Genomic DNA, 61738 nt, shown 5'->3' with positions numbered 1-61738 from the left:
TTTCTATGTCTCAATGAAGAGGACTTCAATATTTCACCTATTATGGAATAAAAAGCAAGATGGATGATGATTTTTAGATTGTCATTGAACAGATAGTACAATAACGAGCCTTGCAAGAGAGGTGTTCGATGGATAACATAATACCATAAAGTAATTATATACCCAACAAAGACCTAATGATATATGCAAATAAAAGTAAAGTTTGGTCCAACAAAACTACAAAAGCCTTATCGGATAGAAAAAAATTTTGTCGGATAGAACTGCAATCTACTTGAGACAGTGCAGAAGGTATATCAGATGAGAGTTTCTTAGATATATTTGCAGTCAGAATTTGTCCGAACTATATATAGGAGTTTTGATTTAAATGAGCTGAAAATCGAGACCAACTATCAAATCATACCAAGCTGTGTTGGCAGAGCATATAGATTACAAACAATAGCAATGCAATTCCAATTAGGAGTTGTCAACTGGGAACTTGATAGAGTATGTGTTTGGGAAAAGAATAGAATTCCAATCAGGAGTTGTCAACTGGGAAGTCAAAGAAAAGAAGAGGATTCAATTCAAGACTTGGCCTTGGTCTGCAGTGAGATGCTTTGCAAGAATTTGAGTCTAGGTTACTTCGCAATTGTCGAGAATAGGCGTATTTTGAAGGCTATTCAAAATAGGTTTGATTGATTCGTTGTTGGATCCTTGATTTTGAGCTTTCTTCCTCTATTTATTGGCTTCAAGGTATTTAAGGGAAGAAAAAAAAAAGGCTGCTTGATGGGCGTTGTTGCTTCATACCATAAAGAAATCACAAGATAATGCACGCATGCCTTTCAAGTTGATCAATGGGGGTGCTTTCCAGTTTCGAACTTTGGGACTACTTTGCAGAAGGCGCTGCAACTGGTCAGCTCTAGGTTTTTTACCATTCTTTACCTATGAGGGACTAAATATTCTCTGTCAAAGCAAATTTCTTTATTGTTTTGTTGGGGCAAATCAGTGCGTACCACTTGTACAAGCATAGCGGTTTGAATTGTTTTCGACCCAAAGCTCAAAATTCTATCCAATTAGCTCATACTGATTGTTAAATGAATTGTAATTAAAAACCACTTATATTGGTTATTAATACACTTGATTGGTTTTTATTGTAGCCTCAGACATTTTTTTGTCAAAAATGGAACTACAGCATCAGACATCTTTTATGTTCAAAGTGGGATTGTAGCTTCGGACACTTGTGGTTTTTCTAATTTTTTATTTATTTAAAATCTATGAAGTATAAATAATGCAACTAGGCAAGTCCTTTTTTCTGATTTTTTTTTAATTAAATAGTTCCGCCGGGAGGCTATACACTGGTTTTTTCTTTATTTTTATTTTTTATAAAAACAGTATAGCCGAACGGCTATATGCTATTTTCCCTAAGTTTTTTAAAAGAACTATACTCTGGTTTCCCTAATTTTTTGTAAAAGTAAACATACAATACTCGTATTGAACATGTACCTACGTATTTTTCATATTTTATACATGTATTTTTGACAAAATATTCAATAATACACGTAAAATTCACGTATTATATATATATATATATATATATATTATTGAATACAAATAATACATATGAAAATATTATATAGTGACCAAACTTTTAAGTTGTAATTTGCTAAAATTTTGCCGAATGCGGCTATACCAATTCAATATCTATGAAGTATAAATAATGCAATTAGGAGGGTTTTTTTCCTTAATTTTTTTAAATTAAATAGTACAGCCGCGAGGCTATACGCTGGTGTTTCCTAGTGTTTAAAAGAAATAGTATAGCCGCACGGCTATACTAGGTTCGTCTTAATTTTTAAAATAAAAGAAACAGTATAGCCGATCGGCTATAAGCTGTTTTTCTTTTTTCCTTTTTCAAAGAAATAGTATAGCCTCACGGCTATACTCTGTTTTCCCCAATATTTTTTAAAAGTAAACATACAATACTTTTCCTAATTTGTTTTTTAAAGATATAGTACCGCCACTAGGCAATACTCGGTGTTTTCTAATTTTTTTCAAAGAAATAGTATAGCCACTCAGCTACTCACTTTTTTCTAATTTTTTAAAAGAAACTTGGTTTTTCCTTTTTTTTATAACAAAGGAGTAGTATAGTCGCACGGCTATACTCTATTTTCCCTAATTTTTCAAAAAGTAAATGTACAATACTCATATTGAACATTTATGTAAATATTTTTCATATTTAATACACGTATTTTTGGTAAAATTTTCAATAATACACACAAAATTCATATATTATACATATATATTATTGAATACGAATAATATATATTAAAATATTATATAATGACTAAACTTTTAAGTTGTAATTTGCCAAAATTTTACCGAATAAAATACATACGTATTTATAGCTGCTCGGCTATACCAAATTAATATTTATAAAGTATAAATAATGCATGAAATTAAGGTTAAATTACACACGACCATAAGTGTTTGGCGTTACCTCTTGAAAGAGTGCTTGGTCGTTTGTGTGTTTGTGTGCGTGCATGCTAGTCTTCTTTTGGTTGGACGAGTGAAGTTTCCAAAGGAGAAATTCCTTTAGAAAAAGGAAAGGAGATAAAAGCAGACTTGGGATTTGACAATTCACAAACAAACCTAGGAGCAACAAAATTAAAGCATACCAACATACAGCATAAGAAACACGCTACAGAGCCAAATGGATATTATCCTACAAGGGCAGCAATTAGACCCAACCCAACATCTCCTCATGACAATTTACCAATTTCAGCAACTGCTATCACACTCTATAGTATGCCATCTATGTAATGTCCTCTCCTCACCACCATTACTCATCAGTCACGCAACCCTTTGAAGCCGACTGCACGTTCTTGATGTACTGGAAATAAACAAGACGATGTAATTCTCAAAATACAACAATCAATCGTAACGAGCAAAAGATGGTTGCAAATCAAGATTCTCACACATACCTTGTACAATATTCCACGGTTAGCCTTGTATGCAGGTGGAATCCAGTTCTTTCTTCGTTTTTCCATCTCTTGATCTGTTAACTGGACATCTATTCTCTTGTTTTCAACATCAACGTTGATGATGTCCCCATTCTCAATTAATCCAATAGGACCACCTTCCTGAAAATAATTCATACTACATTCCCTGAGCACTCTTTATTACTTTGTTCTTTACTGTAATTTGTATCTAAGTTACATAACAAATTTTTTGCATGTTGTAAATAAGCTTGACCACTTTAACACATTAGCTTTTCATTTTCTTGATGGAAGAGATGAATAATTTTTCATTTTCTACAATTGGTTATGATTAAGTAAAGATTAAAGTGCCCAAATTTTTCATGCACTTCCAGTAAAATAAAGCTCCTGAAAAATACAACCAAAGGAAAAACACTGTCATTGGGTCAAATCTGATACTGCATTCTGAATATAAAACTGATGAGATTTTAACACGGGATTATCATATTTTTCTCCTACAGTTTTTTATGATTTCCACGAGTCCAGTTTTGTACTATGCTGAAGGAACTCTGTAGCATGCTTAGATATCTTGAATCAAGTTTATTCTCCGTTCAACAGAAAAGGAAAGCAAACAAAAACCATCGTTTACCATTGATGGACTCTTTTAAGGGCTGGAAGAGGCCACAAAATAACAACACGCACACATAATTGACTAAGTAGGAGACACAAATCTATCAAGGTAAAAGCTAAAAATGCAATAACATTAACTAAAAGTTTATAGCACCTGTGCTTCAGGGCATATGTGGCCAACAACAAATCCATGCGAACCCCCAGAAAACCTACCATCCGTCAATAAAGCAACCTCCTGCAACACCCAAAAACAATATTCATTGAAACATCCAGTAAGGAACAATAGCTGCATACCAACTAAAGCCGTGCAAAGCAGCTTGAAGGGACCATGATGGGATTAATTGTTTAAATAAAATAATAATAATTAGCTCGTTAAAATAAAATCTTTACAGTTGGACCAATCAAGCAACTGGCACAGTTCATGTGAATGAAAAGCAAAACATTTTAAGTCAACCTGCAACAAAAACAGACAACCAACAACCACCAAATCATGGATTTCAAATAACTATACCTTCCCTAGTCCTGCACCCATTATTGCACTTGTTGGTGTTAACATTTCAGGCATGCCTGGTCCTCCCTTTGGCCCCTCGCCTCTGATAACAACTACTTTCCCCTGCATGATGACAAATATATACAAGAAATTAGCTATGTAATTTTGACATGTGAGTTTGACATAAAAAAACCCCTTACAATTTTAAAGGCCATCGTGCAACAGACATGATGCAGAAAGCAATGTGCAAATAACAGAAACAATCTCGCACTAAGATTGTTAGCTACGTGGTTTTCTAATCATGGTTTTCTAATTTGAAGTTTGTCAATAATAGACCTTAAAACTCATAGGATTCTCTGAGATAGCAGCAATCATTGACTCCTCTCCTTCAAAGACAAGTGCAGGACCTGGAGTATTTCAAGAATTCGGCAGTTAATGGGCATTTGTATTCTATAAAAATTAAAAAAATACAACTTCACTAAACCATTAAACAAATAACAGAAAACAGCACCAGAGAAATATAGCCCCTCTTTCCCCGTAATTTTTGCTACAGAACCCTTTGGTGCAAGATTTCCATATAATATCTGAAGGTGGCCTGTTTTCTTGATAGGGTTTTCCAAGGGCCTTATTATATCCTGAATGAATGAGAGGAAAAAGAAAAAGACAAGAAAAAAGAACGGCATGAGAGAACCATATAAATGTTTGTCTTCAAACACATGGTTTATCAATAGAGACATTTATCATACCTGCCCTTTAGATAAAGGAAGGAAACTTTCAGCATTCTCAGCAAGTGTCCTCCCGGTGACTATAGAATAGATATCCTTATGTTAACGTTATAAGCATTACAGCTTAAACTAAGTGTTTCCAAAGATGTAAACAATCTGAAGATTTATACCAGTCATACAATCCCCATGTAAAAATTGATGCTCCAAAAGGTACCGAATGATTGCTGGTGTTCCTCCAATCTATTAAAATAATCATTACTGGCTCATCAAGAAAACAAGTACCAAATGTAGCCCAGAACTGACAGAAAAATGTCATATACGAGCGAAATGTGCCACCAATTGTAACATTAAGTGCAAGAAAGGATACCTTGTGTACGTCCTCCATGACATACTTGCCACTAGGCTTAAGATCAGCAAGAAATGGAACCTTATCGCTAACCTTCTGAAAATCATCTAGACTTAATTCCAGACCAACAGACCTGCCAAGAATCTTGTCAGTTGATATTTTCATACAAAACAATCATTAGCATCCTGCGGAAATCTGGTTTCTCACCTCGCAATAGCAATCAAGTGTAAAACAGCATTGGTAGAACCCCCTAGTGCCATGACAATAACCATTGCATTGTGTAGTGACTTTGGAGTAATAATATCTCGAGGCTTCAAATCCATTTTTAGTAATTCCAAGAGATACTTCCCAGCCAATCGGCACTCATCCAACTTCAATGGATCTTCAGCAGGTGTAGACGAGCTTTTAGAGGAAAATAAATAAATAAATAATAAGAAATAAAGAAATGGATTGCTTGCAAACATAAATTAAATTCTTCTCTGAAGGCATGTCTACCTGTAAGGAAGAGACATTCCCATAGCTTCAATGGCAGAAGCCATAGTATTAGCTGTATACATTCCGCCACATGCCCCAGCCCCAGGACAAGAGTTAAGGAGAACATTCTTTCGCTGCTCGTCGCTTATGGACCCACTTACATATTCTCCATAACACTACAACATCAATGGAAAAAAAAATTACAAAGAATTTTAACTTCACCATATAGTGAACATAACAATTTATGTTCTGAAACAGCTTTTTATCTTAAAATGCAATGACTACTCACATAAGCAATTATCAGACATAACGAGAAACAATATAGAGGTAATGTAAAACAATATAAATGTAACCTCACAAAAGGCAGAAAATAGCTACTAAAGCAAGACTTAACATCACTAACTGCTATTGAAGTTTAGATTGACATTTTTCCATCAAAACTTGGAATCCAAAATCACAACAGAAAGAAAAAGTCCAAAATAGCCATAGTCAGGCCAAAGAGGTAGAAAGTACATCTTCATTTAAACAGGGTAGCTTTGTACAGTAACAGCATCAAGAAGTTTATTTTACACACAACAACAGCAAGCACTTTCCAGCTCATCATGAACAAAATCTTGTTCTATTTATGGAAGATAAATACATGCTAAATGCCCAGTTTAACAAAAGACTGCCCTGAAAACTTTCCACAGCCCACCATTTTGGAGAGAAATTGACATATTTGGATAACCAAAAAGCATCCCAGCCTAGCCAACTAGCTAATCAGGTGAGCCCCTCCTTGGGTGGATTCCTCCTTTGGCTCCTCAACCTACAGGGTAGTAGCAGCCGTTTGCAGCTGTTGTTTGTATGGGACTTACATTGTTCCCCTCCCAAGGGCAGGTTCTTACACGTTACTCATCCGTCCGCCACTAGAAACACCACTTCTCGTCTGACTTGCATGTGTTCAGCATGCAGCCAGCATTCATCCTAAGAGCCCCTTATCCATTCTCATTCGATCACAGCAAGGAAGCAAGTAAAGCTAGAAAAACCCACATTGGGTTTAGGGAAAATCAGGCTCGAACCAAAGCATGCTCTACCTTATTTTCTGTGACCTTCCCCTCTCCCATAACCCTTCATTAATCTTAACAAAGATACTAGCAATACTATTGATGAGGAAATTGAAAGATAAGCCATTTGTACAAAAGAAAAACAAAAATTAGAATCTAGACATTTGTACTCCGTCCTGTCAATTCACTGAAGTAGTGAATAGTGCACTCCTTGACTGTATCCTTGGAAACTCAGTTGTACTAAATTAAAATGATAAACCCAAATAAATCAACTTCTACATGTCAGATTATTGTGGAAGACACAGACTCAGGCATTCCAAGTATCTATTGAAATAAGAGAGCAATTTCCTTCATCTTATTACTGTAAGTGAAGGCTTCACAAAGGAAATAGAAAGAGGGCAAAACACAAAGCATGCATACACCATTTGTTTTGCAAAAGAAACACTAAGAAAAACAAAATAAAACTACAATTACAAAATACAAAAGCAGTTAACATGATAGATATCTTTTTACTCAGAACCAAAAGTAATCAGCTCCAAAAATATGTTCAAACCACAATTTAGAGTGCATACCTGAAACGCAGACACTATATCATAACTATTGCCTTGGAAGTGTCCAGGCTGCAAGAAAAACAAAAAAGAAGATAAATAAAAACAAATAATATCTAACTGACAGCAATCATATTTTTCTTTTGAAAAGAATATATACAGCAAGCATTAAGTTAAAATCAACTATAATGAACAATCAGGCAACATTAATCATCACATAATAATGCAGTAAAAGAACTAATAATATATTCCAAGATATTTTAGGTCATTGTCACTAAGTACAACAATAAAAAAATCAATACGACATTCTTTTTCGTAATAACATAGCAAAGTACAGATCCAGAAGTACCTAGATTCAGAACTTTGATCCTGAACATGAGTTTAATTCATCTACACCTTATGAAATCCAGAAATAAACTAAACCCAAGTGATATGCAAAAAATATTTGACTACGGAGGAGAAAACATGCTTAAGTAAATGACATCAGTTTCCCTCAAAAAGCCTGTTATCTTATGCAAGATCAATCCTAAATAAAGATAAAGGAAAGCATTGAAAAGTTGATCCCTCGTGACATAATACATTGAAAAACAATAGATTGGCAGAAATCATAGCAAAATAGTTGAGCAAAAGATAAAAAGCTAACAATACAGAAACGAGATTCAATCCACAACTTGCACTTTCAGTAATCAAATAGAGATACTGAACCTTAATAGTTCCACCATAAATCATAATACTCGGTCGGTTGAGCCGCCCCATTGCCATAATTGTACCTGGCATCTGCAAGAAGTGCTAGCATAAGACACGGGATATATTTAGAGAGAGAGAGAACATAATTCATAAACAAAATGACCGCTAAGGCAAGCAACCTTGTATATTAAAAAAGGGGGGGAGAATAGTGGTTAAAAGAGCAGATGTTAGAATGGCTACTTCTATGAGAAAATTTTGAAAATTTGTAGGCACTAATTATCATTCAATAAAGGCCCGTTTGATAACCATTTCAATTTTAGTTTTCATTTTTTGTGCTAGAATATAGAGGAAAAAGAGGGAGAATGAAAGTGAAAATGAGAGTGGAGATGAGATTGAGAGGGAAGATGAGAGGGGAAGATAGCAAGCAACCTCTATACTCTAGCACAAAAAATGAAAACTAAAAACTAAAACTGAAATGGTTATCAAATGGGCCCTAAGTAAATGAGATTTAATAAACTCACCCAATTTTTCTAGAAAAAATAAAAAACTGAAACCACTTCCAAGAATTATTTGATGTTTATGGGTGTTATTCAAACACCTCAACTTTTAAGATGCCATCATCTCTAGTGCAGAAAAGGACAATCATTACAAAAATCAATTGAAAACATATGCTTTATGAATGCTCTACGACTAATAAGGATGCAATTGAAATCACATGGCTTAGGAAAAGCTCATTATGAGTGACGAGATGTAACACAGTAATAAGTTGAACTTATAGAATTGCCTCTTAGTAGAAAACACTCTGCTTAATCTACGAACAAATGAACTTTGACCCTACACAGTCATCCAAATATAGCTCCCATACAAACGTTGTCAAATGCTCACATTTTTCTCAACACGCACAGGTACCCCATTTCAGAAAAGAAGCAGAAACATCAACCAAGAAATCACGTAACACTCAAAAAGTTTTAAATAGCCATCGTAGAAAACTCAATAACAGAATAACAGAAAAGCCCACATTTTCATCCAAAACCCAGTAACACAATCTAATTACATAATAGAAAGGAACCCAAAACCCCCATTAATCACGAAGGAAACGAAAAAAATAACAAATTTAGTTCAACCCAATTGAGAGAAAGAGAGAAACTCTCTCACATCTTCGTCACATAAGACATGGAAACCCATTAACTTCATATATTTTAAAAATAATAATCATAAATTTAGTTTAAACCCAGAAAACTTACGCACATTTTTGTCACAACCGGGGATGGAGATATTGCCATCATACCACTGAGCACCCATAACAGTCTCGATGCTATCAGCAATCAAGTCCCTAGATTGCAAGCTGTAGCACATCCCTCTAGTCCCCATAGAGATAGCATCGCTGACCCCAACAGTGTTAAACCTGAAGCCCACCATGCCAGCCTCTCTCACTCCTTCTTTCACAGCCTCTGACAGCCCCAACAAGTGCATATTGCAAGTGTTACCCTCATACCACACAGAGGAAATGCCGATCTGGGGCTTGCTCAAGTCGTCCTCGGAGAGCCCCACTCCGTGGAGAATGGCCTGGGACCCGCCTTGGGACTTGGGCTCCGTGATGCGGGAGCTGAACTTGTTGAGCTTCTGGGTCAGCGGTGGTGAGTCCACGGTGATGGACGGTGCAGATTGGGCAGTCTCGGAAATGGAGGCTCTGATGGAGAATTGGGGTCTGAGGTGGTGGGGCCCATTAGATGGCGGGAATAGGGGTTTGAAGACGGTGGTGTTGGTGGCGCCTGGAGTTGGAGTGAGGAGGAGAGTGGCTTGCATTATGAGGCGCGAGGGAGAGAGAATGGTGGTGTCGGGTTTTGGAAGAAGGGGAGGGGAGTGGGAGAGTTAACAAGGGTTTTAGCGAAGAAGGGGAAACAGCTAAAATCTAATGCTGTTTCTTCGTGAGTTGAACGTTGGGTTGGGTTGGGTTGGGTTGGGTTGGGTCGGGTCAGTAGAGTTGATAGATGAGTTTTGATTCAGGTTACGTTTTGTTTCTTTGTGGGGTTGGGTGGGCCAGTGTGACATGTAATTTTTGTTTTTTTGGTTTTTTCTTTTTTTAAGAAAGTGACGTGTGAGTTTTCAAACACATTATTTTGTTTCTCTTTCTCTCTTGAAAATGATATACTTGGAGGATGAGATCCAATTTATATATAATAAAAAATGGGTTAACTGATGATTTTCTCTCTGAACTTGCATTTAACTTTCGATTCACCTATATTCATTTTTTCAGAAAATTAAGGGGATGAACTTCTTCTTTTTTGTTAATTTCCCCCTACCATCTAAATCCTCAACATTTCATTCAATTTTCAGTTAAATCATTTTAAAAAATTATTTTTCTGGAAAAAAATTGAAGATCCTCCTTCCCCTTCCATCTCTTCCCTTCCTTCTCTCATTCCCCCATGACCATCATCCTCCACTCCCAGACCAATCCCCTACCCCTACAGACCCTCCCCCCCACCTCTTTCTTTTGTATTTTTCATCCTTCAAACCTAGCCCACCCCATATCTCCTCTGAGTTTTTTTCTCCTCCCATTCCCCCATGACCACCACCCTCCACTCCCAGACCAATCCCCCACCCCACAGACGCCTCCCCTCACCTCCCTCATTCTGTTTTTTTTACCCTCGAGCCTAGCCCACCCCCCTGGGTTTTCTTCTCCTCTTATTCCTCACGTGACCATCACCCTCCACCCTCAGACCAATCCTCCATCCCCAGATCAATCCCCTACCCCATAGATCCTTTCCACCTCATCCCTATTCTTTTTGTTCTCTTTCCCTAGTTGAGACCCATCCCCTAGCCCTTGCCCCCTAAGACCCAGACCCATTCCATCCCCCAGCCCTTGCCTCCAGACCCAGACCCATCCCTCCCCTCTTCCCTGGCGGTTGCAACAGATCCCTGCTCCTGCCCCCCACCCACAAAACCCAATATGCACTTTCGAAAAAGAGAGAGAGAGAGAGAGTAGTATTCGAATTTCTGGTTTTTATTTTATTTTTCATTTTTTATTTATTTTTAACGTACAAAATGACCATTTTGCCTTCATATTTAACGGCAAATTAGATGAAATGTTGCGGATTTAGACGGTAATGGGGAAATTGGAGAGATAGAAAAACTTCATATCCTTAATTTTCTATTTTAAATAAAAAAGATATGAGGTGAATCAAAGGTTAGATACACGTTCAAGGACAAATCACCAGTTTTGAGACACGGTTGGAAAAAGAGGATCTTATTTGCATTGTATTATTATACATGGAGGTCCCTGCTCTCATAGCAGTACACGTTCTAAAATACCTAGTCCTATTTTCTAGTTAAAGCATTCGGTGCTGAAGAGAGTATAAACCTTCCTCATGTAAGATTCAATTCTTATACTCTTAGTTGTTATGGTTTAATTCATACAGTGAGTATAGTTCTTTGCATGAATGACCATCTTATCAAGGTGGGTTCAGAAAGCAACGAAGGAGGAGGTACATGCATAATGCTATGATTCCAAAAAAAAAAACAAAACAAAACAAAACAAAACAAACATGTGCTAAATCAAGTCATATGTTTGATCCTAATGTACTATGGATAGGTTCGCAAATACTTTGAAGCCAGAATCCTAGTTCTAAAACCCTAACATGGTAACCTTAGATAGGTCGAGTCCAACCTAGAGTCAAAACCCTTTTGATATTGGATTACTTTATGGGCTTCTTTATTGGGTCTTTTTCTTCTCTTTTTGTGCTCCTTGGTGTCTTACAAAGATTTGGTATGTATCAACATTAGACATATACTATATTTAAATTGAAAAACTCTTTCTTTTTCTTTATATATTTTGCTGGATGCTCTGAATAATTAATAGAAAGAAACTTGAACATTAAAATATAATAAAGAAACAATTACTTACACAAATAAAAACATACTAAGGAAACAAAAAAAATATCGACGACACACACATGTGTACATAAATCATCTGAATTATGAGCACCAATAGTAATAGGCACCCGTCAATAGTCCAATTTAAAAAAGACATGTACACAAGAAATAAAAACTAGTGATTAGTCAATGGGGTCTAGTCAAGTGAAAAAAGACATTGACTTACAGACCAGTAGTCTTAAGTTTAAATCACTATAGCACATTGTATTGTGTGTGTGAAAACACTCATGACTAGTGGCAGATCCAACCCTAAACCCTATGTTTATATTTTTTTGTTACATATAGGTTGTAGCATGTATTAACTATTAACCTCTTATTTGATAAGGAATAACAAAAATTATCTTAAGAAAATGATTATTTAAATAGATTAAATCTATTATTGTAACCAGTCATAGAAAACTAGAATTGTTAAATTGAAAATCAGTGCTGGAGTCGTAAACTCCTTTAGAGGTTGGTAGTTCAAAACAAAGTAATATGGAAGTCAATGTGGCATATCTTCCTTTAGATCATGGATTACGAACTCGAATTTTAGATTACAATATATTCAAGATCAAATCTAAAGAACATATCTACAAAAGGGTCCATGTCGACCTAGAAGTCATATATTCCCTTTTAAGAAATTTGGAAATGGTTAACAACGGTTCATCTCTTCTTGGTTTGATGATTTTCCTAATTGGTTGGAATATAGTGTATAAAAAAATTTTGCATTTTGTTTATATTGTTATTTATTTAAATCAAATAGTGGAGAATAAGGAAGTGGTGACGCATTTATTGGTGAAAGATTTTCAAATTGGAAGGAGAGAAAAATATTTGCAGTTTAGTTCAAGCAACCAAGGAAACTTTCTTGAGCTTTTACAATTCCTTTGTTATCACCATGAACAAGTTAGAGCAGTAACATTGAAAAATTCTCATGACAACCTTAAGTTGATATCACCAAAGATTCAAAAAGACATTGTTAATGTTGCTTCAGTTGAAACAACTGATGCTATTATAAGTGACATGGGTGATTCCTAGTTTTCTATTCTTGTTGATGAATCTCGTGATGTATTCATAAAGGAACAAATTGTTGTTATGTTTCGTTATGTTGCCAAGAAAGGGTATGTGATTGAACGTTTCATTGGTATTGAACATGTGGCTAATACAACATCTCTCGCACTGAAGACATCAATATCAATGCATTATTTGCTAGACATCATTTAAGCATATCTCGATTGTGTGGTCAATGTTATGATGGAGCTAGTAATGTGAATGGAGAGTTCAATGGTTTGAAAACACTTATTATGAAAGAGAATCTATGTACTTTTTATGTTCATTGATTTACTCATCAACTTCAATTGGCCCTTGTGTCTTTGGCAAAAAACTATAGCCTGGTGCTTTCCTCACCTTAGTTTTCTAAATATTGTTGGGGAATCATCATGATATTTTGACATTCTACGTGAAAAACAAGCTCTCAAAGTTATTGAGGCACTTAGCAATGACTAGCTCTTAAGTGGACAAGGCTTGAATGAAGAAATTGGAGTTAAAGGTCCATGTGATGAATCAAGAAATTGGAGTTAAAGATCCATGTGATACTTGATTTGATGGGGCTCAACCTATGGTACTTTGATTAACTTTGTTACCATGTTTTCATCTAATTGATGGATATAGGAAATTTCATATGATAAAGTGGGCACTAATCAGAAACATGAAGCATTTATTATGTTAGGGTTGCTTAAATCATTTGATTTTGTGTTCAGTTTGCAATTGATGATGATTATACTTGGAATTACAAATGAGTTATCGTAATCCTTACAAAGGGATCACGGAGAATGGCATAAAAAATTAAAATTTTGCATTACTATCGTGTTGTTCTTTTCTATGATGTGGTAGATTTGCAACTTCAAAAGCTAAGGAATCGTTTCACAGAGGTCAACACTAAGTTGCTACTTTGCTTGACATGCTTAAGTCCGAATAATTCATTTTTTGCTTACGCCTTTCTGAACTCTACCCAAGTAATTTTTCTATTGATCAACTCATGGCACTTGAAATTCAATTTGTGAATTATATTGATGATATGCATTCCAATACAAAGTTTCAAGAATTGAACGGAATTTCTAATCTTACAAAAAAAAAATTAGTTGAGACAGGAAATCATAAAGTATATTCATTAGTGTATTTACTCATAATATTGGCATTGGCACTTGCAATTGCTACAACTTCTGGTAGAAAGGGTATTTTATGGTATGAACTTTGTTAAGAATTGGTTGTGCAATCGAATGGGAGATCAATGGATGAATGATAGCTTGGTTGTATATCTTGAGAAAGACATATTCAATGAAATTGATAATGAGCTTATTGTACAACGTTTTCAAAACATGAAACTCGTAGGGGACAATTGTAAATGTATTGATTTACCATGTTATCAATTTTTAAAGTCTCTTGAATTTTTGCACTTGTGTCTCGTATTTTATCTTTGTTATGCCCACACATAGAAAAAATATTGGGTTCGCCACTGCTCATGACATCTAGACTATATCACTTGTATCTTTTTTTAAAAGTAAATTTAGCTTAACCTCTTGAAAGTCATTTTTCCTCAACTTTACAACCCATCTCTTTATTTTTGTATGAATAAAATCCTGTCTTTTCTAAAGCGCAAAATCAAATTTATTGTACTTTTTTTATTCTTAACATACCCCCAAATTTTTTTATTAAAACCTAACATACCCCCAACAAAAGTGAAAGCTAAAACCTAAATTTACTTTATTTTTCATTTTGTATATTAATGTAGGAACCAATATAGAAACAAATTTTAATTGGATTGTAACTAATGACACACGTTCAATTTGGAAAGATCTCCAAATGAATGTAGATCTTTATTTGTGAAAGGCATAATTTGTAAATAAATCAACTTATATGGACAAATGTTATCATAACGTAAAATTGAGTTTTATTTAAAGATTGTATTATTGGTGGATTATTGTCTAGAGTTTTTAAATTATTATAAAGCCCTATTTTAGTATGACACTAAAAAAATAGTGATTAAATTTGAACACATTATTTTTGTAATTGGATTGTACTGCCAAGTGAAGAAGTTTTTGCCGCTAGGTATAAATTTAGAAGCAGAGTCGCCAAACCTAACGCCTACCATTCACGGGACACATGCAATGCTTAAGGTGAAGGTGATGAAGGAGGCTTATTAATGGCTGGACTGGAAAGCAATAATGATATGGAGCTCTTGTGAATGACAGCATGTAATGGAGTGGGATTGAGATTGGTTTCATTTTCATAACAGTGCATGTAAAATCAGCGGTGCATATTTGGTGAGAAATTAACTCGGTAGATGATATTAGCCCACGATCATCAGTCGTGTCATGTCCAGTCCAATAATTAATCTGGCATGTTCTTTACACCTAATTTGTTTGGTTAGATAGTCTAGATTGGCTGCTTCTTTTTATTTATTTATTTTCTCTAACTAAACTAGCCGATCATCGTCTTCATTTAGGTTCGTCAAACTACACAGTTTGTGCGTCACTCTACCTACCACGGTACCCCCCCAAATTATTGTTATTATCTTTATCAAAACCAATCCTACCAGTCGGATCAGAAACAACAGAAACAATAAATTCTACTTGGACTATGAAAACATGTTACTGAGAGCGCCCTAAATTGAATTGAATGAAAAGATGTTGATGATACTTTCCTGCCCTTTGGTTTGTTAGGTAAGACGAGAGAACATACGCATTCCAAATCATGCAGATTTTAGTAGGCAACACACACCACACAGAAATGCACGTGCCAGCAAGGCCCTTCCGTCCTTTGGTGGTTAAGCCCTTCTAACCCAGGAATTGGTCAGGCACGTGATACCTAGCTACCTCTCTTTCACCGTTTTATATAAATATAACCGCTTCTCTTAACATTTTCTCAAACTTACTTACCATTACAACTGTAAACACACAACACCACCACAACCACAACCAGCTCCCAGCCTCCTTGACCTTTCTTGACGATCGGAGAAAATGGTGACCGTCGAGGAAGTTCGCAAGGCTCAGCGGGCAGAGGGTCCGGCCACAGTCTTGGCCATTGGGACTGCAACTCCTCCCAATTGTGTTGATCAGGCCACCTACCCTGACTACTACTTCCGTATCACCAACAGTCAGCACAAAACTGAGCTCAAAGAAAAATTCCAGCGCATGTGTAAGTACCAATATCTTCTCCTTTTTTTTTTTTTTGAATACATGTTCCAGATATATATATACTTTGCTAGTCATTACTGCAAGGTGTTTTTAATTTGAACGTACTGTAATATATATGGTTTAGCCTTTATGCATGATATAGTTCCATATCTGTGAATATAACAAAATGGGAATTCATTTTGTTCAGTCATCAAAGTGGCAAACAATCTTTTCTTTTGACTTTTTTATCTGTGTTCAAATGGAGTGAAACATTAGGGAAGTAACTTTTCTGTTTATGCTTTTCTCAGGTGACAAATCTATGATCAAGAAGCGTTACATGTACTTGACTGAAGAAATTCTAAAAGAGAACCCAACTATGTGTGAGTACATGGCACCTTCCCTTGATGCCAGGCAGGACATGGTAGTTGTTGAAATTCCAAAACTCGGCAAAGAAGCTGCCACCAAGGCCATTAAGGAATGGGGCCAGCCCAAGTCCAAAATTACCCATTTGGTCTTTTGCACCACCAGTGGTGTGGACATGCCTGGGGCGGACTACCAGCTCACCAAGCTCTTGGGCCTACGCTCATCCGTCAAGCGCCTCATGATGTACCAACAGGGATGTTTTGCCGGCGGCACGGTGCTCCGGTTGGCCAAGGACTTGGCCGAGAACAACAGGGGTGCCCGTGTTCTCGTTGTGTGCTCGGAGATCACAGCGGTCACCTTCCGTGGGCCCAATGATACCCACCTTGACAGTTTAGTGGGCCAGGCCTTATTTGGTGATGGTGCAGCAGCTATTATTGTGGGTGCGGACCCAATTCCCGAGATCGAGAAGCCCCTGTTTGAAGTGGTGTCAGCAGCCCAAACCATCCTTCCCGACAGTGATGGAGCCATCGACGGACATCTCCGTGAAGTTGGGCTTACATTTCATCTGCTCAAGGATGTTCCCGGGCTTATTTCGAAGAACATCGAGAAGAGTCTGAACGAGGCCTTCCAACCTTTGGGCATCTCGGATTGGAACTCACTATTCTGGATTGCACACCCAGGTGGCCCAGCAATTCTTGACCAAGTAGAGTCCAAATTAGCCCTGAAGCCTGAGAAATTAGAGGCGACAAGACACATACTATCTGAGTACGGAAACATGTCCAGTGCCTGTGTGCTATTTATTTTGGATGAGGTAAGGAAGAGGGCTACCAAGAAAGGACTAAAAACCACAGGAGATGGACTGGATTGGGGTGTGCTGTTTGGGTTTGGACCAGGACTCACTGTTGAGACCGTGGTGCTTCACAGCGTGGGCCTGAATGCTTGAAGCCATCATCAGCAACATCCGTGTTGTTGAATTTTATGCATCTGCTTCGTTGGTGTATTATGGATTGCTTCTACTTTTCTGGCTAGTTTTCTGTGTTTTTGGATTTATTTTTTTAGTTGTGGGCAATGGGCATCATGGGGTACACTATAGTGCAGTGGTTGTGTTTACTTTCATGCTGCTTAGCTTACCACATCGGTGTTTCTGACCGAAAAAAAAAGCTTACTACATCGGCGAAGACAAAAAGGAACTATGTAACGACTTACATATTGATGAATAATATATATGTTTCAAGCAATTCATGCCATACTAATGTTTTATATTGTAGCCACTTGAACTTCTTCTGATAAATGATTGTAGCCAAAGGAGAGGCTATATAAGTTAACATGTAGTAAAAAATGATTTCAGATTCAAGTAATTTTTTACTGATAATATCTCTTTGTAACTCACTTGATTATTTTTCATGAATAGGATCAGATTTTAAAACATACTCAATATGGAATGGCCTTGATAATTTCATGATTCCAAAACCTTCGTTTAACGTTATTATCTAGAGCACTCTGTCTTTTGCAGTCGATAATTAATAGATCACTGGAAGACAATGAGCAAATAATTACGTATACCAAAACAAATACAAGAAAAAGAAATATCTATGATGCACACGTATGTATACAACAAGTTAACATGTAGTCAGAATTAGTCACCATCCAATCGACAGTCTACTTTGAAAATGACATGTATGTAAGAAATAAAAACTATATTGGGAACTCGAGTATACATTTCCAAACAGAACACGTTTTCTCTCATGCCTTACATGTCGGTTTTGTGGCCCCTGACGGTCAAATCGTTGATGCCTTTTCTAAAGGGACAAATGTTTGGCTCCTTACGCAAGATGTAGACTTCTTAAAATGCGATACGTGTTTGGCTCTTGACACAAGATGTAGTCTTCTTAAAACACGACACGTATTTTTTTTTTTCTTCACTGACTCTCCCTCTCTCTCTCTTCTCGCCCACTCTCATCACTCAAACACTACGTATTAATTTCTCTCTTTTTTAATTTTTAATTTTATTGAGTTATTTATTGGGGAGTTCTAGAAATTTTGGGAATGGTGAAAGAACAAGGTACAACTTGGGGGATAAAAAATTTCCCCAGTATCACTATCTCGCCTCCAGATCTGAGTTGCACGGAAAGTGATGGAGAGATAATAGAAGATAGAGCATGGGAGGAGAGGAGAGGCGAGTAGGTGAGAAGAGGGAGAAAGAGAGAGAGACAGTGAAAGTAAAAAAACAAGTGTTATTTTGTAAGAGGCCACATCTTGTGTTAATGCGGAAATCAGAAGCCAAGCATTGTCCTTTCTAAAGGGTAGTCCTTGCCTCGTTCTTTATCTCCAAACTTGGTGTTGTTCTCTCCCATTTACTTTGTTGCGGGGGTGATAAACTAACGTATCCAATTATAATTAGGGTGCTGCGCAGAGTTCGATATACCAGCTCTCTTGTGCTTGAAAATGCAGCAAAATAACTTCTCGATGATGATGGAAGTTTAAGAGGGGATAATGAAGATGAATCCTTATCATTACCATGGAAAACTAGACTACAATTACCCTTCATTGCGAGGACTGGGGATGGTTGTGGTCTTGATTATATCATTGATTGTAATTGATTGTAAATTTATTTACTTACCAAATGTATCCAACGAGTAATTATACACAGGGGTAAAGTGCCCAAAACCTCCCTGAAATATAACGCTTGTCGAAATGTCTATCATAAATTATTTTTTCAGTCAATTTAGTCATTGTAATAAATTTTATCGCCAATTTAACACCTACCGTCAAGTTTCTACACTTCCATCCATTTTTCCGTCAATTATAAAGGTAAGCTTGTCATTTTACAAAGTAAAATATTAAAAAATATATATGAAAAATGTGAAAACAAAAACAAACAAAACATGCCCTCAGCGTGGCCTCATCTTCATGGTCCACAGCTACGACAACGAAATCTGCTGGACCTTCCAAGCCACCCCAATTTTCCTTGCCCAATAGGGTTTCGCCTGCTTCACTCTCGACCTCGAAGGCCACAGCCAATCCCACGGCCTCAGGGCCTTCGTCCCCGGCGTCCATCTCGTGGTCCAAGACTGCCTCGCTTTCTTCACCTTGATCAAATGGATTCAAATTCAAGTTTTATATATGAAATTTCGACCATAGTCAGATTATCATCATAATCCATCTTTGGAAAGAAAAAAAAAATCATTGAATTTAACATCATGGTGAGCTATATATAGCTAATTTATGTCGTCAAATGAATTTTAGAGTATTTTTTAGTAAACATACATCTTTTTCTTTTCTATATTCGGGTTCATATCCAACTAAGCACCCATTGTGTGTCACTATGCCAACCACGATACCACTACAAATTGTTGTTATTATTTTCCATTTTCAAATTTATATTTATCAAAACCAATATTCCAACCCGTTGGATAAAAAAAAAACAAGAAAATAATATAATTTGGGACTACATGATTAAATCCTGCATTCACCGACTTATTGAATTGATAATAAATTAAATGAAAGTTGTTGATGATATTTTGGTTTGTTAGGTACAACGTGAGAACAAGCACATTCCAAATCATGCAGATGTTTCTAGGCAGCACATACCACACAAAAATGCACGTGCCAGCAAGGCCCTTTTAGCCTTAGGTTGTTGAGCATTTACCTTTCTAATAAAGGAATTGGTCAGGCACGTGATACGTAGCTAGCTACCTCTGTTTCACTTATTTTATAAATACAACCGCTTCTCTTAACATTTTCTCAGACTTACCATTGCAACTGTAAACGCACAACACCACCACAACCACAACCAGCTCCTAGCCTCCTTGATCTTTCTTGACGACCGGAGAAAATGGTGACTGTCGAGGAAGTTCGTAAGGCTCAGCGGGCAGAGGGTCCGGCCACAGTCTTGGCCATTGGGACAGCAACTCCTCCCAATTGTATTGAGCAGGCTACCTACCCTGACTACTACTTTCGTATTACCAACAGTGAGCACAAAGTTGAGCTCAAGGAAAAATTCCAGCGCATGTGTAAGTACCAAAATCTTCTCCTTTTTTTTTTTCCTTCTTATCTTTCTTTGAACATGATCCGTAGGCAATTCCTTGTTTAATTCCAGGAAAAAGGATATCATTTATATCTGCAAGGCGTTTGATAAATTTTCACTTTTTTTATTTTGGATATATGCATGGCTCAGCCCTCGTGCATGATATCTGTGATGTGAAAATGACAAAATGGGAATTCAGAAAAAACATTACGAGAATTTGAATACAAACAAAACAAATGTCACAATTATTATTTTCCTTTCATGTGATAGTGAGTTGCTTTAATTTCATATCGTACTCAGCGTCTGCAGCAGTTAGGTGTACCATTTTAATGCAAGGTTCAAGTACTTTCTGGCATGATGAACATAGTAATTGGGAAAAGGACACCACCAATTGAAACAGCCTTTGCAGCAGCAGTGGGCCATTTTAAAGCTGCAAACAAATTAGTTATAAATCGTAGTCATGCGCAGTCCTCAAGACGAGCGTAACTTTTCTGTTTATGCTTTTTTTCAGGTGACAAATCAATGATCAAGAAGCGTTACATGTACTTGACTGAAGACATTCTAAAAGAGAACCCAAGTATGTGCGAGTACATGGCACCTTCCCTCGATGCCAGGCAGGACATGGTGGTTGTTGAAATTCCTAAACTTGGCAAAGAAGCTGCCACCAAGGCCATTAAGGAATGGGGCCAACCCAAGTCCAAAATTACCCATTTGGTCTTTTGCACCACCAGTGGTGTGGACATGCCTGGGGCCGACTATCAGCTCACTAAGCTCCTGGGCCTCCGCCCGTCCGTCAAGCGCCTCATGATGTACCAACAAGGGTGTTTCGCTGGCGGGACGGTGCTCCGGTTGGCCAAGGACTTGGCCGAGAACAACAGGGGTGCCCGTGTTCTCGTTGTGTGCTCGGAGATCACAGCGGTCACCTTCCGTGGGCCCAATGATACCCACCTTGACAGTTTAGTCGGCCAGGCCTTATTTGGTGATGGTGCAGCAGCTATTATTGTGGGTGCGGATCCAATTCCCGAGATCGAGAAGCCCCTGTTTGAAGTGGTGTCAGCAGCCCAAACCATCCTTCCCGACAGTGATGGAGCCATCGACGGACATCTCCGTGAAGTTGGGCTTACATTTCATCTGCTCAAGGATGTTCCCGGGCTTATTTCGAAGAACATCGAGAAGAGTCTGAACGAGGCCTTCCAACCTTTGGGCATCTCGGATTGGAACTCACTATTCTGGATTGCACACCCAGGTGGCCCAGCAATTCTGGACCAGGTAGAGTCCAAATTAGCCTTGAAGCCTGAGAAATTAGAGGCGACAAGACACATACTATCAGAGTACGGAAACATGTCGAGTGCTTGTGTGCTGTTTATTTTGGATGAGGTTAGGAAGAGGGCTGCCGAGAAAGGACTAAAAACCACCGGAGATGGGCTGGATTGGGGTGTGCTATTCGGGTTTGGCCCTGGGCTCACTGTGGAAACCGTCGTGCTTCACAGTGTGGGTTTGAATGCTTGAAGCCGTGAACATCATCACTGTTGATTCATTTCGCATGCTTTCTTCTATATGTATTGGCTCCACTTTTTCTTTGGTTTTTCGGATTTATTTTCTTCTTTTTAATTTTTCTCCTCTTTAAAATCTAAGTGGGCGTCATGGGGTGAACTTTGGTACAATGGCTGTGTTTACTACGTTCATGAAGACAAAGGGGACCCTGTATTGATGAATAATTAATATATTTATTCCATGATTTTCCCTTTATATATTTTTATAATTGCTTAGCTACTCTTCAATGCTTGAGACCACAGTTTATGTTATTAAAAAACCGAGCAGACAAACAAATACTATTAATCTTCGCATCTCACCTAATTGTAGACAGTTTTGCCCTCAATATTGACGGAGAGGTGGATGAAATGTTAGGAAATTTGGCGAAAAAGTTCATGGAAAATCGAAAATTAGGTGATAGTTTGGGGGGCAATTCGGCATTTTATTCATTACTTTAATGTCATAGTGTAGTCTAATTTACAAAGAGGAAATCAAACTCGGGTGTAAATAGACGAACAGTTTTAACCCACCTCAGCAAAACTTGTAGCCTTTGTGCGGATGTAATTGTCCACAACGACTTGACTCCATTTTCTTTTTCATAGTGGCTAATCAAATTGGTACCAATACCAAATCCTTATGTGTGGCACCTTAAGGCAGAGAAATTAAAGAGCTCAGTACTGTATAGTAATAGTACAGATTCTGATAGAAGCTAGAGGCTGGAACTGAATGCGGAGAACGAATGTTTGGCCTGTGTGTGGAGGCAATTAAGAAGAAGTCCACGTCATGTCTAATTTGGAGGGGCCATAGATGTGGCTCATCACGTGTTTGCATGCATTGCACATGTTAAGCATGTTTTACTCACTAATCAAAACATTGAAAACATATCTACGGTTGTTGTTCTAGGACAAATCCAATCCAAGTAATTAGCTGGACTGGATTGATTCATTCATTAATTTCATATAAAAGTCACAAGTGGAATAATGAACATAAATAAACATAAGCTTTATGTTTGTCCTCAACGAACGCCGGTCTGCGAGGGAATCCCAAGCTACCACACTTCTTAATCTTTCTTTCGTAATTTAATTATTTGGGGTCATGCAGTCATCCAACTTTTGTGTCACTCGCCTCCCTCCCCGCCCAAATTATTGCTCACACCCTTTTTCAAAAACATATTGTACCCATCGGATACACAACAGTCAACAAGAAAAAATAAAAACAACGGTTGACTTTCAAAACTAACAAAAGTTTACCTCCCTTAGAGCATCCACAGTGGGGGGATGTAAATTCGAAGTGTAAAGCCACTTTACATTCCCTTTACACCTCCGAGGGTGTGAATATGTTTTTTGCTTCAATGAAGAGGTGTAAATTCGGGGTTGTAGTTGTGGGTCCCAGCCTTTTATGTTGACTTTTCTTCATTTTTCTTCTCTTTTCTCGGGTGGGTCCCGCCTGTAAGGGATGTAAAAATAGATGTAAATATATATTTTATTTTACATCCCTATGGTGGTGATGTATATTTACATCTATGTACATCTCCTCATTGGAGACGATTCCGGTGACTCGGGGTGTATATTTAACATACACCTTCATATACATCTTCCCACTATGGATGCTCTTAGTATAAACATGCCATTTTTTAGGTTTCTTTATTCTATTACTCTTGAAACTTCGGTCAAATCTTATTTTACCTTACAAAATTAAAGTGGCTCACTTAACCCCATTTATCGTGGTTTTGTGTTCTACTTTACATCCCACCATTAACGTCATCCAAAAGACTGTAAAAAATGCTGATGTGACAGGGTCATTATAGTAAAAGCACATATGGTGGCCAATTACTGAGCATGGTCAGCATCCTACATGGCAAAGTGAACCCCACATGATTTTAAAATCGAAATCTAAGCAGCTCAAGGGGTCAAGTGGACCCCAATGAACAATCTGCTCTCTTCTTCTTCGATAAAAAGGTTTTTGAACCTAGAAAAAAAAATGTTACTTACCACCATTTCGAGGATTGAAGGTTCTATACTGAGAGAAATTTTTTTAAATTTTTTCTTGCATTAAAGGGTGTGAAGATGAGGCACGAACCTCCACAAGGAGAAGAGTTGGTCATTGTTACACTTTATTGCTACTGTGAGAGGCTTGCTCGGATGCAGACTTTTTGGACAGAGTCCAACCCACTTTGGACTTTCTTTGTGTGTCCAAAGTCAGAGGTAGGTTTTGGACTTGCTATTTCATCGAAATTTGGACAATAAATTGCGAGAATGTGATGGAACTTTTGTTTGAATGTGGAGGGGAAAAAATAGTTGTGGTTTTTTTTTAGGTATGGGTTGATATTGAAATGCCTCCCCGTGAGAGAGCTTTGATAGCTTGGCTGCCGAGGACTATGAGAGAAGTTGAAGATCAGATTGGGCGCATGAGAGCAAGAGAGAAGAAATTGTGGATTGCTATGTTTATAGCCTCTTCATCATCCTTATCATCCTCATCCTGCTCACACGTACCATCATAACCAGATTGTTCATCACTCTCATCTTCATGTTTAGATTCAGCAGTTAGGTTTCTTACAATATGTTCCATCTCCTTTCAAGCCACTGTAGTTTCATCCACATTAATAATAGTTGGGTGTTCCAAGTAAATTACAATCACTCTTTCAAAGCTAGGAGGCACCAAATAACACAATTAAAGTAGTTGAGCATCACTATATATACACACTTCCTTACCATTTTGTATCCATGTCAAAACCACTTAGTCATGGTAGCCAAGCTCTTTTGCATACTCATATATCTCTAACAAATTTATGTAGTTCAGAAGACACCAATCCAAATAATCAACAGACCCTCCCACATAAAACCACCACTCATTAAGGTTTGGGGACTTTACCATTCTACCTCCATGGTGCACTTCAAATTTGACTATCCTTTGTCATCTGCACAACAGAACGTAAAAAATGCATTTTGACCACTGCTTAGTCATTTATACAGTTTTAAAAGGGCAACACAATCACCAAACTACCAGTAAACAGACATCGAGCACTAATAGAACCTTTAAACAACTAGTAAACATGAAAACATAACAGCAAGACGTAATGGACCACAACAATTTTTAATTCTAGACTTTTCAAACTCAACGTCTTTGGATCCAACCCAACAAAGCAAGCAGACAATAAAGAAGCTTAAACCTAGACCACACTCTATAAATCTCTCGCTTTCATCGATTCTATTTCAGAAGAGAAAGGCCATTTACCATACTCAGGTTGAGAACCTCCTTTCTTTTTAGGCACCGTCATTGTTCTCTTCAATCTCTTTAATATTCGTGCTTCTTGCAAGATTTCAATTCTTCTGATTTTTCTACAATATTCGCTCATTCTCATATTTTCGAATCTCTCTCTCTCTGTGATTATACACTCTAAACCCTAATCCCTAAATTTTTTCGATTGAGAAGCTTCTTCTTCTGGCCAAATCTACGAACTTAGAAGCTTAGATTTCGATTTTAAATGCATATCGGGTCCATTTTGCCACGTAGGATGCTGACTATGCTCAGCAATTGGCCATCGTTTGTGCTTTTGCCATAATGATCTTGCCGCGTCAGCATTTTTTACAATCTTTTGGATGACATTAGTAGTGGGAGGGATTTTTTTAGGGGGTGATGAGGGGAGGATGGGGGTTCCCTCTAATTGTTACTATAGTGGAACCTCGTTAGTCCAATGACCTGTCCCTTATGTATAGATATACTTACCTAGTTCTCTGTCTTCAGTTATAGTCATTTTGTACATAGTTCTCTCTTTCTTTCAACAAAAATTTCACCCCTCTACCTCAAAAAATAAATTAAAAAAAGTACCCCCTGAATTGGTACTCAGAACCTCCATGAGATGACAAAGCAAAGTGAGCAAATTTGTCAGCCACTCCATTTCCTTTCCGATAATGGAGGGAAGAACTGTTGTGCACATGGTTTTTCAAGTGTATTTTGAGTTACAAAAATATCACATTTGTGGCATATTGATATCCCATTAAATAACAAATTTGTTCGAACTTCTTTTAAAATGATGCATTTAGCCAAAATCTGCAATAAGGATGGAATTTTGATCACTCACAATCACTCAACACATTGAGTGAGAAAGCATATATAGTTTGTTAGAATTCGAAGTTTAAGTGTCTGGACTTTGAATATTGATAGTTGTATCCTGGAGGCAAACGCCTAAAGAAATACAAGATCCATATGTAAGGAGTGAATTTCTGTGTGTGAATATTGGACATTGCATATGCAAACCTCGATCATACTTGAAGTGAGTTATTTAAACTCCTTCATTTACTTTGATTCTATGAATTGAATTGTTAATTACTTTTGTTATTATAAAGTTCAGTATCTGATTTATAATTTCTGTTATCATATATTCACATATAGATTGTTTCCAATAAATTTGAGAAAGTTGTTCATTATTGTCCTATATTCTTTTATCAGCGTGACTTTATTACTAATTTTGAATCAGTTATTATCCTCAACGTAACTATTGAAAACGCCAGAATTTAAAGCCCCTACTTCATTCATCATGGATGACGTTTTGTCTCAAATAGTTTCAATGTTATAGATATACGTATTTTTCATGTAATGCGGGCTAAGACCAATTCAATATTCTCACGTATGGCTTTGATGGCTTCCATGATCCGCCTAGTCGCATGGCCCGAACCAGACATTTTTCATGCCTAGCTACTTAAATTTTGTGTCAGCTGCAAAGTGATCATACGTAGGATAGAAATAGATTTCACAGGTTGGTGATGCGAATGTTTGATGGGCAAAGCAGCCACGCCAAACTCAGAAGACACACACGTGCCAGCCGGCTCTCTAAACTCTAAAACCTAAAAAGCTTAAAGTTGGTTGAGGAGGGTGCTTCCACCGAGGCATTGGTCAAGCACGTGATTCTCAGCTACCCCTCTTCTCTCTTCAGGCCTCTTTTCCTTCTTTTCCTCCTCATTATATAAATACAACCATTTGTCTCAGCATTTTGTCACACCCTCTCCCTCTCTCTCCACTGCGTCTGCAACAACTATACAACCTCTCTCTCTCTCTTTCTGTGATATATCTTTTGTTTGAGTTGATCAGTTGAAAATGGTGACCGTGGAGGAAGTTCGCAAGGCTCAAAGGGCTGAGGGTCCTGCTACTGTGTTGGCCATTGGGACAGCAACTCCTCCCAATTGTGTTGATCAGGCCACCTATCCTGACTACTACTTTCGTATCACCAACAGTGAGCACAAAGCTGAGCTTAAAGAAAAATTCCAGCGCATGTGTAAGTAGTAATTGTTTTCACTCTTTTTTCTTTCTCTTCTGATCTACATTCGTTATTCTTTTTCTTGTTTTTCTTTCATCAGAATTTTTTTAAAAATTTGGATCATGTTTGTTCTGTGTGTTGCCCCCAAAAATAAAAATAAAACACAGAATTTTGGGTAGATTTCAGCAAATTGGACGCCATTTTATATACACTTTGTTTTTCATGATTTCAAAGGTGTTTGATAATTTTTCCCTTAATTTGTCATTTATGCATGAACATGATGTGGTTTCATATTTGTGGGGTTTGAATTCAATAAATTGGTTTTTTTGTTTTTTGTTTTGGGTGCAACGTAAATAGAACATGGAATTTGAGGTGGGTTAGGTCACTTAGGTTAGGTTGGGGGAGAACATTAAATATTTACAAGGTCCACCAAATGGAGAAATGTCTCTCTGTCTCTCTCCTCATTGAGGGTTGGGTTTGGGGTAGGGGACTAAGGGGAGGTTGAGTTGGATGCGCACAAGTCAATTTCAATTTCAAAAACTCCATCGCTGTGCCAAAAACAGTAAAAAAAAGAGGCTACAAATTTGCGTATCGCCTCGCCACTGGATTTCATTTTTCAGCACTTGTGATTGTGTGGTAACTTTTCTGTTTATGCTTCTTTCAGGTGACAAATCTATGATCAAGAAGCGTTACATGTACTTGACTGAAGAAATTCTAAAAGAGAACCCAACTATGTGTGAGTACATGGCACCTTCCCTTGATGCCAGGCAGGACATGGTGGTTGTTGAAATTCCAAAACTCGGCAAAGAAGCTGCCACCAAGGCCATTAAGGAATGGGGCCAATCCAAGTCCAAAATTACCCATTTGGTCTTTTGCACCACCAGTGGTGTGGACATGCCTGGGGCCGACTATCAGCTCACCAAGCTCTTGGGCCTCCGCCCGTCCGTCAAGCGCCTCATGATGTACCAACAAGGGTGTTTCGCTGGCGGCACGGTGCTCCGGTTGGCCAAGGACTTGGCCGAGAACAACAAGGGTGCTCGTGTTCTTGTTGTGTGCTCGGAGATCACCGCGGTCACCTTCCGTGGGCCCAGTGACACCCACCTTGACAGTTTAGTGGGCCAGGCCTTATTTGGTGATGGTGCAGCAGCTATTATTGTGGGTGCGGATCCAATTCCCGATATCGAGAAGCCCCTGTTTGAAGTGGTGTCAGCAGCCCAAACCATCCTTCCCGACAGCGATGGAGCCATCGATGGGCATCTCCGTGAAGTTGGGCTTACATTTCATCTGCTCAAGGATGTTCCCGGGCTTATTTCGAAGAACATCGAGAAGAGTCTGAACGAGGCCTTCCAACCTTTGGGCATCTCTGATTGGAACTCACTTTTCTGGATTGCACATCCAGGTGGCCCAGCAATTCTGGACCAAGTAGAGTCCAAATTGGGCCTGAAGCCTGACAAATTAGAGGCCACAAGACACATACTATCTGAGTTCGGAAACATGTCCAGTGCCTGTGTGCTGTTTATTTTGGATGAGGTAAGGAAGAGGGCTGCTGAGAAAGGACTGAAAACCACAGGAGATGGACTGGATTGGGGTGTGCTGTTTGGGTTCGGGCCTGGGCTCACAGTTGAGACCGTGGTGCTTCACAGCGTGGGCTTGAATGCTTGAAGGAAGAGGAAGCTGCATCTGTCAGACTCTGCGTTGATTTGTCTGCTCTTGTTCCTAGATGTAGTTTTGGTGTGGATTGGGTTTTGTTTATTTTGAAGCTTGCGTGGGGCATGTGTCATGGGGTGAACCTTGTTGCTGCAATGGCTATGGCCTGTGTTTACTTTCACGTTGTTTATTACATTTCTGAAGACAAAGGGGGGTCTTAAATGTTCCATTTCAAATCATAATATACTTGCTTACCTACCTATTCCATAATTATATATCATATGCTTCATTTACTCCACTTGTACCACTCATATCATATGAATCACTCCTCTTCATGTTTGGACGTGATTCTATGTTTAAAACGTATTTCTAAAGTGTTCTTATGTTTACATATTCAAATGTATTTGTACCAAGATATATGTCCAGAGCTTCAAAAGTTATGAAAATTCTGCTCATAATGTCAAAATCGACCGGTCACTTGCTTCCAGGAACCTTTCCTTCAAAACTGACTAGTCGATTTTTTTTTTCTTTCTTTCCAGATTGCTCATTTGAAGGTTTTTGTCTTTTCCGATCAGTTGACCGCATAATATTTTGAAAATCTTCAACACCATGCAATTTGCATGGAACCTAGAACTTGCAAATTAGGGTGAAATCAAGATGGTGTCCTCTCAAGGCAGGCGCCCAAATCTTATAAATTTCCCTAATAATTGTAACAACAATAATTAAGTGGGTCACACTCAATCATTTTGGGTAAATATCTTACATTCGTGCACATCAACAAGTCGTCACACCCCCAATTAACGTTCAACAAGGAACCTTTCACAACAATAAACTAGTCTCCAAAGAGCTGAGTATAAACCATCTCCGCCTCTTGAAGAAAGTAACTGTTCTTTGACCCAAGAAATCATACTTTTCTCTCCATATAGTTAAGCTAACTTAGGCATTAGAAGCTCTTTGACTCACACCGCGTGTGCTCAAAGACTGAAGATTGTTTTTATCTTATGGCATGTTTACTAATTCTTAATTGGATTAGGAGGAATTGAATTGAGAAGGAGTTGGATTGAGGAGAATTAGATTCCAGATTCCTATAGAAGTTGTTTACTAAACTATATAGATTGAGAAGAGTTAGATTCTGAATTCCTATTGAAGTTGTCAATCAGTTCAAGCCCATCCTTAGAGCAAGTTATAACCCACCATCAGAGTGCCTATGTGCCCAATCGACAAATTCAAGACAATGTGATTATTGCTCATGACGTTTTCTATCACCTAAAAATGCTAAAAAAGAAGAAGTGCTTTGAAATGGCCATTAAAATGATATGAGCAAAGCTTATGACAGGGTCGAGTGGGATTTCCTTGAGGCTACTATAATTAAGATGAGATTTGACAAATGATGGGTGTCCGTGACCCCTCAATGTGTTCGATCTGTGGAGTTTTCTGTGATTATTAATGGCAGCCCAGGCAAGCGTTTTCACCCCACAAGAGGCCTAAGGCAAGGTGACCCCTTATCCCCTTACCTCTTCATTATTGTTAGTGAGGCCCTATCTACAATGATCAAAGAAGTGTGTACAACTGGCTATATCCAAGGTATCAAGCTTAGCAGGAATGGACCCTGATTTCTCATATCTTTTTCGCTGACGACTCTCTTATGTTTATGAGAGCTAGTAGGGAAAATTGATCTAATATGTTGGCTGTCCTAAGGTGTTACTGCTTAGCCTCTGGCCAGCTGCTTAACACTGATAAGTCTTGTTGTTCTTTAGCACTAATTCTCCCATTGATGTCAAGAATAGTATTTGTGAGTTGTTGGGAATGGCACTTGTGGAGAATCTTGGGGTGTACTTAGGGTTGCCGACCGTTTGGGGAAAATCTAAAAAGGGAGCTTTGAAATATGTAAAAGATTGTATTCTTGGCAAATTGCAGGTCTGGAAGCAACTCCTTCTCTCTCAAGCTGGAAAAGAGGTCCTAGTTAAAGCAGTTGTTCAGGCTACTCCAGGAATTAGAGTACCACCTCTCACCCAAGAATTAAATTCCTCCAAAATCAGGAATTCAATTCCTAATTTTGTGTGGGCTCCACTTACTTTTTAATTCATTGATGTGAAGTAAACGCAAGAATCCTCTAAAGTGGAATTCAATTCCTGATGAGAATTCTAATGCTTGATTAGTAAACACACCTTTAGTTTCATAGTGCAAAGGTCTTTCAGAGTACGTATGAATTCATTCCCCACAACTGTTATTTTTGAAATTGTATTTGACCCTTAACTTCTTAAAATTGAAATCCAGCCTTGTTTAAAAAAAAAAAAAGTTGAAAACTCCTCTTGTTTCTAGACCACGTCTTGAAATTGTCCGTTTGATATCCCATGTGTGCCACTGAACTGGTTGTTCTAGGCACATAAGATAGAGAAGACCCTGTAGCTGCTACAACAAGAATTGACACCCAATTGAAGAATCAACATCCAATCCAATTACAATTGGATTTGCCATATTATCATCCAATCCAATCCGATCCATTTATAATAAATGAACTCTCTATAAATTTACATATATAATTCTTGCAACGGAAACCACAATTTGAGGCAGAAATATCCAAATTGACTACAAAGCTGCTGGAGAAACAAGTGAGGGGGAAGTTGGATGGTTGTGGGAATGGCATGTGTAATCTATTGTAACTTAGCTTTAGAACCAATAAAAACATGCCAAGTGGCTAAAAACAATTGAGTTGATTTCTTTTTAAAAATTCAAATTTATGTGCCATAGAGATTCGAACCTGAGCCTTTTCCATTGGACTAGACCTCGTTAGCGAATTGATTTGGTTTTAATTGGTTTTCAATATCCAAAATCAACATTCAATCCAATTAAATGGGATTTCTGCAATAGGCATCCAATGAATGCAATCCAAAATTCATTTGGATGGGTTTGAATTGGATTTTGTATTTTACCGTTGAAAAACCCTATTGAATTCTTCTGTAACAGAAAAATAAACCTCAGATTTGGAACTTTATAACATTATTAAATAATGATAAATGAACATTTAATGAAATTTTATTTTATTACTAAAAGTGGACGAAAATAATAGGACGAATGGGGAAGCAGGTTCCCTCCTTGTTCGTGGTCACATGCTGCCTTCCTGTTTTGGACCCTCATCTCATCAGCCTCTCTCTTGTTCCGACCTCTATAATTTCCGGGACTTGGCAATCCTTCTTTCTTATCTATGTTTACATAGTAAGAGGTCAAATTGAAAAAACAATTAAAATGAAAATGATGTCTCTCCTCCAGCTCTCCTCTTGTTTTTGTTCCTCCTATAACAAAACATCTTGGTCTCAGACCTCCCTCCCAATTCCTACTTTTCCCATTTCCTGTTTACTTTTGTGAGGTAAACTCTTTCCACTCCCTTTCTCCAAAATGGGGTTTTCTTTCTGTACATCACTTTGATTCCTCCTTCGTTATTCCTTTTCCATACAAACAGTTCTTTGCTTTGCTTGGGTGGTGGGGTTTTGTTGCTTTCTTGTATTCCTTTTCTGATTTTTTTTCCCTTTTACTTTTCTTGTTCTCCCCAGATTCTTGCTCTCTCTCTCTCTCTCTCTCTCTCTCTTTTATTCTTCTTAATAACTTGTAGAAATATAATAGCATTTTGTTTCACTCTCCCACATGCATGTTCTTGGGTTTGTCTGATCTGGATTGGATCACAAGGATAGCTTAGCTTCTTCTTTTTTCTTTTAACTTGCAGAGAGAGAGAGAGAGAGAGAGAGAGAGAGTTTTGTGGTGGGGTTTAGTGCCTGAGTCTCTTTTGGTGCAATCTTGGTCTCTTTTGGGGGTCACAGAAGAACCAAAAAGAAGCAGAAGAAGGTGAGATTTCTTGGACTCTTTGATCTTCGTCTTGGGCCCACCCCATATTCTTTTCTTGGGTCTCCGGTATAAGTGTAAACGGCCTCTTTCTGTTTTCCTGTGCCATCTCTGTGTAATTTGATTTGGGTCTGATTCGTTTCTTCGAAAGATTGTTACGAATTTGTCAATTTCTTGGCCAATTATGAACTGGGTCTGTTTCATTTGTTGAATTTACTACTCAGAATAGTCAAATCGTTTCTGGGTTCTGATTATACTCTATGGCCTTTTTGAGTTCTAATTTCGGGCTGTGTTTGAAGGGATAGTGATCATCCACCTTATCTTGTTGTGTTCCAGTATTGGATCATTGATTGGGTTTTTGGTTGTGTATATTAGTTTGGGTTGGTGTTATATTCTCCTGAGGCATGGCTGGAATTGATGTTTTGAAGTATGCTCATAGCCCTGTGCACAAGGCCATAGTCATGAGGGATTATGCCAGTCTCAGGAGGATTCTTGCTGGTCTCCCCCGGCTTTGTAACCCTGCTGAGATTCGAACTGAATCAGCCTCATTAGCTGAGGAGGAGAAGGCTGATGCCATTGCTGCCGTGATTGATAGGCGAGATGTCCCGAATCGTGAGACACCTCTTCACTTGGCTGTAAAACTTGGTGACCAGACAGCTACTGAAATGCTTATGGTTGCTGGAGCGGATTGGAGCTTGCAGAATGAACATGGATGGAGTGCACTCCAAGAAGCAATTTGCAATAGAGAAGAAGCAATTTCCATGATTATAGTTAGGCACTACCAGCCACTGGCTTGGGCAAAATGGTGCAGAAGATTGCCTCGTTTAATTGGAACTATGCGGAGGATGAGGGACTTCTACATGGAAATTACATTCCACTTTGAGAGTTCTGTTATTCCTTTCATTTCAAGAATTGCCCCATCAGATACTTACAAGATCTGGAAAAGGGGTGCAAATTTGAGGGCAGATATGACATTGGCTGGTTTTGATGGTTTCAGAATTCAGCGTTCTGATCAGAGTGTTCTTTTCCTTGGTGATGGGTCTGAAGATGGTAAGGTGCCTCCCGGGTCACTTTGCATGATCTCACACAAGGATAAGGAGGTGATGAATGCTTTGGATGGTGCTGGTTCTCAAGCAACTGAAGAAGAAGTTCGGCAAGAGGTGGTTGCAATGTCTCAGACTAATATATTCAGGCCTGGGATTGATGTGACTCAGGCAGTTCTCTTACCTCAGTTGACTTGGAGGCGGCAGGAGAAAACAGAATTGGTTGGTTCATGGAGGGCCAAGGTATATGATATGCATAATGTGGTTGTCAGTATCAAATCTAGGAGGGTCCCGGGGGCTATGACAGATGATGAGTTTTTTTCAACTTGCAACGAAAATGAAACAGAAAGTGAGGAACTCAATGATATATTGACAGAGGATGAGAAGAGGCAACTTGAAATTGCACTTAAACTGGATTCGTCCGAATTGTCGAACGAGAATAGTGATGGGATGATTGAGCATCGTCATAGTTGTTATGAGCATAGGGAGATTCCTATTGAAGATGTAAGTAATGGTAGAAATGGAGAGAATAATAAGCAGGAAAAAAAAGGATGGTTTGGTGGATGGAGGAAAAGAGATACTAAAAATGAAGAGCAGAAAAAGCTTATACCCCCAAGAAGTTCTCTCTGTGTAGACGAGAAGGTGAGCGATCTGCTAGGGGATTCTCCTTCAAGAAATCAAAGCAGACCTGGAAGAAGTAATGCGGACGTTGTTATGAGGGGGGATGATCACCGGAAAGGAAGGGATATGAAGGCATCTTCCTCTACGAGTTCTGATATCAGAAATCGTCACAAGGATGCAAGCAAGGAGAACGAGTATAAGAAAGGGTTAAGGCCTATTCTCTGGCTTTCCCCAAACTTTCCTCTACAAACAGAGGAACTGTTGCCATTGCTTGATATTTTGGCAAACAAGGTTAAGGCAATCCGTCGTTTGAGGGAACTGCTTACGACCAAACTTCCAATGGGAACATTTCCTGTCAAGGTATGCCTCCCTCTGTTTATCACTTTGTTACCCTTTCTGGTTTGTGGGTTATGCTATTTCCATGTATGTTTTTTTTTTTGGTTGCTTTTCCTATTTATTCTAACTTGTTTAAAGCACATTTTTTTTCCTCTGCCTGCCTGATTCTGTTGTGTCATAAGAGTAGGATGATGTACCCTCTATTAAAGGACTGTTTAGTTTTTTTTTAGGGGTTTCGGTTTCGAGTCTTAGGCACTGTGAAAATGTTGGCATATGGGGACTCATACTAGGTCATATAAAAAAAATTAGTCATCTGTATGTTGTCCAAGAAATTGGAATCTTACCGTCTGAATGCCATCCAACCTTTGCCACACGAAAATCCTAGGTAATTTTTGTACTCATGTTTACTTGAGTCTTCAATTGTTGCTTTCATGAATGATTTGCTGCTTTCGTGCTTTTGAATTTGGTGTACATACTTTATCTTGATATTAATAAAATGATATCACAAGTGTCTTCCCTAGAGTTTCATATTTGAGCAAATAGCCCATGTAAAGGGTAGGTGATTTCTTTTCCTTGTGCCTCCCACATAGTAATAATTAGAGATTAGACTGTAAAACTTATAATTGAGTGATATGTTGCATAACGGGGTAAGCCCCTTGCAAACAGTTTGAACAGTACAGGAATCCTGTTCCAAGTCTTGCAGCTAATGACCAAAAAATGTTCTAGATTACTCAGCTAGCATAGTAGACTATTGAGCACTGACATTTACTAATATGTGTGGCTTCACACGAATTCCGTCTGGTTTCTGCCCTTTGATATTTTATTCTACTGTCTTCAATTTGAGGTGATAGGGTTCACAGAACAACTGGGGCTGATGGGACTAAGCCCTTATAAATAGTTAGAACTTTAGATCAAACCTGTTCCAAGTTTTCCAGGCACTGAGCAAAGCTTGAACTGGACTCTACTCATTTAGCATAGTTGATTATGGAGCACTGGGATTTAAAATACTCTGTGGATCCACGTGAAGTCTTTCTGGTTTCTGCCATTGAGCTCTGATTTTCTACTCCCTTCCATTTTAGCATTTAGAGTTTTTACTTAGTTGTAGGATAAATTATCCCTTGGCTTTGACTTTTGACTTTTCTTGAAATAGAGGCTCTTTCATGTAAAGTATTCTTTGGTTGGTTCTTTTTATTCAATTTCCTCCTAAACACTAGTTTTATGCACCCCCACAGTTCAATTCACAGACATATAAGCTTGAACCTGAATCTGTTTATGCGTGTATTGTTGCTGAGCTGACAGCACATGTAAGGATATACAAGAGTCTGTCGCTAACAGAATAAGTCAACTTGTATGCTCTCAAATAATTAATCGCACCAATAACAGACTAAATGAACTTATAGGTGCCCAAAAAGTTGTCTTTGCCAGACTTTTCTGCCACAAAAGAAAGTTACAAGGTCATCTCTAATAGTTCTAATATCGTGCAATGCTAACGTTGTTTAGTAAACGTTGTTGTTGTTTTGTTTAGACATGAATATTTTACTCTCAATATAATTATTGACAGATAATTTACAGACTTCTTGAACCCTATATTTTTTGTATAATGGCTTCTTTTGCTATTTGTCCGTTCAGCTTTACGACTTATAGAGTAATATTTGCACCTGAGAAAAGATCGCTTTTGTAGTTGAATTCCTAATCTTGAAGAGGTGAAATTGTACGACTTTGTCTTAATTTGGTGGAACTAGCTCCATGACCTAATGAAAAGAAAATGCAAGATAGAAAATAGGTAACTATATTTGATTAACTAAAAATAAGTAAATGTTTCTTATACTTATTATTTGCCAAAATTTTGTTTCATTTCTTTTAGGATACTCTCAACATGTATTTATACTTAAAATGTTAATCACGATAATCCCTCATCTAGAATAGTACCATAACTGTAATTGAAAACGTTGTGAGGGTCTATGAGACACGCATTATGACTGATGTTTGATTCAAGGATCCCTGTGTCTAGGTTATAATGAGTTACTATTCCATCCTCAACATTATAACAAAGATAGTTATAAGTTATGACTAATGTTGCATATATAATGAATTATTGGTGCATCATGGCCTATTGTTTTTTATTTTTCAATAATAAGAATATCTGCGTATCTTTATTATGTTATATCTGTATTCTAAACTGGTTCAGTGATTGAACCTTGGGTTTCACCCTCCACCCTTAGGTGCAAGTGGCAACTAGTTGAAAGGCCATTGGCCATGCCCACACATTTGAAATCATTAAAATGGATTTTAGTATCTCAAATCTGGAGAATTTTATGCGGGGAAAATTAGGAATGACTATTGCCTCTTCATAAGGCTTTTCTACTCTTACTTTTGAGGTTTGCTTATTTGAAATTTTAAGGCAAGCATTATTGGCACTGTATTGTGGCTTCTTACCTATTCACATATTGTTTTTTCTTTTTCCTTTCTGTTAACATTTGGATTTTCATCCAACTACTTTTAGCATGCTATGTGTCTTATTAGACTACTTAACCTTACGTACTTGAACACTCACATATTTGTATGTATTATGTAGACTAGCAAGCTTCAGTGTCTATTATTGCTATTGATAAGCCATTGCACGTCACTTTGTCTTATTTTAGTCTTGTATGTGATGGAAATTTGTGATTTGTTGTGATGGAAGAAAGATATTTATTGCAGTTTTTTTTCAGCATATGGTAAACCGATGGGAAGGCCATGTCAGCCAGTTCCGTATTAAACTTTTTGTACTTGTATTTACTTTTGGATGAGAGTCTAGAAATTTTGTTGCACAACTTTTTAAGACGTGGTGATTGTTTGGTGGGACTTCCTTTTGCTTTGCGGTTATTGATGTTGATATTTAGTGATTTCATCTAACCGTTTATTTTTATCTTGAAATCTCTCTTGAATCTATCTTCTGAGTACTCTGTGTGTGTTCAAATCTAGGTTGCTATCCCCGTGGTTCCTACTATCAGAGTAATTGTCACTTTCACAAAGCTTGAAGAATTACCTCCGACGGATGAATTCGCAACACCCCCATCAAGCCCCCCTGTTGCAGGCATAGAGAGCCCAGCTGCAATGCAATCCTCAAGTTCATCTTGGTTTCAGTGGATAAGAGCTCCTTACAACCGCCCTAGTTCGTCCGCTACTGGTTCTAGTAGTAGGATTGAAACCATCCAAGACCCATTTGCAATTCCCCCAGAATATACATGGGTTACAGTTGAGGCAAAGAAAAAGAAAATGCAGGAGAAGAACAAATCAAAGAAAGGGAAAAGTCACCACAAATGAGGTGAGGCGTGGGGAGAGACTTAAGACCCAAATGTAAAGAGGATTTAGCTCAACAAAGGAACTCAGCAAGATACCAGATAGAGAATAGTATTTCATTAATCGGTGATTTTGTGATACTACTGTAAGGAGAAAAAGAACTGATATTAGAGAAGGCTTTGGTATAGAGAAGTGAATCGTCCTTTTTATCAAGGGAAAATCTACTGAATCATTGTGGGGGTTGGGAACAAATTTAGGAAAATATTGTGATTCTTGCGACATTTGGTGGATGTTTTTACACCAGTTTGATTACTTAATTCATTTCATTTGCATATATATGGGTGTTCAACTTCACTCACAACATACTCAACAGTTAAGTGGCTGCTGTTGGAATGGGCAGGCAGCCTTGTATTCAGCTGATGAGTGCTTTGAAATAATTTTTTTTCCTCGTTTAATTTATCTGCACCTTTTGCCTTTTGTGTTCTCAACTTTTTACTCTTTGTTAATTAATCTCACACTAATTTAAGCCTAAAGAAGACAAGAATTTCTTGTACAAGTGTCCCCCTACAATGTGAGCACTGGCTGTTAGAGGCGGACACGCTCCCTATTTGGGAGGTGTCATAGGTTTGGCCTCTAACAAAATCTGTGTTTGTTTTGCTGTAGCTTGTTTTTCTTCTATTGTTGCTGTGGCTGCTTTAGTTTAGCAGTAGCTTGTTTTTCTCCAGCAAAGAAGCTGTTGGTAGCTTTACTTCTCATTTGTGGCTGTAGGTAGCCTAGTCCTATGTTTGTACTACTCTTTCGTTTGGAATGAAAGTACCCTTGACCAAAAAAAAATTGTGTTGAGGGAGGCTGCCTTTGTTTCTCTCTTTACCCAAATGGTTTATATATTTTTTCTGTTTGGAGGTGCGAAGTGGTCATAGAAAAGAGTAAAAGTAAGAAACGTGTAAATTCGTTCTAATGTAACAATCCAAATCCAAAAGCATTTAGTAACATCGAATGTAACAATCAAAGAAAGGCGGGATCATGATGTTCAGCTTTAGGCGCGCACTTGACCGTACATGCAGTGCAGCACCAACTATTGCCCTTCTGATGCCAATCCAATGAAATAGGTGTTTTGGAAATTTTGTCATCATCATCATCAATATCAACATATTATAACTGAGTCTGAGTGGGAGGAGAAGAGACATGGTTATTATTAGAGGGTGAGAGCTGAGGAGGGAGAGAGAGAAAAGAAGCTTTATTATTTGCTTTCACTAAAACTAAAGTTATTACCACAAGTAGTTTCCTCATACTTACTCAAAGTAAGCAAACTCCCTCTTTAGTTTCCTCTAATCATTTTGTTACTATGAAATTTCATATTTCATTTTATAAGGCCCGAGTTTTTTTTTCTTTTTAATGAGAAAAATGGATAAGATTTATCTCACAATGGAAGAAAAAGTATTCTCATGACCAAATATTCTTTGCTAGAGAATATCCTTTTATTATTTTTTGTTTCGAGATTAAGAATATTCTCAATATTTTATACAAGTATATCTATATATATAAAGCAAAAGCCAGAGAATGAGAATGACAACACATCAATTAAAATTAATCTAAAGTTTTCTTAACTTTTATGATTTATTGACACTTTTAATTGATGTGATTGAGAAAATGCTTTTGGTTAATATAATATGGTAAATTCACCCTTTTCATATTAAAAAAAATTAAAATTAAAAGAAAAATCAGATAATGGATCCTATTTTTATGGAACACAACTACCCATTATCGTTTTTAATTCTAAAATAAATTTAATTTTTTTGAAAAAAAGCCTCTCACAAACGCGGAAGCGAGTGCGGAGAGGTTAGTGCATAATAAGGCAGCTTTTTGAAACAATGAATGGGTATCAATTATGACCAAAAAAAGAATGGGCAGCATTATATTCACTAGTTTCCTCATAGTTAAAAAAATATATCTTTTCTTTTTTTCCTTTTTATATGTATATAGTTTTCTTATTTTTAAAGACCGAGCATATATATTAAGAAAAAAAACTGTACTATTTTTCACTGTAGAAAAGAGTCTTGACTTGTATACCAAGAGTCTATTCATTACATCCAACAACTCGCCTCCAAACATGACAACACATCTTCGACAAAAAAAATAAAATAAACATGACAACACATCTCATGTTTTCTTGTGGGAGCTTATCACTCCCGTAGTAAAAGAGTCAAGGCAAGAATCTCTACCCCTCCTCCTTCCTAACATAACCAGAAGAAACTTCTTAGGTTTTTGTAAAGGGCAATTTCGGCCTTTCGTTCTCCTTTACATTCATGGTCACTCACCTAGCTAGACAAGTCATGGTCACTTTCAATACGTATGTTGAATTCCAACAAAACAGCTTAGGCGAAAAAAATAGAGGGATTTTATGTCATTGGAGACTTCTATATCAAATGTCATGACCTTCATATTTCGCCGGCTTCCATCGGCATCTCTCCCAAAAATTTCAAGCACTTCTTTTCAAAATAATTTTCATCTTTTCCTTGCGGTGTTTGTTTGCTATCGATCTGTTGCCCATATTTTTAGTGTTGAAGAGAATTCACCACCCAATTGGAGTTGTATTCCCAAACAAATCGACTCACTGACAGTGCCTCATGTTGTCGTTGGGGCTCTAAGCAAATTAATGACTATAATATAGAATCTAATGATTGAATGTTTAAAAAGAAATGTAATGCAAGTAATCCGCCTGCAAGTACAGTTAAAACAATCAAGTGAGACCTAACTGCGAAATCATAAAACATTAAGGAAAAGTGTAACCATGAAAACAAATTAGAGAAAGAAGGCACTTGCATGGTCTAAGTCAAATGGCCATATATATACATTATATGAGCAAAACTAAGGGAAGAAGGATGATGTACTAGTGGCTAGCAGTACAGGTTTACTAATTACTAGTTAAATATCACCTTAAAATGGAAGATTAAGAACGAGAAGCGAGGTTCATACCTTAATCCTCCTCATTGAATTGCACAAACACAAGAGTTCCTTACTCCCTCAAGGTCCCCATCTTCCCACACGCTAATTAGCATACATTATGAAAGAGTGTTAGAATTGCATTGAAATTGGTGAGTATCTAATTAACAGGCATAATCCAAACTGTTTGAGATGAAAATGTGGTTATATGAATTAATAAATTCCTAGTCTAGTAGTGATATAGGGTTTTCTTGGTAAATTACCTAGAGGAAAGAGATGATAGTAGGAAAATAAGTAGGTGGGGCTTAAATTTAAGTATTTACCTTGGCTCAAACTCCTGAACATGGGCAATATCTTTGCCATGAGCAATATCAGGCCAACTAACTTTCCTCCTTTCTGCCCTGAGTTGATGATTTTCCTCTACAGTTGCTGTTTTCTTGAGATTACTCTTGAGATTAGGGGCTTCAATTTTGTGAGGTCCACTAGACCCACAGATCTTACTGTTGCTCTTATCATCATCATCATCACTTGTAGTAGCAGTACCTTGTGTTTGATTATGATTAAGATCATGATTATGATTATGATCTTTCTTTAATGGTGGACGCTGCTTCTTGGTATAAATATTGTTGCGGTTGTGGCTGCTTCTGTTGCTCTCTTCACATTTGTAGTTAGAGCTTCTTGATGGTACATAGCAAGAGCACACTAAAGCAGTGCACCTGCCCTGCGCCGACGCAGCCAGGAGTACAATTAACCAACAAGGTTAACTCTTCTATTTATGTTGTTGTATGTTGTCGCTATGACTGTTTCATACATCAAACCACGAGACCAGTCTTGGAGCTATCTATGTATGTGGGATGTGAATGAATTGGTCAGGCAGATCAAACAAATGAGTTTTTGAAGAAACAGGAGAGAGAGAGAGTGAGAGAATGCAGGGGAGGTGCTTTTCCTTAATGATTACTGCTTGCTTTAATTTGCACATAAAGAGAGTGAGAGTGAAAGTGGGAAGGAGGGCCTCTCTTAGAGGTGGGGTTTCTAGGTTTTGAAAAGATGGTTGGGAGCCATAATCATATGCTCATGCCTCACTCACTCCACTCCACTCCACTAAGGCCTAATGCTCATGCTTCCTTTTTGCTTTTGCCTGGGCGCTTATAACTTGTGAGGTGAAATGGGTGAAACCAAAAGGATATATACAGGATATAGTGCTCTTTATCTTTTGACTGTTTATATATATGTATATATGTATGTACAGGTATAGGAGGTCCATTGCATTCATTGCTTTTAACAGTAATCGAGAGTCTAAGAGGAGCATCAAATCTTCTCTTTCCCATGTTTTCCCTTTCTTTTTGTACTTTTCGCGGCACGGGGCTTGAATGAATTGGGTGGAGGGTGACAATTCTTTTCTGGATGTAAAGGAATGCCAAGGGAATAATATATATGATGCTCTTTCTGTTGTGTTTGTATTTAAAATTTTAAAACATTAGGTGTCTGAGAAGGTAAAATCATCTAGATGATCTCTTAAAAGGACAATACCATAATTGCAATGGCTTTTCCCCCCTCCTTTTTATCAGTGTATTGGTATATATTCTAATGCAAGAATTCTGTCCTGAAGGAATTTGGAAGCTTATACATGGCATCTTTCAATTTGATCTTGATATGTGTACATTATGGCATAAAGGACCTTTATCACCAACATAAACAGTGCATTGTTTACCGGAAGAAGACATTTCGTTTAACATCACAATTTTGCCTTCCATTGAAAAGGCCTAGTCTAGTAACTCCCCATCACTGAAATAAGAAATTTATTCCATTCTTGTAACTAAGATAGTACTATTTTGCTATCCCCAGCCAATAACACAATGACACCTTGAAAATTTTCCCTCTTAACACAGGGATTGAAATTTTCCACACCCTTTCCAATTCACTTGTATGCTTTTACTGTAAGTAGTGTGCCCATCTCGGAGATTGGTGTGATCAATATCTTGAAGGGCATGTAGCTAGTGTTTTATGCAATCATAAACCACACATGCTGGCATCTTGCTGCCTTCCAAGTTCAAACAGAGTGAACAGCCAGCAGTGTCCATGAAGTAGGAGCCCATATTAGGTAAGCTAATATTTCAGATCTAATGACAATTGAACTCCCCAATTAAAAACCTTGCTTTAAAAAAAATCTTGAACTGATTTCATTCAACTTTTACCTTCTTCTTTTCAACTATCAAATAAAAAACATAGCCTTTGGCCTCTGGAAAGGAACCAGACTTTCAGTTTGCGTTCGTTTCTTTTAAAAAATATTATATACAACAATGGGGGTGCTTGGCAACTGTTGAGCATAAGAAATGCACCTAAGAGGCTAAGACAAGGTTAGATTAGACATTTGACTTGTGTATGATTCTTCTCAATATATGCACGATTGAGGGGTTCAAGAAGGTACGTACAAAAAGTTTGTTACCAAATTGTATCTCGAATCACACGTGCTAATACTCGTGAAGATAATCGACTGAGCACTTCAGGGAGCACTTTGGAAGAGATGCTGGGAAAAACTGGAAGAAGCTCTTGGATAACCCGGGACACATTTAAACCCTGTAGATGTCCCCCACAACCGCATAAACACAGCAGATAACAAAAATTAGTATCTTGAAGGAACATCATACGCCACAAGCTTTCAAGAATTTTAAAATCACAAGTCTCATCATAAAGCTTGTAAGTACCTGATTTGATGTTCGCGATAGGGAACTTCCTGCAGTCAGGAACTCGAGTATTGTTTGGACATTGTTCAATATAACTCTATCCTCCTCTGTGATTGTTGGTAGAAGTCCTGCTGGCTTGAATAGCCCAAAAGTAGGAACCATGCTGAAAACTGGGGTAGCACTACCAAAACCAAGAATTGCCATAACACGAACCAATTGTTCCCTTGTAACTGCATCAATGCCCTTAACAATCTGCTTCGCATGTAAAAGACACTAGTTAAAACATTTAGCATGCTTTAAAACATGGGAGTTTCACTAAAACACCCAAAATGGGGGCTGAAATTATAAAAAAACCCAACACCCAAAACACTTTATAAACACACCCAAAACCCATCATTACACACACTCAAAACCCATTTATAAACACACCCAAAAATATACAATTGTTTATTTTGGGGTTAATTTTGGGTGTGTTTCTATGTTTAAATAGTATTTGGGTTTTTTTATAAATAAATGTCTAGGATTGAGTTTGTTTATAAATTTGTATTAAAACATTCTATGCCAACTGAATTCTGATTCCAAACCATGCACAAGGCTCACTAGATATGTACACTAAGAAAGCTTTTAACTCCAAAAGGAAAATAAGTGCAGTTAGACAGAATAGGAAAACCCCATATCTTTTAGGGCAAGAAGACAAACAAATCGAGGCAAACGAAAAGAGAAACAACTCTGCAATCAATTTCCAACTAGGGACAATACCCTTTGCACTTGAAGGATAGGAAGCTAATTAAATGATATTTCATTAATTCTACAACTTCTAGAAGTACCTCATCCAGAAGAAATTCTCTGAAAAAGTTCCCTTTGTCAGACAGTAAAAATGCTAAAGCCGCCCTTGTTTGTACTGGTGGCCCATTTGACAGAAACCCGGGCAAGGCATTCTCTGTTTGACCTTGCAGAATGCCAAGTTCTGCCATATCACCACTCAATTCCTCTCCACCTCCACTTTTAGCAGCTGTTATGAAAGTTTCAAAGGCTTGCATGACATCAATAAATCTCTCCGCATCAAAAACTCCAGATTTCCCATATATTGTGTAACGTAAAGCACTCCTTAGCCTTGGGGATTCATCAGTCAGGAGCCTCTGACAGTGAAATGAAAAGTAAGAACACAGGGAATTTCTAATCAGACAAAGACGGAGCATTTCATGAGCAAAACACAAAAGAGATAAGAAACATATGTTGCAGCTAAAGCGTGTAACCATTTAGGATTTCTTTCTACAAATTTGACTAAAGAATAACTGGTTCATTACTGTTAAAGAAACACAACCTTGATATACCTACTAACCTGTTATGGGAATCATTCCCATTCCAGGTGATTCCATGTTTACTTGTACTGACTGAGGGAATTAAAAGTCATGTGGTGATTTGGGAATGGGAATGGGTCCATCAGGAACCAACTTCACCCAAATTACCCTAACATTTCTTGATAATACTAAAAACACCCTTACAGAACCTACGTGCCTAGACACTTAAATGGGAACGACTGTTTCGGATTCATTCTCATTCTGATTCCATGTGTGTGAAAATGCCATCAGCAACTATCACAAAGTAGCAGAAGACATTGTAGTGTCTTTTTTTTCTCTTCAATCCACAGGACAATGTAGTTGGTACCATGAGAAATTTTTTAATCATTAAAATCATCAAATAAATTTTTGAAAATACTGAAACCTTGAGGATATAAGAAGGGTACACCAACTAGTAAGTTCAGGTATCCCGTAATTTTTGCTTATGTACGTATTCATTTATTTTTCCAGTTACAAGTCAATCACCAAATTTCGTAGACAATATTCCACTAACCTTCTTAGGTTGACCATGTCAGCAATTTTGATCACATGGTCCAACTAAACATTCACTTATTGCATAGGCTTGTATTCAAATATGGAAGGGATAATTAAATGAATTACGAACCAAAAAACATTTACACCAGCATTAGCAGATTTAATATCCATGTGATACTAAAGTTAAATGTATAAAAAGAATCAGATACATGAAAGAATATGGATACCTGGGCAATATACGGATAGGCCTCGTCCACAATGGCAAAATCGGGATTTCCTACTAAAGCTATGCCTTCCAGGACCCCAATTGCCCTAATTATAAGAGCAAAATAAGGGGGTATCCTAAATGGATAGTCAAATGTGATTTGAGCCAAATCTGATGCCAACTCCTGGAAGTTGATATTTTTTGCTCCTCCACCTTCAAGAGCCTGATCAAAAACCTTGGCCAGAACAGGCAAAATAGGTTCTAGATTAACCCCCTCTGAAATAAATTCAAGTTTAACAAAGTCTTTGACTATGGCTCCATAATCACGATGAATAAGGTGAGCAATTGCCTCAATCATTCCATACTTCTGATCATCACTTAATTTAGTAACAAGACCTATTACAAAAAAAGTGAAATTTAGAAAAGGTGATTTGTGCTTGACAACAAGAAGAAATTATAAACACTCAGTTTAACATTTTTTTGGAGTCCTCAAGCTAGGACAATGTCAAGGAGGCAAAACGGGTTATTCTTAGAGTTATGCTCAAAAGGAAAAAAATGCGTGAGACTGCCAGTACATTTGGAGTGCTATGTCTAATATCAAGATACGTAACCAACCACTCATGATGAACTGAAGAAAAAGCATACCTAATAGCGATCACTGTCACAAATTGCAAGGCTTTGCTAAAGAAACACATGCTCATGTCAGGTCTGGAAGCTACATTTTGGGAGAAATACAGGCACGGAGGATATTTCTGAATCTATCTTGTCAGATTTAGTTATGATTGTCCCATGTCTATTTTCCTGCTAGTTCATGATGTCAATTTGAAGACTTAATGAACCTGACTTGAGAATTTCACTTGACATGCTTTAACTTTTCTCATGTCATTGCCTTTAAATGAATAGGTCCAAGTTTCAAAATTCATCTTAATAGGATACCCACATTAAGGTTAACAGTAGTAGTGTTTGGTGTACTTTGACTTAAGAGTGTATCTGACTATTATGTAAGTTAGATGAAATCGTGATAACCTGGAGGTGAGGAAACTCCACTGAATGGAAGAAACGTGGTGCATTATCTTTTATTGTATTTAATGTTTTTTCTATTTAGTGATAGGTGACATAAGTATATTCTTTAATCTTTTTTGTTGTTTTGTTGTTTTTTTGCACTTTTAAAAGTTAAACATAGTGCACAGAAGCATATGAAACCAATTTTCACTATATGATGTTTCTAAACAAGTGGAAACATGACCTTTCAGCAAGTACTGTAATGAGTAGAATATTACCAAAATCAAGTATGGCAAGCTTCCCATCTGGAGTACGAATCATATTCCCAGGATGAGGATCAGCATGAAAAAATCCAGTATCAAGCAACTGCAGAAAGATGACAAGTTAAAAACCGTGGTTTGCAGTCATTAAAGGCACTAAGTATCCTTGAAATTCAATTGGCCCAAACAAGAAAGGGTAGACTTTGCATTTACATACGCAAAAACTAATCACAAAAGTGGAAAAGGGAACACAAGGCCACATTGCCTGTAATATCATTTATTATGTTCTAGTCTATCAGTACTAATTTCTAAACAAATGACTTGACAAAATAATCACTTTTTGAAGCAGCAAGATAAAATGAAGTTGGAACTTTTCTGAACTATTTCACGATCACGTTTAATGATGAAGAAAAGAGATCACCAAAAAAGCAACACCTATCTCTAAAATTTAATATGCCTTTAGGAATTACAACAGCACCAAGTCTACTAATAGTACTTTACCTGCTTCAGGTAGCATATGACTCCAACATTAACTAGTTCTCCAACATCACTTTCAGTACTCTGTGATAACTTCTCTCCATCTACCCATCCTGTAGTAAGAACCTTTCTTGAAGTATATTTCTGGTAGGTTTTAGGTACAACTACCTGGAAAACATGAATCATAATCAGTATTACATATGCTCTCATGTTAATTTCTGTTTGGAAATGTGCTGAGATCACAGTTAATGTCTCAAACATTTGTCACAATTTAAAGGGTTCTACAGCCAGCTATTACCAGTTTTAGTCAAGATCAAGTGCACAAATATACAGAGACTACAATTCCACCCTTCAGGGGAGAAAGTCGTACTACTTATCTAGACCAGATAGTATTAAAAATTAAGTGTTAAGTTTGATTTTAAGATTAGAATAAAGATTGTGTGTTAATTGTGTGAGTGCGTGTGTTGGGAGGGAGGAAGTGGGGTTGGGGTTTGAATCAAACAAGAACTTCTACAGATATACCAAAAGTGATGTTAGAACTTGTTGGACTCACCTGTGGAAGGTCTTTCCTCATCATTTCAGCAAAGAGTGTTCCATTTTCACCCTCATTAACATAATCCAGCTCTTCAAAAAATCGAGCTGCCCATTCATCAACTAATCCAACTACATCTATAGAGATCTGGAAAGATAAGGGAAGGGTGAGAGGAAAAGGGAGAGAGGGAAGGGGAAGAAATCACTTATCCATGATATTCATCCCTTAGAAAGCAAGTCAGGAAGTCTGAAAAAGAAGCAACAACTCCACGTGTCTAGAGATGTACCTGAGGAAACTTCCGGAGAACCAAACCCAAGTTTCGTATGACAAACAAATCAACAGTTACTGTTTCAAGAACAAAAGGCCTCTGCACTTTAACAGCCACAATATCTCCATTTTCTCTCAGCCGTCCCTTATATACTTGCCCGAGAGATGCTGCCACAGATTTTCCACAAGAAGATAAATTCTATAAGAGCACGGAACTTCGGAAGCTACACATTGTTGATAAAAAGACCGGAGAAAAAGCCTCTTGTACATTTAAATATTTATCATGATTCTTACCAGCAGCAATTGGAGAAGAAGAAAGCTCAGAGTAGATGTTAGGCCATGGCTGACCAAGCTCCTCCTCAATCAGAGCCATAGCTATATCATCTGGAAATGAAGGAACCTTCACATATCATCAAATGGACATATCAGCTATGACAAAGATAACACGAACTGTATATATAATGAAATCGCCACCTAATCTACCTTTATGTATAATGTGCATCATTACTCAAAATCCTCACGCACAAATATCTAGGAGCTGTTTTCAAACATAAAAGAGTTCACACAGCCATATCAAAGAGTTTCTGCCGCATCAAGCTGATATATTAAAGTTTGGGAGTGCTGTTAAAGTAATAAATAACAAAAGTTTTAGAAAGTTTTTTCAGAATTCAGTAAGATGAACCTAATCAGAGTGTATGTAGTGAATAGTTGGTGTGACTCTTTTAACCTGCCTTAGATCATAAAATGATATATTGATGATATCCTTGTAAACACAGAAATTTTCAACTATATTTGAAGGAAGCAGAGGTTATACGTAGGTCATGTAAAACAGATTTTTTTATTCATACAAGAAGAAGAAGAAGAAGAGCCAGAGCATGCAGTGTTGTCACCTTCAAACAGAGTCTTGCAATATGCCAAATTCATGGAAAACTTAATACATCGTGCAATGGAAAAGCATTAAGAGATTGAATCAAATCATAACTATACTATGTTTACTTCTTAACAAATGATAAATCTAAGAACAATTATCCAACGCTAAATTCTGTGATATTTATGACAGGTGATGCCTTCACATACAAAAAAGTTAGATAAGGCTCCATTTGGATTGAGGTATTTGAAAGAAAGGATTTGAATTTGACAATAAAGCTAAATTTGCTATTAAAAAAAAACTAGAAAAATTTAGATTAAATGTATTTGGAATGACTAGATACAATACATTTGGAATGGATTTGAAATGACTATATGCAAGGAGTCATTTGAAATCCATTTGTTTTCTTCATTTCATTCTTATCCAAACATTGGCATACATGGATTGTAGTCGTCTAATCTTACAATTTAACCTTAAATGTCATTTAAACCCTTAAATTCGGAATCCTTCCATCCAAATGGATCCTAAAGGATGTAGAAGGGGCATGGCCAAGTCATAAGGACTGAATTTAACAGCTTCATATGAATGAGACTAATTCCTAGGTTTTTCAACCTCAAATCAAATCTTTGCTGCTTTCAACAATGCACACCATATTTTCACATGCTATGAAAGCATACTTAAGTAGATGAATGTTTATTTCAAATTTAGGTCAAGAAGTTTCGTTTCAAAGAAAATCACAATGATTCTATGATCCAGAAAGCTTCAAATGCAAGGAGTCTTAATCTCCTGCTCTGACCTCATAACACAGGAGAATAAAGCAGGGCCTATTATAATTGAAAAAGTTTCAATGTATGTTTTATCTCTAACAACTAAAAAACCAAGTTAACACCCTCTTGTTCTTAGAGTTTTAGCTTCTATTCTATCGTTTGTATGCCCTAAATACTATATTTCATCTAATAATTATTCTCACTGACACAGATCTCACATGACATTCTCTTAAACATTACACCGAATGTATCACATGCCACATAAGCATACAAAGGCTGACTCTACTATGTTAACATTGTACTTGTCACAAGGGTATTCATGATATAAATGAATATATTTTGTGGATCAAATGATGTTTTGCATCATATCCACCACACCTAACCACCTCGCCCTTCTCTCTCTTTCTCCCCCTTCCTCTCCTTCCCTCCCTCCCCATTTTCAAAAGGGCTTATACAGGTATTGCACAGAAACTTTGTAATATGTAACAATGACAACTCCTATTATTCAAAAGATATAAGAACCAATGACTTTACCTTATCACAAAGCTTTTGTAGCTCAGTCATTGCAGCTGGTGATAGTATATCTGGTCGAATGCTCAATGCTTGTCCAAGTTTGATATATGCAGGACCCAAAGAGGTTACAATTTCTCTTAATTCAATGGCTCTAGCAACCTCATTCTGATTAAGAGAAAGTGATAAATCATTAGGGAAAAAAATGATGAGTGCATTTGAAGATTGAACATGCACCACAACAGTCCAAATTTCAACCTCAATATGCATGTTCCAAAGGAACAAGACCAACTACAATTTTACGCAAGGAACTAAAAAGGCGAGGAAACAACACACTTCATTTGTGGAAACATTTTGTTGATGGGAAGAACATAGAGGCATTGTGCCTCTTATACACTGTTACATCTATTTTGAAGGATAAAGGAAAACCATTTGAGGCAGGAAAGTGAGCAAGAAAGTCCAACAAATTAGAAATTAAGAAAGAAAAGGTACCACTTCTACAGACTAAAAATTTCCCAATCAGTGTATGTTCTTAAATTGTTTAACTCTCTCAAATGATCATAGGCAAGTACCAATATCTCAAAAGTGGGGCTAAAAAGACTCACCTCCTTGACCTTCTTGTTTATAATATCCCACACAAGACGCGAGAGAAAACCCCCAGCAACAGAGAGTAATTGGGTAATACGTGTCAAAACAGCACGTGGCCGTTTTCCCCAATAAGCAGAGATACTATCAGGATCATATACCAAGGGCAAAAATTCACTGCTTTCATCTACCTATGGATGCAAAAAAAATTACATAGCATAAAAAACCAACATGTACCAGTACATCAGCTATACCAAGTTCGAAAATAGAAAGCTTTGGTTTTTTATGGCTTCAGTTGGAGAGAGCATTAAGGAACACAAAAGCGATATACATCCATTCATAGTAAGCTGTTGTCGCTTAATTTTTACTGGAAGGATGCTACTCCAAATGAATTGCATCTCATTATCTCATTTATTTACGCAATGACATCTACAATAAAAGTTTACTAACCCCTTTGAAGACTTTAAAATGTTAACACACATTAAGAACCGGTTTTTATATTCCATTTTACCAGTGCTTGACATTCATGTAGTTCCAAACTCATCCACCCAAGAGAGAAAGTAAGACTTGGCTGCAGAACTTCTCAGATTATTAGTTATCAAATAGAAATTAACAATTTTTTTATTACTATTTAACCCATTACCCCCGTTTGGTTCACGGAACGGATTTGAGGGGAAATCACTTTCCTATGTCACTTCCCAAGGGATGGGAAATGGAGATTCCTTCCCCATGTTTGGTAATCCTGGGAAAGTAATCAAGAAATACCACTTTATTTCCTTTCACATGTTTGGTTTGTGTAGGAATGTAAAACAAAGTTTGTTTAATTTTCCAATTATACCCATATGAAATCAAATAAAAAAAGAATGCATTTAATGCTAATTGTAATTCTAGATTGTTAATGGGGACAATATGGTTATGAAAAATGTGTATTTAATGTTGGCTCATTTTCCCAAACTTTCCCTCGAGTAGGAAAACAAAACCCAAGTGGGGAGGAGGACTTCACTTTCCCCCTTACTTTCCCATGTGCAAGGCAACGATTTCCCATGCTTGGACTTACCAAACATGGGAAAACATTTGATTTCCCATCCCCAAGCCTCCTTTCCCATGAACCAAACGGGCCAGAAAGTAATGTCTCATATCCAATTGTTGCATTCTTCTTACAACTTTTTCAGCACCATTTCTAGAATATGATATTTTTTAGTAAAAATAAGGACACCAAGGCTTACTATTTATAATATACCTCAACAAGGCGAAGCTCAACATCATCTTCAGCGAACTGTGAATCCTTTAAATTTTGTCCCCGGAGACCTCTCATGAGTATTGCCAAGTCTTCGTTTTCTTCCATCTGGGCCCTCACTCTTTTTATGTCCTTTGAAACATCTCCAATTCTCTGCCATTTCCAAAACCAATCATCTATGAGTAAAAGAACAAAATGGCATCAAGCAATCTATCAAAAATAAAATCAGCAACCTCCCAATTCGTCAGTTAAGCCTCTAAACCTTAGCTCAGGTAGTAGACAAAGGTTGTAGTTTATAGATTCAAACATAACCATCACCAATCTAAAATGACTTCCAAGCAGTAACAGTAACACCAATGATTGACTTTCGAAAACAACTATTTGAATGCAACAATTCAAGCAAGGAAAAAAATCAGGGTGACAAAAGACCAAAGACAAAGATTTTATTAAATATCCAGTTCACCGTGGAAACTCCATTGATAGGTTTTGATGTCGGAGACCTCGAGGAGCCATTGACGGTGTTAGGCAAAGGGGATTTCGGTTTTGATCCGTTAGAAACAACTCCATTGACTGGCGGAGTCCGCGAGGAGGCATTGGTGGTGCTTGGCGGCCCGGAGGGAGCGGGTTTGGGCTCAGTGGCAACCGCCAAAACGCGGTTAATTCGTTTGGGAAACCGAATTCTAGCGTTGGAGAAGGAGTGTTTGGAAATGGAAATGCGACGAAGGGGTTCGCCGATTCCGCTGCAGACGAGCTGTGGGGCTGCGTCCATCTGGCGGAGCCGTAAGACCCCTGCCTTTACCCTGTTTCTTTAGAGAGAGAAACTGAGAGAGAGAGAGAGAGAGAGAGAGAGACTGTGGAGCTGAGCAGAAATCAACACATGGTTATGGTTGGGAGGGAGGGACTAATTTCTACTGGCCGTTGGAGGAAGACGTGGCACGATACCAAGCAAGGGAAGCTGTACGAGTCAGTGTGATCAACTTTGAGTTTCTTTTGTCGTGGACTTCCTTTTTTTTTTTTTGCCCAAAGAAGAACTCATTGATAATAAGTAAAAGAATACAACGATGTCATCTTTTACAATTGATTCCAGCCAAATTCCAGCCAGAGAGAACCTCTTCAATCCAAGTTACTATAGTATTACAATTAAGTGCATGCCTTGCTAGAAAATGTGCTACTTGATTGCACCTCCTTGGACTAAAAATAATAATAACATCTTCAAAATGTTGCAGACTTCTCTTAATATCATCAATAAGATGCCCATGTCGTGGACTTTTCTTGTCACTTGAAATTATCATTAGGCTATTGATATGCTACTTGTGCTTTGTTCATCGTCTCATTTTCCCCTGTGAACTTTCAACCGACTCAATTTCCTTATATATATTTTATGTCTTATCCTACCTTATTCCGTTAATTTTTTTCAATAAAATCATTAAGTTGATGATATGGTATGGATATTTTAGTAATTTTATCTAATAAATGATAAAGCAACACCTCTTTTGGTATATCTTCCACCAGAAAAAATCTTACCCTTTCCATCTTAAATCGTAAAACTCAAACAAGCAAGCGGAACTTTAAAATCTACCTATGAAAATAGTATAGAGGCACCAGGGGTCGAGGTGAAGAGAATCAAATCTCCATGATTTTCATAATACAAATATGTGTGCGAGCAAGGCAAAGTCAACATTGTGAGAATGTGAAAGTGAAAAATGTCCTACATTGGAAGTTGAGAAACCTAGCAAGAGTTTATAAGGAGTTAGATTACTCTCCACATTGCCAATTAATTTTGAAGTAAAACCTCAACTTCCTTCCTGATATCATAGGAGGATAAAGTGACTATATAGATCCCCCCGCGCGGGGGGGGTGGTGTGGTGTTGTTGGGCAACTCAATAAGTATAAGTATATCATGTTAAGAAAGCTATATTTGCCCACCAACGATCCCATATTGAAAATATACTAAATATTACAAATATTTATAATTAAGGGCTTACATCATGCTATAACATTACCGAGCCTCGTATTAAAGCTGCAATCCGTTTTTCTCTATCTTCAGGATTGGGTTATCATATATATATATATATATATATATTCTCTTCATAACATTTCATTAATTGAATTGAAGTATGTTGGGACATAAGTTGTTTAAGTAGCTAAGAAACCTTTTCAAATTGCCATATAGGTCAACAAACTTGCAGAGCAATGATTAAAGTAGAAAATGAAATAGAAAATCTACAAATATAATGCCCTAATACTATAAATGCCCACTTTATTAATATTATGCCATATATAGTCCTATTATATAACTAAGGAAAAATTGTAGAGAGAATTCAAAAGTAGAAAAAGACAATAGAATTTGTGTCAATCAACTTGTATGTCTCATCCTGGTAAGACCTCTTATTTATAGGCTTACAATAATACGAAGACATTAACGACTCATAAATTATATGCCCATAACTATGATATTTAGTGTATAGGTTACATAGAATTAGAAAGGGTGAATGCTAAAAGGTATGGTGATCATCCACCAACTTATGCATTTACTACACTCCCCCTTGGACATCTACCATACAATAACACAGTTGCCTCATTAAAAACCTTGCTCGTAAAACCCAGTGGGTCAAAACCTAAGCAAAGGGAAAAAGAGTCCACTATTCTTCTGGATTATTGATATGGTGTTGGACGCGCTTATGCTGCATTGTTAAAACCTAGCTATGAAAAACCCGATGGGACAAAAACCTAGTCGAAGGGAAAGGAGTACATCGTGCATATTTCCTGTATGTAGAAAATTGTTGAATGCTCCCCCTGTTGAATTACTCCTCCTGATGACGACAAACTTGAATTATTTGAAGATGCAACACAAATGATATTGATATCTCATTTTCCTCATGCAGAGCGAGCTTTGGTAATGCTTTGTATAAAAATTTCTTCAACATCATCATTGGAGGATGTATGAGTGTCATTCCTTTGAATCCCTATTGAGGTTAGAGTAATACCAAAAATATCTAGACTATTTTCAAAAAACCATTCACATTAACAATTCTTAAAATAACATAATATTCTATAATATCATCAAAATAATAATATAAGCAAACTCATACGTTACCGTTACGAGGACAAGAGTATAAAATTGCAAGATGTAATAAGCTATTTATATAAATTTTTGTATACTATGCTAGCATGTCATAGGCTCTTCAAGAGACTTAAATATTCTAGTAATTTCTTTAAAAATTTGAATATGTTGCAACGATATTGAACTTGATCTCGAACTCATAATTCAATCAAAGTACTCATTGAGGCAATTAGATCACTTTCATTTCATGATATTTTAATACATACTAGGAGAATATCATAAAAATTCCATGTATTTACATGGATACATTTTTCCATATCAAGTGATTTTATTTCACTTCATCACAAATACTGATTTGTAATCTACACAATTTCATATCATTTGGTGTACAAACTCTAGGTCAATTTCTTCCACGTTTTTCAAAAATATTCAATTTTACTGGACTGCCCCTTCCAGTTTGGCAAATCTTTCTTTACATTGTCGACAATCATAATAAAACGCGGATCAATATCATCATAGCCCTTTATAACTTTAGTACGTACTATATATAAACAGTATCATTGATAATTATCAATTTATAAACCCATATTTCTCTTTATGCATGCATAAGATATAGACATTTTCATAATCACTGGTACCCGTGCCTTTTCAAGGGCTTTCATTGTTTTCTAATGGACTTATATCTTCATATAAGACTGTATCGCTTGCAAGAGTATTATATTATTTGGGATGCATGGACATTTTAATATAGTCTCAATTTTAGCGGAGCCAATTGTTGACTACTTAGGCAAACAACTAGATAAATAATTTGCCACCACTTTAGATTGCCTAATTAGGACATCAACATTTTGATGTGAATCGTCACTTCAGTTGTGTTTTTAAATGCTTCTAGCATTTGACTTGCAATTTTCTAGATTGCGATTTCTTTCATACCTTACTTTTATATTAGGTGGCACAAAATTTTGATGAAATAATAATGAATGCATTTCATAGCAATTCACGTCGTTCTTTAGGAACAATCTTTTCTCCCCCTAATGATGGGAAATTGGTCTCATCAAAATAATTCTATTTGATTGGAGTGGTAAGTGTTGTCCTTCAAGGACTAAATATAAATAATATAGATTTTGAAGCTGATGCCATCCCAGTAGACAACCAATTAAGAACCTTACATAAGAAATTTAAAATACATTGGAAAATTCTTGATGAACATCTCGAGTCAGAAGAAAATATTGCAAGACGCAATAGATATAGAGCAACCTACCCCAGTACTGAACAAAGACAAGAAGTTTTTAATGCGTGGAAAAATTATATGTTAGAAACCGAGTCAGAAATATTTTATCTTGATTTTGTTGAGAATATTTATCAAAAGAAAAAGATAAAAACCCTAACTTAAGAAAAATGAGAAAAGGGAGATAATACCGAAGTCATAGCTAGTCACCCCCCGGTAGAAACCATAATTATAAACCATAAAAATACCAAAATTACTACCAGTCCTTTCAAGATCCCTGAGCAAAATGATAAAAAAAAATTAAATGAGCAAAATAATTATACAAATCAAAGTATGATAGTCTTAGGAAAGCAACTAGATAAAATTGAAACAAAGGTTGGTAAGTTACTAGCATGTTAAGAAACAAAGTCAATCCTACTAGTCTAACAAAAAATTGGTACCCCACATCCAGTTCGAAGAAAGAAATTCCCAAATTCAATTCTCAGTCTCATCTGATAAGCTTTACGAATGGAACATCAATGGCCTGTCAAAACAAGAAATCTTAAACAAATTACAACACATGTCCATGGTAGCCAATAGCTACATCACCAATCATAATCTAAGACAGTCAGAAATCGTTCCTCTTTTAGAAACTGGGTTTACCGGAACCTTACGTTCTTGGTGGGATAAACACTTAACCGAAGAGTCAAAATGAAAAATCACACATGCAGTAAAACTAAATGAAGATGGTCTTCCTATTTTTGATGAACGATTAGGTGTAGGAATAGAAGATGGAGTCAACACTTTATTATATACTATAATTGAACATTTCATAGGAACACTTAGTAACACAACAGCCAGAATTCATGATCAACTTAGTAACCTTAGATTTCCCAAATAAAGCGATTTCCGATGGTATAAAGATGTCTTCATATCTAGAGTCATGCTAAGAGAAGATAGTAATCAACCCTTTTGGAAAGAAAAATTCATTAATGATCTTCTCAATCTGTTTGCCCATAAAATATGAACAGTCTTAAGTAATGGTCAAGGCCATATAGACTTTGATAGTCTCACCTACGGTAATATAATTAGTACAATTAATCAAGTTGGAATGAAAATGTGTGTTGATATGAAAATTGGTAAACAAATTCAGTCAGATAGAAAATCAGCCAAGTATGAATTAGGAGACTTTTGTGAACAATATGGCTTAGTATCCATTCCACCCTCTAGAAAAATCAAACATAGAAATTATGAGCGTCAAACAAGTAAATCCAAACATTTTCAAAGAAAACAACATTCCTTTAAACATATGATGAGTTTTATAGTAAAAGAAAGTTTCATCCCAAGAAAAATGTGTGGAAAAGGTAAAGATGACAAACCTAAAAAGACCACCGACAAAAAGAAAATTGAGTGCTGGAAATGTAAGAAATATGGTCACTATGCTAATGAGTGTAAAGTAAAAGACACAATTAAACAATTAAAAATCTCAGAAGAAGACAAGGCTCAATTAATCAACGTCCTCGAACTAAGAAATTCTGAGTCTAGTGAAAATAGGATTTTTGTCTCAAGTTCTCCCGACTATAGTTCATCCGATATCCAGTCAAGCTCCCCAAAAATACAGTTTGGATGTAAAGATAAATGTTGTAATGTCTTGAATAAATCTATCCGAGTCCTCACAAAACAAGAAGAACATGAGGAATTACTCATAGATTTAATAAGTAAAGTTGAAAATCCATAATTAAAATCTAAATATTTGACAAGATTAAGAAAAATCATTAGTCAAGAAGAAACAAGTCAAAGCAGCCTCCCCAAGATAAGCCTAACACTACTTTAGAAAAGTTCAACAAGAAAAAGGAAATCACTCTACAAGATCTTCAACTTCAAATCAATACCATCAAAAAAGAAATAACAGACTTGAAACAATTTAATTGTAAGTTACAAAATGAAAATTTTGAAATAAAACAAGATCTAGTTACTTTAATGGAAAGAATAACCTGAGAATCATTCTGATGAAAAACCTGAACCTTTGAGCAATGATAAAGCCCATAATTTAAGTAAGCAGATAAATTTTAGAAAATGGTATTCAAAAATCAATATTTTCATTAATGATTTTGAATTAAAAACAGTAGCCCTTTTTTATTCAGGAGTTGATCTTAATTGTATTCAGGAAGGATTAATCCCAACCAAATACTACAAAAAGTCAAGAGAAACATTGGGTACTACCTCTGGAAAACCACTTCAATTAAAATACAAAATTCGTAAAGCCCATGTCTGTCAAAATAAAATTTGTTTTAAAACATCTTTTGTCCCAGTCAAAAATATTACCGACGAAGTCATTTTAGGTCTTCCCTTTTTAGCCCTACTCTACCCGTTCCATGTAGAAGATGATGGAGTCACTTCTATCCATATGAAAGAGAAGGTTAAATTCGAATTTCTAACAAAGCTGGAACTTCATGCCTTAAGAGCCCTTCAAAATTGCGCTAGCTCCAAAACAGTTAAAATAATTCAGAATAAAAATAGGCAAGTAAAATTCCTAAAAGAAGAAATTAAATTTAAAAGAATTGAACAGCAACTCAGTAATGAATCCCTACATTCACAAATTCAAACATTTGAAGAAAAACTAAAACAAGAAGTTTGTTCATATCTTCCTAATGCCTTTTGGCATAAAAAACAACATGTAGTCAGTCTACCTTATGTCAAAACCTTTAGTGAAAAGAATATTCCCACTAAAGCCAGACCAATTCAGATGAGTCAAGAAATTATGAAATTTTGTAAAGAAGAAATTTATGAGTTGCTCCAAAAAGGAATAATCAGGAAAAGCAAGTTAGCCTAGTCATGCCCTGCTTTCTATGTCCAAAATAACGCCGAATTAGAAAGAAGAGCTCACAGATTAGTCATCAATTACAAACCCCTCAATTCTGTTCTTGAATGGATCAGATATCCCATTCCCAATAAAAGAGATCTCATTAAAAGAATAGGAAATTCCGTCATCTTTTCTAAGTTCGACATGAAAATTGGATTTTGGCAAGTTCAAATTAGAGAAAGTGATAGATACAAAACTGCATTTGTCACTCCCTTTGGTCATTACAAATGGAACATTATGCCCTTTGGCTTAAAAAATGCCTCTAGTGAATTCCAGAATATAATGAATGAAATATTCAACCCTTTTAGTGATTTTTCCATAGTTTATATTGATGATGTTCTTATTTTTTCTCAGTCAATAGAACAACATTAGAAGCGTTTACATAAGTTTCTTCAGGTAGTCAAACACAATGGTCTTGTTGTCTCTGCTAAAAAGATTAAACTATTGCAAACCAATATTAGATTCCTTGGATTCAATATTTATCACTCACAAATTAGTCCAATAAATCGGGTCGTTCAATTTGCTAGTAAATTCCCATATCAAATCCTTCATAAGAGTGAACTCCAAAGATTTCTAGGATCTTTTAACTATGTTTCTGACTTTTATCATAATCTAAGAACCCAATGTAAACCCTTGTTCGATAGGCTACAAAGTAATCCTCCTCCTTGGACTCTTAATCATACAAATATAGTCAAACAAATTAAAATCCATGTCCAAACCCTTCCTTGCCTTGGCATTCCTTCAGTCAACTCCTTCAAAATCATCGAAACCGACGCCTCCGAAATTGGTTACAGAGGCATTCTTAAACAAAGAGTTTCTCCAGATCAACCAGAACAACTTGTTCGTTTCCATTCTGGCATCTGGACTCACTCACAAAGTAATTATAGTACTATAAAAAATGAAATTCTATCTATTGTATTATGCATCTCAAAATTTCAAGATGATTTACTTAATCAAAAGTTTTTAGTCACTCAATTGTAAAAAGTGCAAAACATGTTTTAGAAAAAGATGTTCAAAATATTGCATCAAAACAGATTTTTGCACGTTGGCAAGCCATTTTGAGTGTTTTTTGTTTTGATATTGAATATTTGAGAGGAAGTGAAAATAGGATTCCCGACTTTTTTACCTAGGAATTCTTACAGGGAAAGCAATGGCCGAAAAAAGATCAGATAAGCAAAATGAGCAAACCAGCCAACCAATGTAACACTCCTGCATCCATGAATCCAATCAAAGCCGATATTGTCCCTTTCTCTGGATATTCTCCTATCCAGATGAGTAACAGATTTACCAGTCTAGGTTCCATAGTCAGCCATATCCGCCCGAATTATAAGTCAGCCCTAGTATCCAGTTATGACCCCTTTCGGTCTCAACCCCTCCGTCAACTTAGCCAGCTATAAGCCACAGAAAATCCTCTCCCTATGTCCCCAAAGTTACTGACAAACTCTTCATCATCGAGTCATGTTACAATAATCTTTCCAGTCCCGCTAAAATTGCAAAAGCTTATTTCCCTCCTAATTTCCACTTCATCCCTCAACACTAGTTAAAATCATTTAAATACTATAGAGACATACTTCTCGAAACCAAACCCTTGAAATCCACCCCATTAAAGATATAAATAACCCAGAAGTTATCCTTTACCATTCCATGTACATCCACAAGATCATTAGTCAATTTGAATGGGGCGACCACCCTTATTCACTAAAAACCCTTAAATCAACCATTCAGTACAATTACTATGATTATATCAAAGCCTGGGATACCATTTTCCTACATCAAACTGAAGATTTCAGTCATTCCTGGTTTGCAAATTTTGACAGTAAATTCTAAAGCCCCTTTCCATTTTGGTTTCTTTCTTGGTGGGAAAAACACGGTCCAGTCATGGATATTCTTCCCACTGACCTCCATAATCCAGTCGCTTATTTTTCCACAAAATACAATTTCAAAAATGAAGATACTTTCTTCCGAAGTCTTTTAGTTTTTGTCGCTAAATACAAAGTTTTCGCGGATTCTTAAGTGGTCTTATCAAGTCAATTGGGAGTCAAGGATCCTTTCTAGACAAATCTAAGTAAAATGGTGGGATAAGTTTAAGTGAGAAAGAATTATTGATCAGGTCATCGTAGAATTTCTCACAGTCAAAGTCCCTCAGAAGCCTTCCACCTCGGGCACCTCTCACTCTTCCCTCCCAATCGAAGGAAGATCAAAATCAGAAATCAAAGAATTAGCTCAAGAATTAATGATTTAAGCCTCTTAAATGGACGACGATGAAGATGCTTCTCTTCGTTCTCCTTCCTCTCAAGCATCATCTTCCAATCGCAAAGAATCAACTCAAAAGTTCATATGGGCAGATTACCCTGATAGTCAAGACCCGTATGATCTCAATGAAGACTAATCATGCCGCTGACATATCAGAAGCAAAAGTCATCAAAGGCAGAGTAAAAGCAGAACACTACAGTCAATATTCCACGACAAGTAATAATGAAAGCAAAAGTAAAGACAAGACAAAAGCGAGGATAA

General features: G+C 37.0%; 6 protein-coding genes and 1 long non-coding RNA gene across 9 annotated transcripts; 4 read left to right on the top strand and 3 right to left on the bottom strand.

Moving 5' to 3' along the window:
- Positions 1-2601: 2601 nt before the first annotated feature.
- LOC103324316 (dehydratase family) lies at positions 2602-9829 on the bottom strand. 2 transcript variants are annotated; one of them, XM_008226359.2, is made up of 14 exons: positions 9140-9829; positions 7910-7981; positions 7229-7276; positions 5635-5789; positions 5347-5541; positions 5161-5272; positions 4964-5033; positions 4815-4873; positions 4580-4703; positions 4405-4475; positions 4090-4191; positions 3733-3813; positions 2955-3113; positions 2602-2863 (listed from the first exon to the last, which is right to left on the bottom strand). In XM_008226359.2, exons 1-14 carry the CDS (start codon positions 9695-9697, stop codon positions 2813-2815), a joined length of 1857 nt encoding a protein of 618 aa, XP_008224581.1. In that variant the 5' UTR covers positions 9698-9829; the 3' UTR covers positions 2602-2812. The 2 variants fall into 2 exon arrangements, with proteins under 2 accessions (XP_008224581.1, XP_088901307.1); XM_089045181.1 differs by having other exon boundaries at positions 7910-7993; positions 9140-9811.
- Positions 9830-15722: 5893 nt separating this feature from the next.
- LOC103324315 (polyketide synthase 5-like) lies at positions 15723-17576 on the top strand. The gene is made up of 2 exons (XM_008226358.2): positions 15723-15997; positions 16284-17576. Exons 1-2 carry the CDS (start codon positions 15820-15822, stop codon positions 17279-17281), a joined length of 1176 nt encoding a protein of 391 aa, XP_008224580.2. The 5' UTR covers positions 15723-15819; the 3' UTR covers positions 17282-17576.
- A 2498-nt stretch (positions 17577-20074) lies between these two features.
- Positions 20075-22116, top strand: LOC103324314 (polyketide synthase 5). Its single transcript, XM_008226357.3, has 2 exons — positions 20075-20351; positions 20877-22116. Exons 1-2 carry the CDS (start codon positions 20174-20176, stop codon positions 21872-21874), a joined length of 1176 nt encoding a protein of 391 aa, XP_008224579.2. The 5' UTR covers positions 20075-20173; the 3' UTR covers positions 21875-22116.
- A 4766-nt stretch (positions 22117-26882) lies between these two features.
- On the top strand, positions 26883-29092 carry LOC103324313 (polyketide synthase 5). The gene is made up of 2 exons (XM_008226356.3): positions 26883-27170; positions 27817-29092. Exons 1-2 carry the CDS (start codon positions 26993-26995, stop codon positions 28812-28814), a joined length of 1176 nt encoding a protein of 391 aa, XP_008224578.2. The 5' UTR covers positions 26883-26992; the 3' UTR covers positions 28815-29092.
- A 3142-nt stretch (positions 29093-32234) lies between these two features.
- LOC103324312 (Ankyrin repeat family protein) lies at positions 32235-38392 on the top strand. Its single transcript, XM_008226354.3, has 3 exons — positions 32235-32639; positions 33012-34660; positions 37601-38392. Exons 2-3 carry the CDS (start codon positions 33041-33043, stop codon positions 37940-37942), a joined length of 1962 nt encoding a protein of 653 aa, XP_008224576.1. The 5' UTR covers positions 32235-32639; positions 33012-33040; the 3' UTR covers positions 37943-38392.
- A 1540-nt stretch (positions 38393-39932) lies between these two features.
- On the bottom strand, positions 39933-41813 carry LOC148919910 (uncharacterized). Its single transcript, XR_016123796.1, has 3 exons — positions 41185-41813; positions 40895-40966; positions 39933-40637 (listed from the first exon to the last, which is right to left on the bottom strand). It is a non-coding gene; the product is annotated as an uncharacterized LOC148919910 (long non-coding RNA).
- A 1204-nt stretch (positions 41814-43017) lies between these two features.
- On the bottom strand, positions 43018-52969 carry LOC103324311 (Protein kinase superfamily protein). 2 transcript variants are annotated; one of them, XM_008226351.3, is made up of 13 exons: positions 52554-52969; positions 52094-52243; positions 50874-51044; positions 50293-50436; positions 48418-48523; positions 48143-48291; positions 47878-48003; positions 47349-47492; positions 46866-46953; positions 45608-45981; positions 44373-44684; positions 43567-43797; positions 43018-43438 (listed from the first exon to the last, which is right to left on the bottom strand). In XM_008226351.3, the coding sequence occupies exons 1-13, from the start codon at positions 52857-52859 to the stop codon at positions 43304-43306; spliced, it is 2436 nt and encodes an 811-aa protein (XP_008224573.1). In that variant the 5' UTR covers positions 52860-52969; the 3' UTR covers positions 43018-43303. The 2 variants fall into 2 exon arrangements, with proteins under 2 accessions (XP_008224573.1, XP_088901105.1); XM_089044979.1 differs by lacking the exon at positions 50874-51044 and having other exon boundaries at positions 52554-52961.
- Between the last annotated feature and the right edge of the window lie 8769 nt (positions 52970-61738).

The sequence above is a fragment of the Prunus mume genome, linkage group LG2, assembly GCF_029339155.1.
Source record: "Prunus mume cultivar Tortuosa linkage group LG2, ASM2933915v1, whole genome shotgun sequence".
NCBI lineage: Eukaryota > Viridiplantae > Streptophyta > Magnoliopsida > Rosales > Rosaceae > Prunus > Prunus mume.
Note: the sequence above shows the minus strand (reverse complement) of the source record. Positions and strands in the feature narration are given on the sequence as shown.

Coding starts and splice junctions, on each gene's coding strand:
- LOC103324316 (XM_089045181.1), bottom strand. CDS start 9,697: ATGCAAGCCACTCTCCTCCTCACTCCAACTCCAGGCGCCACCAACACC. Junction 5,273..5,346: donor CACTTGATTGCTATTGCGAG/GTGAGAAACCAG, acceptor GATTCTTGGCAG/GTCTGTTGGTCTGGAATTAA. Junction 3,814..4,089: donor TGGGTGCAGGACTAGGGAAG/GTATAGTTATTT, acceptor TGGGTGTTGCAG/GAGGTTGCTTTATTGACGGA.
- LOC103324315 (XM_008226358.2), top strand. CDS start 15,820: ATGGTGACCGTCGAGGAAGTTCGCAAGGCTCAGCGGGCAGAGGGTCCG. Junction 15,998..16,283: donor AGAAAAATTCCAGCGCATGT/GTAAGTACCAAT, acceptor TGCTTTTCTCAG/GTGACAAATCTATGATCAAG.
- LOC103324314 (XM_008226357.3), top strand. CDS start 20,174: ATGGTGACTGTCGAGGAAGTTCGTAAGGCTCAGCGGGCAGAGGGTCCG. Junction 20,352..20,876: donor GGAAAAATTCCAGCGCATGT/GTAAGTACCAAA, acceptor GCTTTTTTTCAG/GTGACAAATCAATGATCAAG.
- LOC103324313 (XM_008226356.3), top strand. CDS start 26,993: ATGGTGACCGTGGAGGAAGTTCGCAAGGCTCAAAGGGCTGAGGGTCCT. Junction 27,171..27,816: donor AGAAAAATTCCAGCGCATGT/GTAAGTAGTAAT, acceptor TGCTTCTTTCAG/GTGACAAATCTATGATCAAG.
- LOC103324312 (XM_008226354.3), top strand. CDS start 33,041: ATGGCTGGAATTGATGTTTTGAAGTATGCTCATAGCCCTGTGCACAAG. Junction 34,661..37,600: donor TGGGAACATTTCCTGTCAAG/GTATGCCTCCCT, acceptor GTTCAAATCTAG/GTTGCTATCCCCGTGGTTCC.
- LOC103324311 (XM_008226351.3), bottom strand. CDS start 52,859: ATGGACGCAGCCCCACAGCTCGTCTGCAGCGGAATCGGCGAACCCCTT. Junction 48,292..48,417: donor TTCTTCTCCAATTGCTGCTG/GTAAGAATCATG, acceptor AATCTGTGGCAG/CATCTCTCGGGCAAGTATAT. Junction 48,004..48,142: donor TTCTCCGGAAGTTTCCTCAG/GTACATCTCTAG, acceptor TTATCTTTCCAG/ATCTCTATAGATGTAGTTGG.